The 70941-nt window shown below is 35.8% G+C and overlaps 5 protein-coding genes and 1 pseudogene across 8 annotated transcripts in view; 1 reads left to right on the top strand and 5 right to left on the bottom strand.

The window, feature by feature from the left end:
* Window positions 1-6725, bottom strand: part of LOC133851073 (kinesin-like protein KIN-8B) — a 9031-nt gene extending 2306 nt beyond the window's left edge. Inside the window, exons 1-13 of the mRNA XM_062287377.1 lie at window positions 5992-6725; window positions 5815-5886; window positions 5581-5697; window positions 5099-5187; window positions 3870-4014; window positions 3681-3776; window positions 2553-2644; window positions 1892-2140; window positions 1627-1777; window positions 1095-1157; window positions 779-1015; window positions 298-402; window positions 104-217 (exon numbers count right to left, since the gene is read on the bottom strand). Coding sequence (XP_062143361.1) covers window positions 104-217; window positions 298-402; window positions 779-1015; window positions 1095-1157; window positions 1627-1777; window positions 1892-2140; window positions 2553-2644; window positions 3681-3776; window positions 3870-4014; window positions 5099-5187; window positions 5581-5697; window positions 5815-5886; window positions 5992-6039 — 1578 coding nt within the window. The 5' untranslated portion in view covers window positions 6040-6725. The remainder of the gene's footprint in view (window positions 1-103; window positions 218-297; window positions 403-778; window positions 1016-1094; window positions 1158-1626; window positions 1778-1891; window positions 2141-2552; window positions 2645-3680; window positions 3777-3869; window positions 4015-5098; window positions 5188-5580; window positions 5698-5814; window positions 5887-5991) is intronic.
* Window positions 6726-15040: 8315 nt separating this feature from the next.
* On the bottom strand, window positions 15041-17730 carry LOC133852221 (uncharacterized). Its single transcript, XM_062288922.1, has 5 exons — window positions 17206-17730; window positions 16273-16496; window positions 15824-16059; window positions 15374-15737; window positions 15041-15260 (listed from the first exon to the last, which is right to left on the bottom strand). The coding sequence occupies exons 1-3, from the start codon at window positions 17706-17708 to the stop codon at window positions 15929-15931; spliced, it is 858 nt and encodes a 285-aa protein (XP_062144906.1). The 5' UTR covers window positions 17709-17730; the 3' UTR covers window positions 15041-15260; window positions 15374-15737; window positions 15824-15928.
* A 26508-nt stretch (window positions 17731-44238) lies between these two features.
* On the top strand, window positions 44239-50322 carry LOC133883134 (nuclear envelope-associated protein 2-like). Of its 2 annotated transcripts, none has more exons than XM_062322355.1 (6): window positions 44239-44491; window positions 45385-45753; window positions 45921-46028; window positions 48493-48954; window positions 49078-49179; window positions 49713-50322. In XM_062322355.1, exons 2-6 carry the CDS (start codon window positions 45529-45531, stop codon window positions 49878-49880), a joined length of 1065 nt encoding a protein of 354 aa, XP_062178339.1. In that variant the 5' UTR covers window positions 44239-44491; window positions 45385-45528; the 3' UTR covers window positions 49881-50322. The 2 variants fall into 2 exon arrangements, with proteins under 2 accessions (XP_062178339.1, XP_062178340.1); XM_062322356.1 differs by having other exon boundaries at window positions 44244-44491; window positions 45385-45757; window positions 45925-46028.
* A 693-nt stretch (window positions 50323-51015) lies between these two features.
* LOC133883133 (uncharacterized) lies at window positions 51016-54051 on the bottom strand. Of its 3 annotated transcripts, none has more exons than XR_009902819.1 (5): window positions 53688-53915; window positions 52019-53467; window positions 51748-51901; window positions 51356-51639; window positions 51016-51173 (listed from the first exon to the last, which is right to left on the bottom strand). XR_009902819.1 is itself a non-coding variant. In XM_062322354.1 (5 exons), exons 2-5 carry the CDS (start codon window positions 53752-53754, stop codon window positions 51459-51461), a joined length of 1851 nt encoding a protein of 616 aa, XP_062178338.1. In that variant the 5' UTR covers window positions 53755-53852; window positions 53962-54051; the 3' UTR covers window positions 51016-51458. The 3 variants fall into 3 exon arrangements, 2 of the variants coding, with proteins under 2 accessions (XP_062178338.1, XP_062178336.1); XM_062322354.1 differs by adding an exon at window positions 53962-54051 and having other exon boundaries at window positions 51016-51639; window positions 53688-53852; XM_062322352.1 differs by having other exon boundaries at window positions 51016-51639.
* A 3631-nt stretch (window positions 54052-57682) lies between these two features.
* On the bottom strand, window positions 57683-69893 carry LOC133852125 (serine/threonine-protein kinase haspin homolog). Its single transcript, XM_062288801.1, has 15 exons — window positions 69818-69893; window positions 69604-69730; window positions 69431-69517; window positions 68017-68107; window positions 67160-67758; window positions 66306-66429; window positions 60775-60884; window positions 60218-60329; window positions 59765-59857; window positions 59611-59672; window positions 59401-59531; window positions 59232-59302; window positions 59095-59147; window positions 58777-58843; window positions 57683-58039 (listed from the first exon to the last, which is right to left on the bottom strand). Exons 1-15 carry the CDS (start codon window positions 69831-69833, stop codon window positions 57914-57916), a joined length of 1869 nt encoding a protein of 622 aa, XP_062144785.1. The 5' UTR covers window positions 69834-69893; the 3' UTR covers window positions 57683-57913.
* LOC133853102 (small nucleolar RNA Z247) lies at window positions 64810-64940 on the bottom strand (annotated as a pseudogene).
* Window positions 69894-70941: the final 1048 nt, after the last annotated feature.

Below are 70941 nucleotides of genomic sequence, written 5' to 3'. Positions count from 1 at the left end.
CACCAGTATCAAGCTTTCTACAATCATAACAGCTAATTTCAAGATGAGTTCATAACAGCTAATTTCAAGATGAGTAGATTGAATCCTACTTATATCTACTCACCAGGATCCTGTATTGACTGAGAATGCGCAAGTAAGTTTTGTTGCCATTGTTACTAATGGCTTCCTCGATCATATCTTGGAGTTGGCATCGATGCTTCTCATTTGATTCGATTTCCTGCAAATACTAAAATTGTTAATATGGTAAGAAGATTCACAAAATGTAATTCTTATGAGCCCTAGTACATGGATCACTACCTTTTGGTAATTGACACCAGCTTCGTCATTGTCACGGACATTATCTAGAATGACTTGCCGTCTTGCTCTTAAAGCATCCACAACTGCTCCATCTTTTCCAATGGCCTGTGACATAGAAACAGGTACTCCATTGTTGATGTAAACTATGTAGAAATTCAACCCTGGTTTGGTAAGCAAACCAACAAAAGATTGGGATGGAGATACAACAGTAAATCAGACATTCAGACCTCTAGGTTGCCTGTCTTTGGGTACCATAAAATAAGATTTTGTTAGTGGACAATTTAGAAATGTGAAGCGTGATATTCTACATTCTAAGGAATTGCTTGGGGCATCAGATCTCAGAAGAAATAAGCACTAAATATTGTTGTAGAGTCCCAGACATAGCCTTGAGATAGATTTATGGGTAGACAAGAAAAATTAGAAGCCCAAATTGTACAGAATATACAAAATACAGTCTGCACGGTAAAAGCCACTATCTAACCTGTTGTTTTGCAATAGCATCATCAAGATGTTGGAGTTCAGTTCGGTTACGAAGGTTAGTTTCCTCGAGCTCAAATAATGCCTTCTGCAAGTTTATTCGCTCCTGAACATTTTCACTGATTTCATGACTCAATATATTCAACCAAGACAGCTCATCGTCTGCAGCTTTTTCAGCAGGTTTGACACTTAGCTGTGATTCCTTTTCAGCTAGTTCTTTTTTAAGTCGGCAAACCTCAATCTGTAAAATCAAGTACGTCATATGCCAAGAAATATACCATGCTACCTTAAATAAGAGAAAATTCCATTTAGTAGCTTACCTGAAGACTGTCAATCATCCGTTGGTAGTCTAATACATGGGTATCTACTGTGCCAATGTTTTTCTGCACAGAAACAATGGTGTTATGGAAACTTCTATAACCAAGAAACAATTAATGCCTAAGATGTATGAGTCCAGCCAGTGATAAACTGATAAAGAGCACCAAAAGAGAACATATGCATCTGAATTAAGCCTGATAAACGAAGTAGAAACTATACAGAAACATACAGGAAGGATAGGTTTGGCTGTGACAGAGTAGAAAGTAAAGCATTGACAATTCAATTAGCAAACAACAAAATGATCATACTCCAATGCCATGCAAGAGAGAAGCTACTCCAAACCATAAAGAATAAAAGGTCAAGGATTATTAAAAGCAATAATATTAGAAGAGCTGAATTGCTGCCTCCAAGCAGAATTATGATCATCCAAAGTGAATAACAGTTAAAGCACCTCAAGCATAAATGAGATCCACAGTGCTCATGCTTTCAAGAATTATAAATTAACTATGTCCCAGATAAATTTGCGAGTCTCACCTGAATGTGTGTCTTTATTTCTTTTGCCCGGTCAGCATACTTCAAGGTATTCACAGTGTGATGATACTGAATGTCTGCAGGGGAAACTGTAGCAACCATGACAGTTTGAGAATTACCACTCAGACCATCTTTAAGTATTCGTGTCAATTTGCTGCAAGAACATGTACATTAGCTACAATATCAGGGACGAATTCAGGCTATAATAAGTACCATCATACCTGCTCGGAAAAAAAGAAAAAAGAAAAAAAAGAGTACCATCAGATACCTATTGCGGTAAGGAACATAAGCAAGACCCTTCTTTTGCTGTTTCCCCAATGCATTTATGCAGTTTGCTAAAGCAAGAAGTGACCGGTTGATATTCGCTCCATCTCTTAGCTTTTGGCCCCCACTATTTGTTTCAGAAGCTCGTTCACTGCCGGCAAGATCTACAAGTGCAAGTTTTCCTCGCAGGACTTGATTTCGATACTTATTTCTCTGTTTTCTTTTCACAGTAATCTCTAGAACTGCATGTGATCTGGTTGCACGGAAACAACTTTGCATGAGATCATGAGAAAAGGTTGCACAGGATATAGGGCTCCATGTAAAAGATTTCAATGTAGGGATGATAAGATCACAGTTGTAGTAAAGTGACAGGTGATAAATTTGTCAAGTTAGTCATGATGGTGGTAATAATAATTATGGCATCAGTGAAGTTGCTGTATTATTTTTGGGAGAAGCAGCAGCAGTACCTGTTCCTTATAGGGTACAAATAGCCAATAAGAAACAGGGGAGTGGGTATTAACATAGGGTTAGAGTGGTAGTACCTGTTCTTCGTAGGCTATCCACAAACAGCAAACAAGAGAGGGGATGCTCAACACAACCAATAATGACAACAATGAGGATGATATTTTTAGAGCAAGTAAGAAATTCCAATAATCCATACTCACCGTGACGAAGTTGCATTAACCTCTGTGCTTTCTGTTTTCCGTCGACCATTCCCCAAATTCAAAAGTTCAAGTATCTTATCAGCTGAGTGAACCTGAATCAGAAGCAAGAGTAATCTCTGATTAATAGGTGGTATGCTGATCGTAGTAGACGCTGCATCAAGGACCAGAATGCACATTGATAAAGTAAAGTAAAATAGAGGAATCAGTGAATTGTTTTAAGGAGAAAGTCAAACAAAAACATACCAGATAGAGAAAAGAATAGGTAGTCAAACCATAAGTGGCTATAAGGTCAAAGTATATGATCTTGAAATATACAAGCAAAACAGAATAAAATTGAAACATTAATTTACATTACCGGAGACACTGATTAAAAAGAAAATAGCTTCTCTATGATGAAGCCATTACACAAAAAGATCCCACTTGCCCATTGAAAAAAAAAAAAAAATGAAAGTCATTCAAGATATTCTAAAATTCCGTTAATTTGACCAAGGTTAAGAGACATTAATGGTTCCCATACTTGCAACCAAAATTCAGTTCTCATGAACATCCAAATTCTCAGTTACTAGAATTATTGAGATTTTAGAACAGTAGTAGAATAGAGTTACTTCTCATGCAACAGAGATATTTTTCAATTATTAAAGATAACAAAGATATCATGGCAACTTTCTTATATTAGTTTGGATAAATCCTTAAAAAACTGTGATGCGGATTAAAAAGCCTCCTTTGTTGATTCTTTTCAAACTTTGACATGTTCACAATGGTGGTTCACAAGTATGCAAATGTATGCCGCACAAAACTTTCCCAATACTTTCCCAATATTCGATTCATATATACATGAACCATTTTTGCCATTTTGTACCCCAACCCTGGCCCACAGGAATCTGTTTTTATGACTTTGTTAGTTGTAGGCTAAAGCCCAAAAACCCACTCAATCATTGCTAAGTGCTGGAATCATATTTAACATAAAGAGAGTATACAAGTCACCAAGAGAATTAGCCACACTTCAGTGATGCATTCAAGTTTTGCACCTTGCACGTCAAGCATCACTCAGATGAAATATACCAAAACCAGTAATTCCAATTAATACACCCAGCAAAATAGATTGGGTGGGGGGGAACAACACTGAACCTTGATACATCTCAGCCCAGCAACAATAATTCCCTGCTCGGGATCCTCTCTAAGCTCCAAATGACCAGATGATTTTTCGAGCAAATCGTAGATAACCTAAATTTATTAGAAATCAAAAAAGTCAAACAACTTTGAAAGAACATGAGCAATATAAATAAGTCAATATTTTAATCAAAATGCAATCCCTACTTCATTGTAGACTTCAAGGTAGGAGCAAGTGACTTCGAATTCATCAGAGCTCTTGTCTGATTTGATAAGATCAAAAATTGTATGCAGACTGACAACCATGAGTCCAGGATCATCTTGAGTCCCAACCATTGTATATGTTTTACCACTAGATAAAAAAAAAATACAAATAAAAAATGTTGAAATTCAATTGTAAAGAGAATTAACAAATGGAGAGCACAAATCACAATACAGAAAGATATAAGATCAAAATTTCAAATGAATGCAAGTTGAACTTTTTGATAAGTATGCAATTCATTAATAAGTACAAAGGGGCGCAACCCTAGTAAGAGATAACCCCGACTAATGAAATGCAAGTTGATTTTGACATGAACTCTTTCATCATTCAGGGTGCCCATAAACGATGATGATGAACTTTAAAACCAATGTGCATCACTGAGCAGCATACAGGCTCACAAGTTGAATAAAATACTCATTACTACAGATAGACCAAGAATGCCTTAAGAATATGATATGGAGAAATAAAAAATCTGTGACTGGAGACCAAGAGACCAAAATCTAATTGTTTTTATAACTAAAGCCTACTCTTGATCTCAAATGCAGGCAAAATAGAAATACTTCTATGCCAGCCAATGACCTGCTCCAAGATAATCGAAATTCTATGGATTAACTGCAAATGTGTATGGTATTAAGCACGAAAAGTGGTCACAGTGCCCCATCAAGCCTTTGTGAATCTTATATACTATCCTATTTAGAATATCTAGTGAAATACTTCTCTACTCCCAAATATGAAAATTTCAAGAGTGCTTGAATTTCTGAAGAGAATGCTCTACTTTTGGTTTTCAAATTGTTCAAATTCTAGAAATTAGCATAATACTTTTTCTAGGGGTATACTTTTGAATAACTTTAATGTGCATGCATGGTTCTAACACTTTTTATTTTTCTTACTTACCAAAAAGAAGAAAAACAATTCAAAGTAACAATAAAATATTTCCCAAAGTTGACCAATCAAATCCTTGACTAACTTTGCAGTTAACCCCTATGCTTTGATGCCAAACCTAAATCATGCCCTAGAAAACCCAATCTCTACATTATAGCTTGCCTTATTATTGCCAATAGGGGAAAAAAAACTCCAGTGCGGACCAAGAAAAAGGAAGTTGCCTTGTCTGGTAACAAGATAAAAGGAGAAAAAATAGATAATTAAAAAAACCATTAATATATCTCGTTAGTACCTTCCAGTTGAACCATATGCAAATACAGTTGCGTTCAGACCTTGAACAACCCCCGAGATTACAGAGGATATACATTTTTTGTAGACATCCTGGATAGAAGAGTATTGTCAGAAAAATAGATGATAATAACATATAAAAATAAATAATTAAAATAAAAATAGCAACTATACTTTTGTACAGAAGCTGGTATGGCCTATGACTAACCATCCCAACTTGCAAAGCTTTCAACACTTTGCACATGTAAAAGCTCTAATGCTTTAAAATTTTCATGGATATTGGCAGATTAGGAATGCAGGTGAACAGAGTGCAACATCCAGAATTTATTCCGAATATGGAACTACTTTACAATAAATTTGTACCTAAGTAATCATCACCACGCATCTTTCTATGGAATATTGTATCAAAATGCCAAAAAGAATACACATTGTTAATCAAAATGAACAAAAGAATATAACTCTAACTACATGAATATTGCAGCATACCACATTTGTACAATTAGGACCAAATGCGTGATCGAAACAATATTTCTTTTCTTTTGTTCGATTTTGTATGCGATCAAGATAGTCCTTCGTCAAGTCGGGATCCAACACAAGCACCTCCTACAAATCCAATCACCACACTAACTAATAAATTCTACTCCAACGATCAATTACACAGCTAATTCAACAGAACTTCAAGCAAAGCTAAAATGTTAAAGAGAAAAACCACAACCACACCTTATTGTCGATCACTCGGACAATGTCACGGCCGCGTTCTCTCTCCGTTGACGGCCTACATTTTACGGCAACCTGTGGCGAAAATTTATCAGAGACTGTCAATCAAGAAAGAAAGAAGGCCGTGACAAAAATAATGCAATGTAATGGTTTCTGATTGGCATAAAAAGAAAGACTAACTGTAAGGGTCGTGGTTTTCTTCGCAGCTGGAGCTCTAATGCTTGGCATGTTTGACCAACATTGATTTGCCAAGTACCACCTTGCTTAGCGACAATTTGGATCTAACTTCGCTTAAAATTCGTTTAAATCAATTTTTACAGGCCTAAATCTGATACTAGAAGAATCGAATTCTTTCTTTAGAAAATGGACCCTAAATTCATATTTCAGCAAAACAAAAACACTGATTTAAAACAAAAAAAAAAAAAAAAAAGATTCAGTACAAAACTTTTATCTCAGAAAATCACAAAGAAGAAAGAACACAGATTTCTCAGGCACATTGCGCGGAGCTCCTCAAGAAGCATACAGGTCAAGAAATTTGGAAAACGTTTTCATTCCCTAAGAGCAAATTTAAGTGCAAAATTCAAAAACCCAAGAAATTACGTTAAAGAAACGACGTGGAAGCGCGTAAGGGAGAGAAAGATTCTGTGTTCTACGTTGTATCGTACTGCAAATGTACTGTAATAGGGCTCCATTTAAAGGCGGGTAGTGAAGGAGGAAGAAGACTAGGCAAGGTGGAGGGTCATAGAATGATCGTGACCGTTCGTTTGCTTCTTGATGGGAGAAGAGGTGTGGGTAGAAAATTCAGGCAATAATTGTTATACACCTGACAAATTAAGAATTGAACTATTCAATTACTTATTCGGTTACACTTTTGAGTAAATAATTTTAAATTATCCTAATTCGGGTTTTTTAAAATTTTGTGGGGGGGACACGGGGGTCTTGTGGGAAAATTGTTGTTGTTGTTGGTCGGTGGCTTTGGGTAATGATTTTTACCTTTTTGGGGATAGTGATTTATGGTCACTTTTGGATGGGGACAAAGGATGTGTGCCTTTTGTCTTGACTAGGTTTTTAGTGCTGCGTGATGTATCTAGAGCTCGTGGGTGCATGGTGAATTGATAATTTTCTTCTTTTTCCTTTTCTTTTTTCTTTTTTTTTTTCTTTTTATTTTTCAAGGAAACGAATCATCTCTAATTAATTTGAACACAAAGAGTATTCAGTTCCTTAAAATTTATGAATATTTTTGTTCTTTCATTTTTATTTATTTTTACTAAAATACCTCTAGACGATAAGATACTGAATCATTTCCAATTCATTTTAAATTAGAAATGATCCTACTACCTTTTTAAGTGATGTCTTGGGTACTATTATTTTTTTTCATATTTAATTACAATTAATGTCACGTAGAGAGTCTTGTCAGTTATAAAGAGATCTAATTAATTAACGTTATGATACCTCAATATGTTTTTAATATTCATAAAATTTCAATTATAGAACCCTTCAATTATCATTTGGAATCAGCATCAAGTTTTGGAAAGTCTTTGTTGGAAATATATAATGTCGTGGAACTACAAATAAAATTGAAGAAAGAAGAAAAATAAAAACTGTGTAAAAAGAACACTGTACAGTAAGGCGAATGTAAATTTGTCTCTTAGGTAAATATTGTCTCCCACCTAAACAATAAATTTTGTAAAAGAAAATACAACAATTTTGTTTTCAGGATACAATACTGCCTGAATGTAGTGTGCGGATTGCAAATTTTGAACACGACTTTGAATTTAGAAATTTTGTAACAGCAGATAATATGAAAAATAAGAGAAGAAAAAAGATTTTGGAAAATATGCTGGAAAAATATAGTTTTTATCTAAAAACTCAGAATCAGTTTATAGCAGTTTTAATACAGTTTCTAATTGTTGAAAACACAATTTCTAATTGTTGAAAAAACAGTTAGAAAATATAGTTTCTGACAGTTTAAAAAAACATTTACGTATTCAAAAATATTACTGTTAGAAAACCAGTTGTACACATCAGGAAAAAATACACACGTAATTAATAATGTCGTGTGCGACGATGCGAATAAGTGCGTCTAAAGCGTCAAAGCGACACGCGTGCGTGTGACGACCAGTGTTTCACACTTGGTGATGAAACTAGCATAACTAGCACATGTATACTCAAAATCTTATCTAGTATAAGAACTTGATAAATGTTTATAAAGCAAAAAAAAAAAAAAAAACAACCTCATAACTTTTTAATATGGGATAAAGAGTAATAAAAAGAAATAGAAAGAAATTTAAATATTTAAATTTAAGATAAACTTAGATTTTCATATATTTAAATTAGAGATAAACTTAGATTTTCATGAAATAATTTCCAAACGGTCTTGGTTGTTAATGACGCTAGGTGTAATAATAAGTATTTTTCCTTTTCAGTAGATAGATATTAATTCAAGGAAGCGAAGTACTATGAAGCCGTAAGTCACAATCGGGCATCTGCATGCAAATGCTGAAAAGAACAATTAAGCGGATGCAAAAGAAATTAAAAAATAAATTATAAGAAAAAAAAAAGGCCAAATCTTGAGTAATACGTTAAACATTTTCTCATTTATAGTTAAAAAGAGCTTTTGAGAATAAAAAAAATAAAAAATAAAAAATAAAAAAGATATATATATATATCATTTTTAAGCTTTTTCCAAAAAGTGTGTTTTAGCCCTTTTAGAGAAAAAAAAAAAAAAAAAAAAAAAAAAAAAAAAAAAAAAAAAAAAAAAACCTTTTAAGGTTTTTACAAAAGAGACTCATTTTTATTTTGCACAGCTATCTATGTATTAAAAGTATTTTTTATTTTTCTTAATTTGATTTCAAACAGGTCTTTAAAGGACAAGATTGTCTCTATTTTAAATGAAATTGAGTAATATTTATTTAATGTTCAAAATTTAAAGCTGACGCAATTGTTATATGTATATGAAATTAGTATTAGTAGGCTTATTTTAAAAAATAAATAAATAAATAATATGAAATAACAGTAGTAGCTTTTTAAACCATGGCTATAAAAAGGATGCTCTCCGTTGAAACGAAGAGGATGCTTGAGTTTGTCCAGTAATTACAATCCAATCCAAATAAAAAACTTAAAGGGATGCTTATTTAATTAGCACACCAATATCTGAAACCATCACGATGGGTCCTTATTTAATTAGTACACATCTCTGAAGGTGCGTGCGAATTGAATGAAGGTAAGGTCCCCAGTCACTAAAATTAATTAATATATATTTATTAAAAATATCTGTTCGGTGGATCAATTTAATATTAGCGAAGAGTGAAGCCCCACCTTCGTCATATATAATCCGAGTGGTTTTTTGGTGGCTTATTGCTATAGTTTTTCAGGTGGAAAAAGAGGGAAAAATAAAAGACGTAAATTTTTGGATGTGTAGGTTAAGCAATTAAATGTTTAACAATGTTTAAAGTGATTTCCATTCGCTAGATGTGTGTTGGGAAATTATCATTTTCAAAGTTCAAATGGGCCCATCACAAAGTTTAGGCTTTGGCGATTTACCTGATTCGGATAATTCTAATTCTAATGTGCCCGGAATCCAGAGTATCCATAACAGATCACAGGTGGGCTTGAAAGTCCTAATAGGGCCCACTCGCAATCAATAGAGTCTAATTCAACTAAGATCTATCCCATTTTTTATCGTATATCCGAAACTATAAGAACCCGATATACCCGAGTGTATCTTGGGCATTCAGCCCACATTCAACGAAGCTGCTCTCAATCCAAACATAGGTATGCACGTTTCAAATTATCGGAAGGCACGCGTGTGGTAACGTGTAGTAACCCACGAACCATGATCAAAAAGGCATTCTCCCTCATTTTAATTTGAACACAAAGAGTATCCACTTCCTTAAAATTTACGAATATTTTAGTTCTTTCACTTTTTTTTTACTACTAAAATACCTCTACACTATAAAGAACTGAATTATTTTCGGTTCATTTTAAATTAAAAAGAATCCTACTCCCTTTTTTAAGTGTTGTCTTGGTTGCTACTATTTTTTTCATATAATGTGATGAAGTAGATTATGTGTCACTTAATATACTATAAAATAATTAAATTTAATTACAATATATTAATGTCACGTAGACAGTCATGTCAATTATAAAGAGTTCTAATTAACGTTATGATACCTCAATATGTTTTTTTATATTCATAAAATTTCAATTATAGAATCCTTTATCAATTATCATATGGAATCAACATCAAGTTTTGGAAAGTCTTGAGTGTTAATGAAGCCGTAAGTCACAATCGGGCATCTGCATGCAAATGCTGTAAAGAACAATTAAGAGGATGCAAAATAAATTAAAAAATAAATTTTAAGAAAAAAAAAAAGTGGCCAAATCTTGAGTAATATGTCAACCATTTTCATCATTTTCAATTATAAGTTTGAAACTTACCAGATGGTCAGGACTGGGGGAATTAGCTGCAATAGGATAGTTAATTGCTTCCATTCAAATGCAATTACTTAAGGTTTGTTTGGGATTGTATTCGAAAATAGAGTTTTTATAGTCAAAAAGAGCTTTTGAAAAAGAAAAAAAAAATTAAAAAAATTCAAGCTTTTTCTCAAAAGTGAGTATTGGCCTTTTTAGAGCAAAAAAAAAAAAAATCAAATAAGTATTTATTGAGATTTACTAAGAGATAGTTACTAAGTTGATATGGAGCTTATTTATTAGTACCCGTATCATTTTTTTTATTAATGAATAAGCTCAACATCATCTTAGTACCCATCTCTTAGTAAATATTTAGTACCCCTAGCATTTCTCAGTGAGCAGCATTTATTGGGTTAGGGGCCTTATGAGTAGTGGGCTAATTATGTGTACATTAAGTACCCATTAAGTGTCCATCTGGCTTTTAAAATCATTATTTGATCAAAATCACAATTTGATCAATCACATGACTAATGGTGATTTTAAAATCATCATTTGATCAAAATCACAATTTGATCATTCATTGGCATCCATATCATTTTTTTTATTAATTGTTTTGGTCATCTCCAATGAATAAGCTTCACATCATCTTATTACTCGTCTCTTGGCAAATGCCACCAGAATCCAGCAACGTTCAATCACCGTTGCCGGATTCCGCCCGAAAACTTTTGGATCCGGCCGGATCCCGGCTGTTTTGGCCAGATCCGGCAAGATCCGACCGAATTCCGACGCCGGCAGGATACCGGCGACCGGATGTTGTCGGACTCCGGCGCCGGTTGGATTTCAACGATCGACAATTGCTAAATTCTAACAATCGGATATCAAACGTGCATGTAAAAACGAACAGTTTAATTTCGGAAAACGATTTACGGTTTTAAAATTGTAAATCGTTTTTCGAAAATTAAAGAAGCTTTTACGGTCAAACTAAAAACGATTTTCGTTGACCATTATTTTCGCCCCTACCAAACACCGTAAAATGCCAAAATCATTATTCATAAATCATTTTACACCGAAACAAACGGAGCATTAGAAATGATTCTTCGACCTTTTTAAGTGATGTCTTGGGCGCTATTATTTTTTTTTTTCATATAATGCCATGTAACAGATTATATGTCACTTATTATGCTATAAAATAATTAAATTTAATTGAAATTAATGTCACGTAGAGAATCCTGTCAGTTATAAAGAGATCTAATTAACGTTATGATACCTCAATATGTTTTTCTATATTCATAAAATTTCAATTATAGAATCCTTTATCAATTATCATTTGGAATCAACATCAAGTTTTGGAAAGTCTTTAGTGTTAATGACGCTAGGGGTAATAACAAGTATTTTTCCTTTTCCGTAGATAGATATTAATTCAAAGAAACGAAGTACTATGAAGCCTATGTCACAATCGGGCATCTGCATCCAAATGCTGTAAAGAACAATTAAGCGGATGCAAAAGAAATTAAAAAAAAAAAATTTAAGGAAAAAAAAAAATCATTTTTAAGCTTTTCCCAAAAATGTGTTTTGTCATTTTCAAAGTAAAAATAAAAAAAAAATTAAAAATTAAAAAGGATTTTATCAAACAAACCAATTTTTACTTTGTAAAGCTTTCTATATACTAAAAATATTTTTTTATTTTTTTTAACATAATTCTAAACAGTCCCTTACAGGATAGGATTGTCTCTATTTTAAATGAAATTAAGTAAAATTTATTTCATGTTCAAAATTTAAAGCTGACACAATTGTTATATGTATATGAAATTAGTATTAGTAGGCTTTTTTTTTAAATAAATAAATAAATAAATAATATGAAATAACAGTAGCTAGCTTTTTAAACCATGGCTATAAAAAGGATGCTCTCCATTGAAATGAAGAGGACGCTTGAGTTTGTCCAATTTTTTTTTATTATTATTATTTTTTTTTTTAAGGAAAGTTGAAACTTTCATCGATACAAACAGACATTACAACAAACAATGCAGCATTCATACAACATATAACCAATGCAGTATTCATCCATCCACCCTAAAAGTGTATATTCAATTTAGGTCAAAGACTCAAATAAATACAGACAGTTACAATTAAAAAAATTCAACCAACAGAATGGTACCTCTACATTGACATATACCTTTACTTGAACGAGCCAATCCAATCCAAATAAAATAAAAAAACTTAAAGGGATGCTTATTTAATTAGCACACCAGTATAAACCATCATCATGGGGAATCGGGTCCTTATTTAATTAGTACACATCTCTGAAGGTGCGTGCGAATTGAATGAAGGTAAGGTCCCTGGTCACTAAAATTAATTAAGATATTTATTAAAAATATCTGTTCGGTGGATCAATTTAATATTAGCGAAGAGTGAAGACCCACCATCGTCGACCTTCGCTGGATTACAACTTCAGTTGTCTCTATATATATAATCCGAGTGGTTTTTTGGTGGCTTATCGCTATAGTTTTTCAGGTGGAAAAAGAGGGAAAAATAAAAGACGTAAATTTTTGGATGTGTAGGTTAAGCAATTAAATGTTTAACAAGTGATTTCCATTTCCCTATATGTGTGTTTGGAAATTATCATTTTCAAAGCTTAAATGGGCTCACCACAAAGTTTAGGCTTTGGCGGTTTACCCTATTCGGATAAACCTGATTCCAAACTGCAAATATTATTTTTTTTTAAAAAAAATTATTTTTGTAACTGAAAAATAACACGTGGCAGTGGTTAGTTGTTTTAGTTTTTTAATTGAAAAATGACACGGGTCATGAGTATTATAGGCATATTTCAATAAAATAGGTCTTTTTGAAACTTTTTGGTAGTTTTAGGGCCAGAGTCCTAGGATTGGTAATTTGAAGGGCTACTTCCAAAATGACCGGTAGTTTAGATAGTTAAACTGTAATTTTTCCTAAAATATAATATAAATCAAACATGAATTAATAAAAAATTTCATTTCCATAAAATGTCACAAGATAAATTAACATTCAATATATTTTTGAATCGTAACAAATCAAACAAAAGTAAGCATTTGATATAAACAAAAATCATAACGACCAAAATAAACTTGTCAACATGCAATTATTCACAAATTAAAAAGCATCTCTAAAATTTAATTATTAATTTACGAAGAAAAACAAATAGTCTCAAGAATACGTAATAAAAATATTAGGCTTCACTATTAGCTTTGACTAAAAGATTAGTCACTCATAACTATAAAAAATAAATTATACAATCGAAGTGATAAACAGTAAACATCAAACTTTAACTAAAAAAATTAAAAATTAAAAATAATAAAGAACTAAAACCAGTCGAGCTTCGAACCTTAGTCAGGCTACTCCTGCAGATCGAGGGAGAAAAACCCTCTCTAAAACATTCTCTTGCGGCCGTTCAGCCATCCTCTTTTTTTTTTCGTTCACGCTGAAGAATGAGAATACAACTGCTACACGTTGGCTACAGTCTTTCTTCTTCTTCTTCTTTTTTTTTTTTTTTTTTTATTTTTTTTATTTTTTTTTTTATTTTTTATTTTTTTATTTTTTATAGATACTGTATAAACAAATTAAAAAATTAGAAAAACAAGACATACGGAAAGACAAAAAGAGTTTGAAAACACAAAAATGTGAAAATCACTTGAAAATAAATGCAGCTAGTTAAAGCCACGATTCACTAAGATGGATAAAATCATCAAAAATAAAAATAAAAAATTCCTAAAAACTTAAATTTAATTTGGCTTCCAAAGAAACCGAACATACTAAGAGGCTAGGTGAAAACTTATATTTAGTCTAGCAATAAAATCGAACAAATTAATAGAAAGAACAGCGGACACAGGATCTCCAACATATACAAAGAGTTTGAAACTCAAGCGATTTAGATTAAGTTGTAAACAACACCACCCAGAAAGAAAAAAAATATTTGCACAGCTTCCCAGTCGGTTTTTTTAACAATTGGGAATGCTAATGCATGTCTTGCTAAATTCAAAAATTCAAGTTCTCTCTCCTCTCACGTTTCTTCTTCTTCTTCAACGTTCAAGAAGATTCACGTTCCACGGTAGCTACCTTCTTGGTCTCTGACTCTCTGAGCTCTTCGATGGTGCCGGAGCAGTATATTGTTCGCCTGTAGTTGGGCTGAAGCTCTTCGGAGCAGTGGTTTTCTTCTTTTGGGTTGCAAATCATGCCTTCTTTTGCAGTGGAACTGAAATTGCTGAGCTCATAATTGTATCATAATTCTTTTTGTACGTAACATGTCAAATTTATGTTAAATAATTTTTTTTTTTTTTTTGGATGAATATGTTAGATAATTCTTGTTCAAATGGTTGTAGAATTATATCATTAACTGTACACTATATTTGCTTAAGAAAGGATCGAGAAAATTTTGTCTGTAATTCATAATCTAAGTAATTCAAGTTGGTGGATTCACGTAATATTGAAAGTAGTTGTTTTTTTTGGATGTTCAAGGCTCATAGCTCACTCTCTAGGAGTCTGTGTTTTGACAAGCATGTATACAACAGGAATTCATGGAATTCAATAGTTTTAGCAGGGAATTATACGTTACATAGACAAAAATAAGTAATTAATACTGGGTTTTTTTTTTTTTGAAAAAGAAGAATTCTTTGAAGAACACGAATATTAGGTTGTCTTGGAAAACCTTTTGTCTCTTTAAATGAGCACTGTACAACAACATGCATCCCTTAATTTACCGATTGCATGATCAAATAATGCCATTGTTCATTCCAAAACATCTGAACAACTAAATATATATGTGGCTAAACAACTCAAATAGCTGAACAAGCAGTCTTAAATCCATTCCAAAGAAAAAAGCAACATTTGATGATGACTTGTTACAAAGTCTAGCACTGTTCTTAAGTGTTTCAAGGCCCAAAATATTCCAAAAAATACTGTTCGGTGCTACAATGTTTCAAAATAACTTGATAAACTTCTATGAACAGATTAGGTAAAACCTCAGCAAAAAATTTATAAACAGCAGCGTAGAGTGGTCCTTCCCACTGCAAGAGACAAAAAAAAAAAAAAAAAAAAAAAAAAAGGCTTTCAATAACAATATTTTGTTAATTTTAGAAACTGTTGATTTTAGAAAATGATTTTATGTTGAGAGACTAACCTGTTCTAATATCGGGGCTTCCAAGTAATGATACATCCTATTTTTTATGAATCGGAGCAGGTCCCCCACATCTTCATATGTATATTTTTTTTCACTTTTTTCAAAACCAGGCAGCTTTTGCTCCACAATTGCCCTCCAACTTTCTTCATTGTTAAATATTTTTCCTTTTGTTCCAGGTGCTTCCAAATCATTCAAAAGACACTTTGAATCCGATGATTGAATTGATTCGTCAGTTTCTTGAGCTGATTTCATCGATCCAACATCTCTCCGCGCTTTTTTAACTCTATGCCAAGAACGCAATAGAAACTCCAATTTCTTCTTCCCATCCCAAAGTAGTGGATGAGAACTCAATTTGACATTCGTCCTGATAACACAACATTATAAATATTACATATAAAATTCATCTACACAAATTTATGCAAATTTGAAATGAATTTAATATATTGATACCTTGTATTAGGTTCTTTATCTAATAGCATGCTGATTAAATGAACTGCTTCAGGTGAGCTTTTAAGTTGTAATACAGGTTCACCATTAATAATTTCCAAGTCATTCTTAAATGGATGCAGACCCTGAGTAAGAACATAATGGAAAATCAGTCCCCAACACAAATAAATCCGAAGGAATGCTTCCTTGTTCCTCCCCTCTGAGTTGTTCTGGTGATTTCCACCACTTAATCCAACTATCTGCAATCCATTAAAAATTTGAATTAATGATTAAGATTTTTTTTTTCTTTTCTTTTTGATAAGAATTAAGAGACGGATAACTAAAATATAACGACATATGTGCAAATACAAAGACGTGCAAAAAGGGAATGACCATACCAGCTAGTTCTATGATAACTTATAGCTCCATTTAAGGAGCAAACTATTGACAAATAACTATATCAGAGTACTTACCAGAAACGCTAGAAAGCTCACGTGCAGTAGAATCAATTTGTGCAGTAGAATCAGTTTGATTATGTATCAACGTGTCATAATCATAAAACCTGACGCATAAGGGTGCCATATCTAGTCCATCACCTACCGGCTTTGCCTCCATTGCCAAAAATATAACACGTGGATTGAGCTTAGAATGGACCAATCCAACTGAATGTCGAATAGTCATCTCGTCAATCAATTCCCTGCATCAGAATTTCAGCAGAGGTATTAGCAACAAGCAAATTTATTAGCATGTGTTTGAAATCTTTGAGGTACAAAAATGTACTTGGACGGGAGCTAGCGTATTTGATAGAGCTTGCTATTAAGATAAGTAATAAATTAGAGTGATTGTGCTCTGGTTGGGTTCTATAATCGGGTCTATTATTGGTTGGAGTTATCCTTGGGAAATGACTAGGTGGTAGTTGTAATGTCTTACTATAAAAGGTAAAGGTCGGGTTAGGGAATCTTATCTAGTAGGTGTGCTCCTACCCTGAGTGGTTCCTTTTTACCCAACCTTACCTGAACCTATCATATCATACTTATAGGGATCCTATCTACACGAGACTAGTCCTACCATAAGGGATAAGAATAAAGGATAAAGGGAAAGGGTTATCTTTATCTTATCAAGGATTAGAGGCTATCTTTATCTTTATGGTTGTGTATGTGATTATCACTATGGCTGTTATGATTGTTAGGAGTGTCGTTGGTCATGCTTATAAGTAGAGCGATCTTGTTGTTAGGTGTGTCTATTTAAGAAAGTCATAGAGATGGATTCATTGAAGTGTTTGAACAAACACCTTGTGTGTAAGGATGATTCCTACCTCAAGTTGAAATATTATCAATACCATTTTCCCTTTTCATTTATAAATGTAGTTATTGTTGGTTATTGTTGCTCAAAGAGTAAAGACTTACCTGATTATTTTTAGCGTTTGAGGTCTTGGACTATCACCATCATGCAACTCAAAACCGGGCAAAAGCTCAATCAAGTGGGCATCCACGACCGTAAAATCTTTATTTATTTTCGTCTTGAAATTAATCAAATCTTCCAAGTTGCAGATACATGGCCGCATAACCATGTATGAACTCTCTCCAACCTCAACAGCATGTAGTAGACGTCTGCAACCGTCCTTTTTTTCCAGCATATGAATAATTTCTCTCTCTCTCTCTCTTTCTAGTCTTCCTGGCTTCAAGAGCTGCTTCTTCACCGCAACTGGTTGTAGAGCGTAACCATCATAAAGGGATATCGCCGAACCCCCTGGCCCCGAGTACTCAGAAATTAAATCCTCAGTTATAGATATATGTTGTATCGTACGAACTCCACCTCTCTGTCTAATTAAGTCATTAGAGAGATCACGAAAGACGTTAGTGACAGTTGGAATCTCTTGTTCCGTACGATACTTCCGAATTTCTACCATGGTTGAAAAGTTGTACTGGCTGGTCCCTGCACTTCAGGCAAATAGCTATTGATCACTAAATCAGAGTGACAAAGGGGATCCACTGTTCGGACCAGGATTCCCTCAAATTTCTTAAAAATTTGAGATTCTCAAATGTTTAAATCCTAATTATGATTTACATCTAACAGTTTATAATGTGCCAGCTAACCACATGAAATAAATGCTAAAGTAATAAAAAATTAAAGTCCCGACCAAAGGAAAACAGAGAATCTCAAAGGACACGAACCGGAGATGGCAGCCCCTTCACCATCTCCGGTAGCCCCCTCTAGGCTTTTTTTTCCGAATCTGGCAATGCAAGGCCTACGACGTTGCTGGAACGAAGTCGTCCGCCTCGACCTGCCCCAATCCTCGTCCCGATTCTCGAGGCCAGAACAGCACCGCAACCTCTCGCTCACATTTTTCGATCAACAGCCAGCAAAGCGAATCTCTACCGAACGAGAATGTACGGTCCAGATCCGTCCTCTCAATCAAGGGATCAATATATTCTAATTCCAGAGTTGACCCTTGGTTTTTTCCTTCACTGTTGCCCTCTCTTTCTACAGCTCAACAACCCCACACCAAACCCTCTACCTTCTCTGTGATTTTCCTTTCCATTTTCTCGGGAAAGTCATGGGAGATGGGGCCATCTCCGGCTGAACACCAACCGGATATGGTGAAGGGGCTGCCATCTCCGGTTGGTGTCGTTTGAGATTCTCTATTTTCCTTTAATTGAGGCATTAAATTTTTATTACTTTAGCATTTATTTCGTGCGGAAAACTAGCACATTATAAACTGTTTTAGATGTAAAGCATGGCTAGGATTCAAACAAAAATCTGAGGGGATTCGGATCCCATTTGGTTCTATCAAGAAAATCAGAAGGACAAGAAAAGTTACCTCTGTAAGTGGTGCCAGTTTGTCGTCGCACGGATGGTCGATTTTGGGTGGAGGGAGCTCAGGGAGAGGGAAGGAAGGACTCGAAGGAGGTCTGCTCGTTGCTCGATTTTCGTCGGGAAATGCGTGTGTGTTGAGTTTCCTAAGTTTGAGACATTCTGAGCGAAGGAAGGGAAAGGCGCCAAATGTGTAGAGGTGTTCTTCCAAGGGCTTAGGGCAAGATGAATGCAACACACGTGTCTTAAATTTCTCGGACCAAACATTATGTTGTCAAGACTCCAGTGCTCGTGGGTTAATTTGTTAATGGGCTTCTGGTTACCTTGCCTTTAATGGACCGGGTCAGTAGTTAAGTAAATTACGGGTTAGCTGTCTCACATTGTGTCACTGGGTTCAGAATATTCTGTTCATCTAGATGTTACTTTCACTGTTGATTTTGATTACTCATAGTATTCAGTTCTTGATCTTCCTTGATTGGTTTTTGTGATGCGCTAGTTTTCCGGCCTATTGGTTGCATCATTGATACATAGTTGGGCATTCCCATGCTATCAGAATTATATCTTTTGGTAAATCAACATTTACCTTGTCATTTTTACCTTTTTTTAAAAAAACTTAATCATATTAACTTCTTCAACTCAAACCATCTTACTCCTTTTGTTTAGAGTGCAAAATCATCCTGTGCAGGGTTGAGTATGACATGAGTCTCAAATCAATATATATGTCGTTGAAGACATTTTAAGGCCGTCAACCCTTGGTCTTTGTGATAATTACATGAGTTCTAAGGTTCGAATTCCCTTTTAAGATTAGTCCGCCGATGAAGCCCGAGTATTACCCGATCTGTGTGAAAGGGGCGTTTTACATGGGTCCGAGATTTACCTGAGAAGGGTAGGTACATGAAGTATCCCTGCCTTGGAGGAGTTCTTTGTCATAATTTTTTTTTCCTTTTTTTAAAAAAAAAAAAAAAAAAACTTTTCAACCTTGTTACTCATTGTTGGCTACTTGGCTTGATATGTATATCGAAAACTTGTCCATCAAAAGTTATCTATGGCAGTCAAGTTAAGTTCTGTTTCTCAACTTTTTTCGATAGTAAAGCTTTGCTCATGACATTCACAACTTGAAATTCTCTTCCTTTCACAGAATCATATACGCTCTCTAGTTATGATCACTAGATCTAACTACGGCTATTTATCTTCAGGCAAATACTCCAAGGAATATTTGCCTGAAGAGGCTCAGATTAATAATGAGAATGACCTGATAAATATAATGTACACAATATTTATAACTTCCAAGATCTTAACTATCATGATTTTCACAATAAATAGAATAAAAGAAACATACCAGAATCCATAGCAATAAAATCTTCTTAAAGGCTCAAACACTAGGAAATAGTTTCTCTCACTTGACCCTCTTAAGATATGCAATGCTAATGGATATTGTACGTATTTATAGGGTAGAGAGAGGACCGGTTTCCTTTGTTATTTTATTACCATTAATTCTACTTTCCATCAAAGTTAGAATTAATTAATAAGAAACATTAACTTCTCGTAGTTAATTAACCAACACTTTATTAAAGTGTATTAATTAACCATTAACCAACAATTAATAAAGGAGGATTAATTAACCAAATTAAGATCGCGTCTAATAAGTTGTCTTATGTGTCAGGTCATGTGGGACATTGAATTCTTACATTCTCCCACTTGGCCCATATGACTAATACTATTTTAGACTCAATAAGGTTAACATTAGGAGCGCAAAAATTTAATCCATCCTTCAATTTGGTAAGCATAAATACCTTAATCAAACAACCTACTAGTATGAGTCATGGCAGTTGTATATCAAAAGGCGACATAGTCCCTTCCATGTACCACAACACTAGCAACTTGTTCAATCAAGGTTCATAAATGAAAAGTGTCCAAAATGGTCCAACGAAAATGACTTTTGTCAAAGACTATTCCTGTTGTCATTCATCCAATCTTATATGTACGTACAAAATGGATAAACAGGAAAAATCAGAAACATATTTAATGAGATCTCAAAAGTGTCTAATAACATAAACAAACACTAGGCAATCCATAAACATTATGGGCACAATGGGTTACAAGAAAGACCCATTTTGTTAACATGTTCCTTAAAGGTCTTTGGTGGTAACTCTTTTGTTAATGGATCTGCAATCATAAGCGTTGTAGTAATATGTTCTATAGACACTCGTTGTTTCTGAACTTCTTCCTTAACGGCAAAATATTTAAGTTCCATATGCTTAGCACCATTAGAATATCTGTCGTTCTTGGAGAAAAACACAGCTGCAGAATTATCACAATAAATTTTCAGCGGCTTGGCTATAGTGTCGACAATTCCAAGTCTTGAAATAAAGTTTCGCAACCATAAACCATGAATTGTGGCCTCAAAGCATGCCACAAATTCAGCTTCCATTGTGGATGAAGCAATGATGGTCTGCTTTGCACTTTTCCATGAAATTGCTCCTCCAACTAATAAAAATAGATAACCAAAAGTTGATTTTCTACTATCAACACATCCGGCAAAGTCTGAATCGGAGTAGCCAATCACTTCTAAATGATCAGACCTTTTAAAAGTAAGCATATAATCTTTTGTTCCTTGCAAGTACCTCATCACTTTCTTCGCAGCTTTCCAATGATCCATTCCAGGATTGCTTTGGTATCTGCCCAGCATACCAACTGCAAAACTAATGTCTGGCCTAGTGCATGTCTGTGCATACATCAAGCTTCCTACAGCAGAAGCATAAGGAATTCTTTCCATCTGTTTACGTTCCCATTCATTTTGAGGGCATTGCATGAGACTAAACTTATCCATGCCAAATCTCTCTAAAACTCTTTCAATATATTGTTTTTGAGACAATCCTAACAGCCCACGTTATCGATCTCGGAATATTTCTATTCCTATCACATAAGTTGCCTCACCCATATCTTTCATTTCAAAGTTTTTAGAGAGAAATTCCTTAGTTTCGTGTAACAAACCAAGATCACTACTGGCAAGCAATATGTCGTCGACATATAAAATCAAAAATAGAAACTTGCTCCCACTAACCTTCAAGTATATACACCGATCAACAGTGTTTTCCTTAAAACCGAAGGAAGTAATAGTATCATTGAACTTAAGATACCATTGTCTGGAAGCTTGCTTAAGTCCATATATTGACTTATTTAATTTGCAAACCATGTGTTCTTTTCCCTTTAATGAGAAGCCTTCAGGCTGGTCCATATATACTTCCTCTTCTAAACTCCCATTTAGAAAAGCAGTTTTCACATCCATTTAGTGCAGCTCTAAATCATAATGAGCAACTAAAGCCATAATAATTCTAAGTGAGTCCTTCTTGGATACAGGAGAGAATGTTTCCTTATAATCAATGCCTCCTTTCTGAGTAAATCCTTTGGCCACAAGTCTAGCTTTATATCGTTCGATATTGCCTTTTGAGTTGCGCTTGGTCTTGAAGACCCATTTACACCGAACTGTCTTATATCCTTTAGGCAATTCAACGATATCTCAGACTTTATTTTGGTCCATTGATTTCAACTCATCATTCATGGCATCAATCCATTTAACAAAATTATTACCTTCAATGGCTTGTGAAAACGAAACCGGGTCCTTACTTGTCCCTATATCAAAATCAGATTCTTGTAAATAAACCACATAATCATCTGAAATAGCAGATCTACGTTCTCTTTGAGACCTCCTTAATGCTATTCCTTGTGATTCTTCTATAATTGGTTCATTGGTGATAATCTCATCATGGAATGATTGATCAATAACTTGTTCAACGTTGTCAAATGATTGTACAACTGTAGGAACAACATTTTCTTTGGAAGTTATGGGTAGTGGGACTTGTACCCTAACTTCTTAAATAACCACATTTTGTGGTTTATCACTTCCACTGATTTCGCCATTTTCAAGGAATCTAGCATTACCAGTTTCAACAATTTTCGTATTATGTGTAAGACAGTAAAACCTATACCCTTTGGATTTTGCTGGATAACCAATAAAATAACCACTAATGGTTTTAAAATCCAATTTCTTTTCATGTGGATTATAGATTCTAGCTTCCGCTGGACAACCCCAAACACGTAGGTGTCTCAAACTTGGTTTCCTTCCAGTCCACAATTCAAAAGGAGTCTTTGGAACTGCTTTAGAAGGAACTCTATTCAGTAAATATACAGCGGTCTTAAGAGCTTCCATCCATAATAAAATGGGTAGAGAGGAATTACTTAACATACTTCTAACCATATCCATTAAAGTACGATTACGCCTTTCAGTTACACCATTTTGCTGAGGCGTACCTGGCATAGTATTGTGCACATATGCCATGTTTTTCAAGGAGTTTAGCAAATGGGCCAGGGCATTGACCCAATCCATCATACCTTCCATAATACTCACCACCTCTATCTGATCTGACAACTTTTATTTTTCTATCTAGTTGTCTTTCAACCTCAGTAATGTATACCTCTAAGGCATCCACTGCTTGAGATTTTTCATGCAACAAATAGATATAACAATAACGTGAAAAGTCATTAATAAAAGTGATAAAGTATTTTTCTCTACCAAAAGACTGTGAGTCAAAAGGTCCACAAATGTCTGTATGGACAATTTCTAGAAGTCTACCACTTCTTGTAGCACATTTCTTTGTGTGCTTGGTTTGTTTTCCCTTAATACAATCCACACACACATCAAAATCAGTAAAATCTAGATTCGAAAGAATCTCATCTTTTACTAATCTCTCTAATCTTTCTTTGGATATATGACACAATCGTCTGTGCCACAAGATGGATGAATTTTCATTAATCAGGCTGCGCTTAGTTCCAACATTATGATGCAGGGTTAGGAGGCTTTTAGCAAAATGACTATTAAGATTCAATTTATACAAACCATCACATAGATTCCCAAAACCAATAAAAATGGTATTTTTAAACAAATTGAATTTTTTATTGCGGAATGTAAAGTAATAGCCATCAAGATCAAGTTTAGATAAAGAAACCAAATTACGAGAAATTGAAGGAACATAAAGTGTTTGAAACAAATCTAAGTAACAACTAGTTTCTAGAAACAAACGAAAGGTTCCGATGGCAACAACTTGAACTTTAACCCCATTCCCCATGACTATGAAATTTTTATTTGGGTTTAAAGTCTGGATTGTAAGAAAGCCCTGCATTGAATTAGAAACATGAACAGTAGAACCTGAGTCAATCCACCAAGTATTGGAAGGAACTACAGTAAGATTTGATTCGAAACATACGCAAGCTAAATGCTTACCTTTCTTTTCGAACCATGCCTTACGTTTGTGACAATCTTTCTGAACATGCCCAAACTTTCTGTAGAAATGACACTTGATATTGTTTAATCCTTTCTCATGAACCTCAATTGCTTGAGGAGGTCCATTAACTTTAGATGGCTCTATCATTTTGCCTTTTTTAGGCTTCTTCCATTTCTTTTTAGCTCCATGGCTTACAAGATGAACCGAATGATGTCCTTGTTGCTTAAGCCTTGCCTCTTCTTGAACAAGCATGCTGGCCAATTCATTTACATTCCACTTATCCTTAATAGTGTTGTAATGAATTTGAAATGGCCCATACTGAGGAGGCAAGCAATTCAAGATAAATTGCACGAGAAAGAACTCATCCACATTCATCCCAAGAGCCTTTAACTTACTAGCTAGATTTGTCATTTCAAGGATATGCTCATGCATTCCATGTGTACCATCAAATTTCATGGTGGTAAGTTCAGCCATCAAAGTCCCAGCAAGAGACTTATCAGCTGAACGGAAACGTTCTTCCACAGTTGTTAGGAATTCTTTAGCACTATCACATTTAGGAAGCGTTGACTTAATATTACTCGCTATGCTCATTCGCATAAACATAATGCTCAGTCTATTTGATCTTTCCCAAGATATGTATAAAGCCTCTTCTTCCGCACTACTTGAATCAGTAATGGCAGGGGGTTTCTCAATTCTGAGTGCCAAATCAAGATCCAGAACACCAAGGTGAAACTGAACTTGTTCAGCCTAGTCTGAGAAATTTGTTCCATTAAGAATTGGAATAGATGAAGCATGTGAGTGTAGCGAAATAGGAACTGACACTGCAATCAAATTAATGCTCATTATATTAATGCTTTGAGTTATCAAACATAAAATATTTAATAAATAGTAAGTAGTACTATTGCAATTCACCTTTGGGTGGAAATTACAATATACTAAAAATACAATCATTATGGTGATTCCCATTCACCTATTAGGAATAATTAATATTAAATTCGTAATTCGATAGGTCCGTTACTTTTGGGTATCCGGTTCCAACTCTCAATTAAGGATACAAATTAATTATCCTATTTCAGTTTATCAATCACTTGAAAGTTGGTGCACCTTTGGGCCAATCCAAAATATTCTTGTGATTTGAAAAAACTGTAAAAATTTTACAATGTCATTATCTTAATACTTGGGATTTGAGTATTAAGTTTCATACATACGACTTGAAATCTATGAATCCTTCTAGTTGGGTCACTTTGGTGATTACCAAACTATTTCATAATATAGATCTCAATTCGAAATAATGACACCGCAAAGCAAATGGTCATTATATGCCTTTAACATTGATTATAGAATATTAATGTATCTAATCAATAAGAAAATAACATATAAAATAAAATGAAATAATCAATGTTTTAAAGACAAAATAGTTATTGTCAAAACATTATCTCGATCATTTAAAGTAGCATTAAATTTTTGCAAATAACAAGTATGTTTATTTAAACTGTGCATATTAATACATAAGAATTTGTCATATGCAAAACTTAAATGTACATCAGAATTGTCATTAAAAGACAAAATCATGTTATAAATTAAATACACATAATATTGTATGGAAAATCATGAAAGTTACAACTCATGCTCTGATACCACATGATAAATATAATGTACACAATATTTATAACTTCCAAGATCTTAACTATCATGATTTTCACAATAAATAGAATAAAAGAAACATACCAGAATCCATAGCAATAAAATCTTCTTAAAGGCTCAAACACTAGGAAATAGTTTCTCTCACTTGACCCTCTTAAGATATGCAATGCTAATGGATATTGTACGTATTTATAGGGTAGAGAGAGGACCGGTTTCCTTTGTTATTTTATTACCATTAATTCTACTTTCCATCAAAGTTAGAATTAATTAATAAGAAACATTAACTTCTCGTAGTTAATTAACCAACACTTTATTAAGGTGTATTAATTAACCATTAACCAACAATTAATAAAGGAGTATTAATTAACCACATTAAGATCGAGTCTAATAAGTTGTCTTATGTGTCAGGTCATGTGGGACATTGAATTCTTACATGACCTCCGCATGAGTTAAATAATTTAATTTTAAAGTTTTATCTCGATTGACATCATTACTTTAATAGTTAGCAGATCAAGTATTAATAGAGTATAAGATTGAATATCCACTCCACAAAGCAAAATTTTATTTTACACAAGTATTACCAATTTCCTTAATTGCATGGATTGAGGATTTGTTTTTCTTTTCTTTTCCTTTTCCTTTTTTAGTCTTTCATTATATCAAATGCAATAATTCCAATGACACAGGTGGTATATACCATATTTGAAATTAACCATAATTACCTACACATATACGGTTAAGAATGAAAAAGAAATGTATTTAACTTTGCTTTGCTGAAAATTGATTTGGATAGCAAAGAATGTTTTATCCTTACTTAAATAATGTTATGATAGCAAGCATTTTGAGTTAAATGTTTTAAAGAAAAATGAATTTGACCCAACTGTTTATTGGTTGGAGATTTACTAACCGAGCTTTTCCAATTTTCGCTCATTCAGATTTACTTTTTGTTTTCAGATAATAAGCATGTTGAACTAGAATGCCGGAATGGAGGAGGGGTTAATTATTGAGTCCATTCGAACTGAATATTATTTTATTTTAAAATGTGCGTTTGTACAACAAGTAAAATTATTATAATTATGACATTTTATTATCATCATGGTAGTACTTTAGAGATTTTGACTAAACGTTTCCGCATTCAATGAAGTTTTAAATTTGATGTCATTTTTATCATGCATTTATTATTACACTTAGTTAATTGTTCCAATAAACCTTATAATGTTTTGCACCTTTGAGAGAACAAGCTTGCAAAACCTAGCCTTAGAGAGCTGGGGGTGTTACAATAATGCTCTGATAACATAATTGTAATGTCCCCAAAATTAAACCAATTAATTTTAATTAACTTTGAGTGTTATTGACAATTCTCCAAACAATTTAGCTGGTAACTGACTGGTAGTATTACCCTCAAATCATTTAACTTATCAGAGTATGAACATACGGAAAGCGGATATAAATTATATGAGGCGACTAAAATAAATTATTTAACTACACAATGTATCATCAATTATAAACTTAGAGATCCAAACAGACATTTCTATAATGTTAACAAATATTATATATCAATCTAAGCAAACCTGACAATGACATTGTTAGCTCCGTTATTATATCATTTGAAAATGTGATTTACTTTGAAAAAAGAAAAGAAAAAGGAAGGATGTGGCATAATCCCGGTAACCATCATTGCTATTTTTGTAACCGCTTGTTAGCGGTTGTTATACCTATAACTGCTCCGCTATAACCACTTTTCCATAAGAAGGGAAAAAAAACAAAAGGTTTAGAGCTCCATAGATCCTAAACCATAAAATGCATCTCAGTGTATGATAGATCTGATCGAAAAAAAAAAATAAAAAAAAATAAAGCTAATTAAATCTCTCAGCAAATAGAAAATATAGACACTTTCAAAAATTAGACGATCAAGACAAGTGCCGAGAATCAAGATGTAAGATATACATATGTTTCATTTCATAAGCCCATAATATATTTGTAAGCACATGAAGCATTTTGGATCGTGGGAATCCAATATAAAATGAGAGAGAAAGAGGGAGAAAGAATATCGGTACATATTGTAATATCCGATATGTTAATTAGATGTTTAAAATATAGATTAGATTAAATAAATGTTTAGTGTTAGTAAAATTGCAAGAAAACACTAAGAAAACACCCAAAAATAAGTTTATAGAAGTCGTCTCCAGACGGGTATTGGACGGGTTCCGGACGGGATAAGTAGAATGTCCAAATGGACATTCTGGTTGCTGTGTCTGCACCGTGTCCGAACATGTTTCGGGACACAATTGGCAATAAGTTTCCATTTGTCCACGTGTTCGGACATCCACTTACCGTGTCCGGACACTGTGCGATATATAAGCGAAAATGAGCATTTTTAGCTCATTTCTTCTAGAAATGTTCACCCCTTACACGATTTTCTATTGGATTTTCACTTAAAACCCTTGATCCACAAAGATCCAAGCCTCCAACCTCAATTCTAACTTTGAAAACGTGATTTATGCAAAGGGATCTACGTTTGACCGATTGGTTCAAGATAATTTCATAAACCCTTATCTTTTGAGATTTTGGATTGATTTTTTGAAGATTGAGTTTAATCTTCCAATATTCTTTAGGTTTTGCACATTTTGGAGCTTCCTAGAAGTTCTCAAAGCTCCGGGTCGCGTTGGGTGAATTTTGGTAAGTTTTCCAAAACCCTAGCTTTTAGGGTAATTGTTCAAGTTGTGATTTTAAGTGTCTAACCCTAATATTGTCTTATGGGTTAGTGTTTATTATTATTGAGTAGTTGAATGGAACCTTATAAGTTCTATGGTTTTCTATGAGTCTAGCTCTTGAGCAATTTAAGAGCTAAGTGTGAGTTTAGAGTTAGGGTGCGTTTGTGATTGCGATTTCGTAGACAATAAGTGCGATTTTAAACCAAATCGTAAAACATAAATCGTTTGGGAACTACGTTTCTAAAAATTGCGATTTGAAAATATAGAAAATCTGCTTTTCAAATCACAGGTGAGATAATGTTTTTTTAAAAATATAGAATTTTAAAGGCTAAACTGCGATTTTACCAAACGCTTAACTGCAATTTTAAAAATCACTTTTTCAAATTGCACATTCTAAAATCTTTATTTTAAATCGGATTTTCTAAAATCGCAAATCCAAACGGAGCTTTAGAAATGTTGTGTTATTGCTAATGTATTGTGCAATTGGGTAATGCAGCGATACTTAACAAGGATTTGGTAGATGATTCTTTCATAAGCCGTAAAGCTTGCTGTCAATGTGAGTATTTTACTTACTGAGAACCTATTTTGAATTATGCAAATAAAATGCTATATTTTGTTCAATCTCAAACCAATGTTATTTTAATGATTGTATATGATTGTAATGTTTTCAATATGTTAAATTATGTTTTGATGATTGCATGTTTTGATATTAAATTTGAGATTGATTTTATGAGTTTTGATGATATAAATTGAAGTGTTGATTCTGAGTTGTGTTTTCATGAGTTTTTGAGAAATTGAGTTTGCATATTGTGTTAGAAAAATATATGATAACATGATGCTATTTGTACATATAAATAAATATATGATGATTTGAGCATGAAGCATGAGCATGTGTGTGTGTGTGTGTGTATATATATATGAGTGTGGAGCTAAAGTTATCTCTATGTAAAAATAAAATTGAGGGAGCCAGAGTTGTCTTCATAATAAATTAAATGGAGTCGAATTTGTCTTTGGAATTAATAATATGAGCCAAAGTTAGTCCCATAGTATGATGCTAATATGGCCCAAAATTAGTCCTTCATTATGACTGCATTGCACTACATGAGATTTGGAGATGATTTTTGAGATTTGAGCTAGACGTATTAATATGCATGTGTCATAATGAGAATGAGCATATGTATATTTCTACCGACTAGATTGCATATGATTTAAGTGATGTCAAATTTGGATGTGCATGTATACTTATGTCATTCGACATAGTGGGATATATGTATGCTTGTATGACCAGGTTTTGGATGTCCACAGTCTTCATGATAAATTGATGTGTTAGTATACTTATGTCCTCCAACATAGTGGGATATATATATATATATATATATATATATTTGTATGATCGGGATATAATGTTGTTGACTTTCAGGATTGGATGTACATGTACACTTATGTCATTTGACATAGTGGGATATATGTATGCTTGCATGACTAAGCTTTGAGGTCTTTAGTTTATACATAGAGATGCATATATTATTGTATTCTCCAATGTTGTGGAATGTTTGTATACGAGTATAGCTGAGACATTTGTTATATAAGTATATGTGTATAACATAGTAAACTTTCCAAACTATGTGTACCGGTATTTACTCTACCAGCTGCACTATGTTTTAAAATAAATGCATCATGTCAATAGTAGTTGTTTTTTTTTTTTTTTTTTGAACAAAAATTGATATCTTCTTCAATTGATAAAAACGATCCAAAATTAGGATCTAGGAACACCTTGGTCCCTAAGTACAACACTTAGAATACAACTGGGAGTTTCCTCTAACCAAACAGCAGTCAACCTACGGGAAACAGCCTCTTTAGCAAGAGTATGAGCAGCTACATTACATTCCCTAGGAACAAAAACAACAGAAGATGACCTGAAACAACCCAATTCTTGATTAATGCTTTCAATGAAATGTCCAATTCGACTGCTATAAGGGGGAGCTGAATTGATATCACGAACCACTTGAAGGGCATCACCTTCAAAAACAACGTCAAAAAACCCCACCTCTCTGCTAAAAAGAATGGCATGAAGTGCTGCCATTACTTCCGCCACTTTAGGATCAACTAACAGATTAAGGTGAACACATTTTGCTCCCAGAAGAAAACCTTCACAATCACGAGCTACTATTCCAAAAGCAATGCAACCTGATTGTTTGTGAATTGCCGCATCCCAGTTCACTTTAACAGTTCCTCTGGGTGGAGGCAACCACACTTTCAATTGAGGAGGCATTAGACTAGCTGGCTGAGATTGAGGAGCAAGCACTTGTTGATGACACTTTCTAAAGTCAGAAAGAGCTTCTGATGCTGAGGAAAAAACAGAGAAAGGAGAGGTGAAGACCCCCTCAAAGACCACTGAATTCCTTCTTAACCAGATCCTGCGTGCCACGATCGCCATAAGGTCCAACTCCTCAGATCCGAACCTGCCCAAGAAACCTTCAAAAAGACTTAGGAAAGAGGACTCCATTGAGGACGATTTTTGGAAGATTTTTGGGCCACAGCCCCAAACATCCCGTGATGCTGGACAGAACCAAAGAGCATGTGAAGTTGTCTCTACCTCCAGTTCACAGCACGGGCAAAGGGGGTCCTTCACAACGCCTCTTCTACATAAATTTTCTTTAGTAGGTAGAAGACTATTACAAGCCCTCCACATAAAAATCTTCACGGTATTTGGGACTTTTAAATTCCATAACGCCTTCCATACGACCCTGCCCTTGTAAGAGTAAGAACAGGTTGCCCTATATCTTTGAAGCATCTCCATCCCCAAGTGATAAGCACTACGAACAGAGAAGAGCCCATTAGAAGTTCCCTGCCATATCAAACAATCTTTTGGGGAAGTGGGACTTAGAGGAATGTTAGATATCACCCTAGCTTCCTCCTCATTGAACAATTCAGATAGCATTCGCAAGTCCCAATTTTTAGTATCTTGATCAATGAGGCAAGACACTTTGGAGTCCAAAGGAAGCAACCTAGGTGGTGATTGGACTAAAAAAGTAGATGGAGAGGGAAACCACCTGTCCCCCCAAATCTGAATGCTTCTGCCATCACCCACCCTCCAAACCAATCCTTGCTTCAGGAGATCCAAGGCTGCATGCAAACTTCTCCAAGCAAAAGAGGGCCTAGTGCCAAGAGAAGCTTCCAGAATCGAGGAATTAGGAAAGTACTTTGCCTTGAGGATTCGACCAGCAAGGGAATCAGGCCTCTGATGCAACCGCCACAATTGTTTAGCAAGGAGGGCTTTGTTGAACATAGTTAGGTCTCTGAAACCTAACCCACCTAATGACTTTGCATACCCCATCCTTTGCCAGCTCATCCAGTGAATTTTAGAGTTATTCGCCATATGGCCCCACCAAAACTCCTGCATCATATGATTCAGCTCTTTGCACAGGCCCACTGGGAGTAAGAAAATACTCATACTGTAGGTTGGGATGGCTTGGACTACCGCCTTTAGAAGAATTTCCTTCCTTGCTTGTGACAGGAACTTAACTTTCCAGTTATTCAATTTTTTTCCAACTCTTTCTTTAATGGAAGCAAAAGCCTGCATTTTAGATCTACCCACCAAGGAGGGCAACCCCAGGTAAGAGTCAAAACGATTGGCCTCAAGAAGACCAGATAACTGTAGAATCTCATTCCTCTTCTCTAGGCTAACGTTCTGACTGAAAATGATGGCAGTCTTTTGAAAATTGAGTTTCTGGCCTGACCCCCCCTCATAGACTTCAAGGATTTTAAGAATCCTCCTCCATTCCACTGAGTTTGCTTTACAAAAGATTAGGCTGTCATCAGCAAAAAACAAATGACTTAAGCAGGGGCCCCGGGGGGAAGTAGGAACTCCAGTAATAGTCCCTGATTGTACAGCATGATGAAGAAGTGAACTCAATGCTTCAGCGCAAATAAGAAACAAATATGGTGATATAGGATCCCCTTGTCGAATCCCCCTAGATGGTCTGAAATTCCCCACTGGATTCCCATTGACTATGACAGAATAACTCACTGTTCTAACACAAGTCATGACTAGCTGGGTCCATCTAGGAGAAAAGCCCAGTTTACACATCATCCCCTCCAGAAACTCCCACTCTACTCGGTCATAAGCCTTGGACATATCAAGTTTCAGCCCCATGTACCCCACCTTGCTCCTCATCCGAGTACTCATAGTATGCAGAGTCTCATAAGCAACCACTATGTTGTCTGTAATTAATCTACCAGGAATAAAGGCACTTTGTGTACTGGAAATAATATCAGGAAGAACAACTTTCAATCTGTTAGCAAGGATTTTTGAGATAACTTTGTACAAAACATTGCATAAGCTAATTGGTCTGAAATCTTTAACACTAGCAGGAGAGGGACCCTTAGGGATAAGGGCTATATTAGTGGAATTAATTCTAGCATCCAACTCACCAGAATTCAGGAAGAGAAGAATGGCAGAACAGACCTCCTCATGAACAGTGGCCCAGTTTTGCTGATAGAAACAAGCAGGGAAGCCATCCGGACCAGGGGCCTTTAGTGGAGCCATCTGTTGCAAAGCCTCACTAATATCATCCACCGTAAAATCAGCCAAAAGCCTCTGGTTCATTTGAGGGGTGACTCTGCACTCAACATGTCTGATACTGTCTTCAACATTTAAACCATCCCCAGCCTTAAAAAGGTCTTGAAAATAGGATACAAAAGCATCTTCAATAGCTTTTTGGGTAGAGCACAGCTTACCATCCTTATCCAGGATTTGATGAATCTGATTCGCTCTACTCCTCTGGCTAGCACTAGCATGGAAGTATTTGGTATTCCTGTCTCCCTCTTTCAGCCAATTAATCTTAGCTCGTTGGCGCCATTTTAAATCTTCTTGTTCCAGCAGTCCCTGAATTTCAACTTTAATCGCATTCTCCTTATCCAACAAATCAGGAGAGCCTTGGATCTGAATCGCATTTAATTCAAGCATCTTCTCCTTAATGAGTTGTTCTCCTCGATTAGCATTTTCCTTCACCCACCCCTTAAGAGAATTCTTGCAGCCATTTAGCCTTTGGTTCACCTTGTCCCAGGGAACCGCGTGATGATCCTTAACCTTCCAAACTTTTTTGATAATGGCCTTCGGATGGTTATCCTTCATCCAGCTAGCCTCGAACCTAAACTGCCTTCGTTTGGGCCATTTAATATCTGCGGAATTAGAGAAATTCAGAAACAAAGGATTATGGTCTGAAACACTACGAGGTAGCACTAAGACCTCTATCACATCAAAAAGTAAGCACCATTCTGAATTAGCCACAGCCCTATCCAATCTTTCCATCGTATTCTCCAATCCCGGCCTTCCATTATTCCAAGTGTAACGAGGACCAGAGTACCCCAAATCACCCAGCTTGCACTGAAACAGGGTAGATTGAAAAGCCTCCATTTGCCATCGAGGACGGACAGTATGAGACGATTTTTCTGCATCACAGAGAATCTCGTTGAAGTCTCCTAAGCACAGCCAAGGAGTAGGACTAAACTGGGAGAGATGCTTAAGAAGGGACCAAGCCTCCAAACGCTTAGCAGTCTCAGGGTGACCGTAAAAACCCGTGAACTTCCAAGACGGCCCATCATTTCGGAGCTGCACCACTGCATTTACATGACGACGGCTGTAATTCTGGATTTCCACTCTAAAAACCGACTTCCAAAGAAGGATCAGTCCACCACTACGGCCCTTACAATCCACAACAAACATATGGTCATAACCCAACTTACACCTTAAAAAAGATGCTTTATTTTGAGAGAGTCTGGTTTCCATAAGGAAGATCAGACTAGGCGACTTTTCCTTCACCCACTGTTGAAGGACTCTGACTGTCCGGGGGTTCCCAAGCCCCCGGCAGTTCCAGCTCAGAACGCTCATTTTTGTTGGCGGGGCTGGATACCAGCCACCGCCTCACCATCCTGAGAGAGGTTAGGACCCTCCCGAGCTTTCTTCTTCGAAATCCCTTTAAACTCCACCCCATCCTCAGTTGCCTCTTCAGACCGCCTCTTTTCTTTGCTTTCCGTCAATAATCCACCAGTTTGTGTTTCTGAATTTCCAGAGCGAGCCCTCTTCAAACCTGGAGTCTTCGGAATCTTCGGTTTGGATGGATGCCCAGTTGAGATTTCAGAAGAAAGAAAACATGGGTCGATACGTGACGAGACTTCCTGAGCAGCAGAAAGAGCTCTCTGTGTCTCTGTCGAAGATAAGGCCTTTAGTGGATGAGAGGTCTCTAGAGTGTTTAACTTTCCATCCTGTGTTCCCCTCGCAACATGTGGAAAATAGGAAGTGGAGTGGGGCTCACGAACCAGACAGATTTGATTATTGTCCAAACTCTCCCACACCATACGGCCCAAACCCGAGTCCCAAGATCCAATAAATTTTGTAGATGAAATACCAGAATTACCCCCTCCAGAAACCTCCATATTGACTTCCACAGCTGAATTTACTTGGGAATCTTCCTGAATTTTCGGGACCTCCCTGGAATCCGTCGCTTTTTCATCCGGGATCTCGCTCGTTAGAGCTATATTTGGCACCAACGTACTCTTACTTTTACTACTCTTCCTTGGATCTTGGGGACCTTCCACAAAAGGTAGCGTCCTCTTCGTTGCGTCCTGACTGAGGTTTGAAACCCTAACAGCGTCACTGTCGTTCAGCAAGGCCCTTTCAGAGGCATCTCCATGATTATCCTCAGCATGGGCAGGGAAAACAGGCTCTCCGTGACTGGCAGAACCACTTTCCTTCTCTGTATGCTTCCTTCCAGAGTTATATTCACCACCACTACCACGCCGGTTAGGATACGAGACTCTTAACCAGTTCCCATAAGGGTCCTCCTCCTCACTTCGCCTGCTCCTATGGATTCCACAGCCCAAGCTGCCGTGTTTAATGACCCCGCATTTGAAACAGAATTTAGGAAGTTTTTCATACTTAAATGCAATCCATAGTGATTTGCTCTGTAAGTGTAACAGACGTCCCCTAGCCAGGGGCTTTTTCAGATCCAAAAGGATTCGAACACGTAAGTACTCCCCCCAACCAATATCATCATCCACTAAGTCCACCTCTTTCACCACACCAACTGAGGACCCAATTTTAACCCCGATATCCCTTCCCATACAGGCTAGTGGAAGATTGTACATTCTGACCCAAAAAGATGCTTTGTCAAAATTCATTTGGTTTGGTGGAGTTAAACCATCAAAATCGTTGAGGGAAACCAGGTTCCCATCAAACAGCCATGGCCTACTCTCCATGACCTTAGTTTTATCCCATTCATTGTCAAACTCCACAAGAAAAATATTCTCACCCAAGCCCCTAAATGACACAGGTCCACCTGGTTTCCACATTCGGAGCAGAGGGCCTCGGAGAAAATCTTTCGCCACCACACGGTCAGCTAACAGCTTTCCCACCAAGCAAAATTTTCCACGCGAAACCAGAGGGACCAACTCCGAATCCTGGATGGAGACTCCAGTATTCTCCTCGTCAAGAAGGGAGAACTTGCCCCACCTCTTCGCAAGGTCTTCCTCCATATTACGTGACACCTCAAATGAAACTGTAGATTCACTAAGAATCACAGGCCTTAAACTCTAAACCCAAAAGAGCTAGAGAAGAAAACTTCACCCCTTAGAGAAGGAGGAAGAAGAGTAACTTTTAGCAGTTTAGAAAGCCCATATTATTATTTCATGTGAGAGAACCGTCAATAGTAGTTGTTATTGTAAATGTATGGTATAAATAAAATGATTAGTTCATTACGAAAACTTAATGAGTATTATACTGCTGAGATGATGAATTCATACTTTCACCTATGCAGGCGTGGTTAACACCACGACCGTGTAGACATTGATACTTTGGCTGCAAGTACCGCAAACGTCGTCGACGACGACCCTATGGCAAACTACTTATGATACTACGACTGAAGCACTTCATTGGGTTCGTAGATGTGTTAAACTTGAATAGCCCTTTTTGTAGTTATTTTATATATGGCTCGTGTCGCGTAAGACATATGTTTCTTTAGACGCATCATGAGCAACCGATGATGGTTGGAGCTCAAGAAAGATAGGCATCACCGCATCAGCCTCCATCAAAAGGTTTGCACAGGTCTATGGTAAAAAGATAGGCATCAGGTCTACAATAGAATTGCTATTAAAGATCAAAGATGATGATGGTTGGAGCTTTAAAAGAAAAAAAAAATCGATGGCCAGAAACAGGAAAGCCCGTGGCCGTAAAAAATAAATGAATAATAAAAAAAAAGTATCATTAAAAACTAATATTCTAATAATATAAGAAATTATTAATTGAAACTATTTTGGAGTGTATTTGTATAAAAAAATAAAAAGTATTTTGACTTTTTTTAAAATTTTTTTTTTAAAAAGTTCAAAGGAATACTACTTGGAATGGTCTAATACATCATTTAAGCTCATGATCAGCAATTAAACACCATTCCATAATTAACTATAAAAGGTAAGAATTGGCATAAAATAAGGTATAATACTGCTAATTTTAATTAAGAAAATAGGTATATTTAAGCTATTATTATAATACCTTAAATTTTTATCCAAAATAAATGGTTTCGCTTTGTTGTAATTAAAGTTGTAAAATAATTCAAGTAACATGAGTCACATGACTGGTATATAGGAACCATAAAAACAACTACTAATTCATCAGCTAATACATTTTATGAAAAGTCGAAAACTAAGACATGGATATCTAAGATACTTTATTGTCTTTTGCTTCATGGAATCAGAATTTGATTTGTATAAATTAAACTAAGTACCCAAAGCCTTTTCACTTCGAGACAAAGAAAGGAATTGCAAGTGCATTTTCAGACAGTGACTATATTAATGGCTTTAGTACAAAGAATTATTTCAGCATCTTAACAAAAAGCATTTAAATCTCATAGTTGTTATCATTCATACATTAATAAGGTTGGCATTCATTGAGGCCTCAATATTCTTCCAACACATGCACATGGCTTCTGGGACAGTAGAGAATGTCAATAGCATCAGCTCTTAAGAACCCTGAGAGTAACACTTCATGATTTTGAAAGAATTTCAGATTTGATATGATATGAATAATCAACCTAATTAATGCTCTTGCTGCTAATACCATATATATCTCGAAATTGCTTTTGTCAAACACTAAATTTAATTACAGATAGTTAGAGGAAAAAATGGGGTGGCAAGATTATTTGTTCACGTCGGAACATGCTATACTTTTCATCACAAAATAAATCATATTCCGACTTTTCGAGTTTTGAAACGAGTTGGTGAGAGAATACAATCTCTGCAAATGCAAGCAAATTGTTGTCTCGAATTGAACTCAACTTATTTAAGTGTCACTTCCCTTTGAAACGGAGCAAAATATTCTCCATTTCATTTCAAGAAAAATGAAAAGAAATTGATGAATCATACATATTAAATTTTATAGTTTATTACGTCATATCATTTAAATTTTTTTAATAGCATAATATCATATACATTATATGCAAGTTATAAAATAGTTCGGCTTCATTTGAAATGAAGATGATATTTCTTTTAAAACACATTATTTTTACATACACTTTTTAAAATGTATATCTTATATGTATTTTTAAAAAGATCTGTACTAATAACATATTTTAAAGGTATGTATTAATTATTATGTTTTTTTTAAAAAAAATCTCCAATTCTATTTGAATTTTTTTTTTGGTCCATGACTTTATCGCCATATTATCTGAATTGGAATTATACTTGCATATGTTTATTTTTTTGGATTAAATACAATTCATCATTGAAGTTGTCAGCCATTTCAATTTTGATCACGTGCGTGTCATGTGATTTTTTGGAAGCAAATTTGTACGTTTTACCCTCACTCCAAAACGATGTCGTTTAGCCATTTAGGGGTGCGACGTCACACCCAATAGAAAGTTGACATGTGTCCATTAAAAATAAAAAATAAAAAATTCTAATAAAAATAAATAAAACAAAAATATTTTTTAAAAAAAAAATAAAAGAAAATACTAAGTGGTGACTGCCGGTTGGGCAACCACCCCCAAAACGAAGGCCACCCCTAAAGGTTTTTTTTTTTTTTTTTTTTTTTTTTTTTTTTTTTCTAAAGAACAAATATTTTTAAAAATTTATAATTTACCCCCACAAAGTTTCTAAAATTTTCAATTCACCATCTAAAGGGCAAAACGACGTCGTTTTGGAGTGAGGGTAAAGTGGACAAATTTGCCTAAAAAAAGTCACGTGACACACACGTGGTCAAAATTCCGTCTGGTTTTACCGTCAAACCAGACAGAATGTCTGAATTAAATTTTTTTGAAACTTTAGGAGAGATGGTACATTGCAAATTTTTAAACTTTGGTAGCTAAATTAAAAATGGCTGACAACTTGGGGGTGATGATTTGTATTTAACCTTTTTTTTTTTTTCTTTTAAGAAAAGAAAAATGCACGTGGCATTGGTAATGATGGGGCAATACATTGGGGATTTCTGACGGCCGTTTCATGGTTAATGATGTTGTCAATAGGTTGATGATAATATAAGGTTTTGGGCCTTCATTAAATGGGGTTAGTGGCGGCGGTGGCGATGTTATATGTGGATTAAGACCTTCATATTATTTGTTCGAATTTGAGAGATTCGGACAAGTGATTGGGATAGACTACTTATGGAACTCTTCTGACCAAATAAAAATTGGGTTGCCCAACCATTTATCCGGTTAGGTGAGTCCCATAAGTGATCTCTCACAATTACCAGCTTATATTCTCTTAAATTCAGACAAATAATTTTAAAGAATTCTAATCCGTTATATATTATGAACGGAATCAAGATTTCTAATAGGAGTGGGTTAAAGTATAATAAATGATTAAATGAGGGGTCAAACCGTTTAGATTACTTTATAGGCTATGGCCCTTTTCAAATTATTTTCCATTCTCATTTTGTTTTATTTATGGATCAATGGCTCTCTTTTTTGATACATGCATTTTTCATCATATATGATTGCAAATAGGTGCGAGAAGAAAAATCTCTTCTCACACGCCATAGATTTTATTTTTTAACACATGCATGTCATCCTCCCATTTTAAAATAAGAGAATATGGAAGGCTTCCCATTCCTTGAGATTGAGATCCCTGAATTTAAGTTGTCTGAACGTTATTTTGAAATTTAGACAACCTAAAGGAAAAGGGTTGCGAAATCTATTTATCCCAGACAACCTAAGGTACTGGGCTGACTTGCCTTGAGCAGGTTTCCCATCATTTGAATTTAATTAAAATTTTAATAGCCTAATTTCAAACCATCCTAATCCTTTCGGAGTAAGATCTTCTTAAATTATTTATTCGAATTTGAGAGAATTCGGACAGGTGATTGTGAGAAATAACTTATAGAATTCACCTGACTAAATAAAAATTGGACTATCCAACCACTTATCCAGTCAGGTAGGTTCCACAAGTTGTCTCTTGCAATCACCCGTCTGAATTTTTTTAAATACAAACAAATAATTTGAGAAAAATAGAAAATCCTAATCTCATTCTTAGACATGTGAGGTCCTTAATAAAGTTGTAAGTTCTCCAATTTTTTGGAATCTTTTTAATGACTCGTGGATTTTTGTCAACCTTAATTCCATGCTATTAGCCTTAATTTAAGGGGATCTCGTCCTCATGATATACATGTGAATATATTCCTTAGTAAAGTTGTAAGTCCTCCAATTCTTTGGAATCTTTTTTTTTGACTTGTGGATTTTTGACAACCTTTCCATGATATTGAATCATGTTTAGTTCCTCCACGACTTAAAATTAGGAACCTTCATCGTAATATATATGTTGTCTCTAGCTTTGTTGTTCAATGTTCAGTCATACAAAGAACAAAATCTTGTAAAAAGCTGTACAATATTATTCTAACAATAATGATCTTAATCCTGCGTCATCTAACAGAATAGACCGACAATTAATCCCCTGCTCAAATTATGGCATGGTTTCTTAAATAATAAAAAGAGATCTTATCTTTCTTCTTTTTTAAATGTCCACGTACACAAGAGGACGAGGAGAGGTTCAAATTAGTGACCTCCGTTTCTTGAGGTTGGAGGCGTGGTTTCCAACCGATTGAATTACCTTTTGGAGATATAAGAGATCTTATATTCTACATAAGTAACACCAACATGAATTTTCACCAATTAATTAAAGATATATAATGAAAAAACTAGGGTCAAACCCTTGGCTACCGGGTGTTACGAATCAACCGTAACCTAATAGGGAGAGTGGACGAGAGCATGCATGCATGCATGCGGATAACGATATTGTGGGTGGATGACACCTTTTGAAAATGGTGGTTCGGCCATCTAATTTGGACAATTCATTTGAATGAATGGTCCAAGTAAAGGTACATATTGCATTAAAATGATAACCGGCCTAGATGAAACAGATTGTAAAATTTGTACTAGATTGAATATATGCATGAAGAATTGTACTAGATCTCAATCTCATTAAGATGGTCTGCAACATATATAGCGAAGCACGTGAAGGAGATGTGGGTTATACAACGTGAGGGTGGCATTGGCGTTGCCATGGGTGTAGATGGAAAGGTGGATGCTCACAATAATCATCTCCACCCACATTATATGTGGGTTATATGGATCCGATAATTAATTTGAAAAAGATGTGGATTGAGATGTACGGCATAATATAAAATGACATTTCTCTTTGACGGAATGGCTTGCCCCTAATTTAAAATTCTATTATTTGTTGGATGCAAATAACCCGTAATTAACTGAGTCTGAAAGTCAACAATTTATCACGTCACTCATCTCTAAAGACACTTAATTATTAACATCAACGAAACACGTTAACAACATTTGTATTTAAGAATTAAGGATATATAGGAACTTAAATATAGATACATGCCTTCTTCCTGATCAGTTACGTGCCTAAACCGTCACTTGCAACACTTAAATTCACATCTTTCATGAAGTTTTCAATTTGCATACGTTTCCACTGCCAAATGGCAAGTTCCCCGATTTGCATGAAAGTTTCAAATATTGCAAGTGTACGTTATATATTGTCAAAACGTACGTAATATATCCGATAAAACTTAAAAAGAAAATAATATTAATTGCCCCATGCATTTGCATGAATTAAACACCGAACTGACCCATATGTAAGCATCCCGTGATCGACCACGAAACTAAATATAAAAGCATGCAGTTGACCCAAATTTCAATAACATATAGACAACAAGATTAGGTTGATACTTCATGGCTAGCTGGTATTTAATTGTCATATTACATTGAACAAAGTTTCATCCAAATTAAATTAGTCTATTAAATTGATTATATGTTTCTGAAAACGTACTATTAGCAAACAACAACTACCTTTAACCTGTTTCTGGAAACTATTATCGATCTGCTATAGCAATAAAACAACTCCAAATTGTTCATTTCAGGCTAGGCAATGGCTCTGATACCATTTGTAACGATCTAGACAAATGCAATAGCCACATTTGTGCTATCACTTCAAAATGACTAGTCAATTTACAATTTTCCTATAATTCTTTATAAAGCACTGTTTCACCTAATAACTAGACAATGTGGGATTTAACATTCATAATTATCTTTATAAACCATCCACTTTATGTAGACTACTTATCGATCTTTTCAATATGGGACCGAGGTGTTACAAACTTTCAATCTTAAACTCTTGACGTCTTCGTCAGGGCCACGTCATGCAGCGCTAGCTCTAGTAGTACCACATGGCCTGACGTTACGAGATGACTCTGGTACCATTTATAACGACCTAAGAAAAAATATTAGCTACATCTGTGCAATACTCAAAAAAGACTATTTAATTTATAGTTTGTTTAGAATCTTTTATAAAATCAAGTTTTATGTAGTAACAAGACAATGTAAAACTTAACACCTATAAATATCTTTATAAACTATTCATTCTACTCACTTTATTTAAACAAATCCTCTTTTTTTTTTTCTTTTTTTTTTTTAAGGGATACTCATCTTTTCAATATCATATATAAGTATTACATTTTGAATAAATGTTAATAAAATAGATTTAATAAATAATTAAATAAATAACGTCTTTAGTTCATAGTGGGAATAGAATATGGCGGAGGCTGTGACACCTAACAACAAGTCTCTGACAACGAGACTTGGACAGCAATGCGCTGCTATAAAGCACTCCAAACAAAAAAACAAACATTGTATGACCGCATTGAATAAGGGGCCACCAATTTTTTTTAAAATAATATTTATATATAATTAAATATATATTATTGGGACCTAAAAATTAAACTTGATACCTATGGCTATTACAATTAAGTATTGAATTATTCCATATATACTTACCCAGGAAAAATTAAAAAAAGGAAGGCCTTCAAATTTGATCCAATTGGAGGGATGACAAGGATTCGAGCCCCTAATTAATACAGTTGCGATTATTTAAGCAACTTGTGGCTATCGACTTTGACCGTCTTCCTAGCTACCTTATATTTATTAATTAAAAAAGCAAGAAAATGTAGTAATCTTATCTTATTTTCCCACTATAACTTAAAAAAAATTATCATAATGATATGACTACGTCACAAGAAAAACTTCGGGAAAATTCTAGACCCAGTACTATTTTAATTTATTACAAGTAAAAAATGGTACATATTAACAATTAAAATTAAATATATTTTAATCAAATGATTGAAAAAGTCTTTTAAAAGATTTTTTTTTTTTTTTTTGGCATTCTATCTGGTAACTACCACATCTTCTACTTAAGAATTTGATTTACACATCACTTTTTTTTTATTAACAAATTCATGTATTTATAAAATTGGAAAAAAAAAAAGAAAAAAACTCCAAATCAAACGCTCTCTTCTCTCTCATGTAAACCAAAAGGCTATCTCTCTCTTTCTCTCTTTATTTTTTATTTTTTTTTGGATTTGAAAGAATTCTTATTTAAGATTAGCAAAAATAAAAAACTATTTCGATCATGGGCTTTAACGTGTTTAAAAATTGCCACATTGATGTTAAAAAATAAATAAATAAATAAATCTCTCCTTAGACATTAATCACTTTAAGAATCATTCTCTCCATTACATTTTTTTTTTCCGTTTAAATTGCTCATGAAATTTCGACCGCATAAACGGTATTATATCACCTACACTCAAGTATTTAAAAGGGAGATATGTCAAATGTATATTTTTTTAAATCAACCATTTAATATGAAGGATTCATAAAAATTTACAAATTTAATAGTTAATTTTAAAAAATTTATATAAAAAATGTACAATAGATGAACAATGAATCATTTTTTTTTTGAAAGGTGGTAAAAATACATTCACAATATGGACAAAAAGTTAAGGTTAGAGACTTTTTTTTTAAAAAAAAAAATTAAAAATTAAACACATTAAAAATCAAAGAGTAATTTCTAATTGGATATAAATTTCTTACAAATCAATTCGTAGAAAATTTCATACAACCCATATATAAGAGTGACATGTATCCTTTAAACATGTGAGAAGCACATTTTTTTTTATTAAAACTATTAAAACATGTGTTTTATATATATTAAAAAATGCATGTCAATCTTATATGTGACTTATATGAAATTTTTTTCCGGTTTAATAGAAATTTTTATCCTTTATAATTTTCCTTCAAAAAGGTCCATCACCCAGCATCATCCCATCATATTCCAAAATCCTCATCCCACGGCCCTTGATCTAACACGTGTCTTTAAGCAATTGGCCAGTGCGAAAATTTGGATTTGCCGCGCGGTGAGTCAAGAGTTCAAAACGAGTACGGAACCCTCTCCGAACCAGCCTCGGGCTTTGTCATTTCGATCGAACCCGAGGCTCGGGGACTCCGAACCTAGAGCCCTCGTTGTCTCCGAGTAAAGACATGTCGCTTAAACGCAGCGACTCTGGCACTACAGACAAAGCTAGATACTCTTAAATAAGTGATTTTACTTTTCTTTTATATATATTTATATTTTGGGTTTTTATTTTCTTGGCTAATAAAAACCCTGAATTGACGGGTTGTTGAATCTCGTAACGATTCCGATTGGCGATTGGCCTTCCATTTCTGGTTCGTCGGATGGCATCGGAGGCTGACCAGCGCCCTTGGATATTACGACGGTGCATTTAGCGTTACTGTTTAGTTCAATAAGAACTGTAGAGGAAGAAGAAGAAGTAGACACAGAATCCTAAAGCACAAGTCATTTTCTCCCTGAGAAAGCTGTTTCGGGAACTGGGTTCTGCTCAAAATCTGGTATTTCTCCTCTGTTTTAATTAATTTATTTACTTGATTAAGTTGTTAAGCAACAGGTTGCTTGTGAAATCATTAAGTCCCTCAAGTTTAGGATTAGCATGCGAGAGAACGACAACGTGTGGTCTTAGATCAGCTGTTTGAATGCTGAAAGAAAGTGGCTTTTTTTTCTTCCATGGAGTTTAAATTTTCCCGAGAAAAATTACAGAGGTGGGTTTGTTGAAAACAGCTTCATAGTTTGAATTTTTGAGTTCAAATTTCACATGCCCATTTTTTTTTTCTCTCTCTCTCTCTCTCTCTCTCTCTCTCTCTCTCTCTCTCTCTCTCTCTCTCTAAATTTTCCCGACAAAAATTACAGAGGTGGGTTTGTTGAAAACAGCTTCGAAGTTTGAATTTTTGAGTTCAAATTTCGCACGCCCGTTTATTCTCTGTCTCTCTCTAAAAGGCTCTATTATGCCTTTGTAACTGTAATTTATCCGGTGAGGTTGACAGGCCCTTTGGAGTGAATCTCTCTCTACCATTTTCTTTCTGTTTCTCTCTCTCGATAATAGTTGAGGTGGAAAGGTGCTTCTATCCTGCGCCAGAAAAAATAGATGAGCTTTAATTTCTTTGAGTAGATTTTCCCAGAAAAATTTGTTGTGAAGTTTTCTTGGGCTAGTTTTTTCCTGAGAAAATAATAAAAACTGTGGAAGATCACTTGGGATTGACTTCAAATTTGAAATCTTTTTAGTTAAAATTTGTCAAACCCTCTTTAGTAATTTCGAAGTTACTCTCTCTCTCTCTCTCTCTCTCTCTCTCTCTCTCTCTCTCTCTCTCTCTCTCTCTCTCTCTCTCATTTAATTATTTATTTTTTCAACCTCTCAAATTTAATGCACAACTACCATTTTCACATGCAGATATATAAAAAATAATGGCTTGCACTGCAAGGGCGTGGACTATTGATGCCTGATCCTTAACCCTGGATTCAGTGTATGCCCACAATACTAGATCTTTAACAACAAAGCTACAGCCACCATTTGATCCAAAACCTTATAATCCTCATGTCAGTTTCAGAGGAGAAACCATCATCTTTATCATCATCCGGGGTGGAGCTGGTGGCATCGTCCATGTCAGCTAGAGAGATTGATCCGTTGTTAAAGGATTTGAATGAAAAGAAGCAGAGCTTCCGGCGGAATGTGGCGTCGTTGGCGGCAGAGTTGAAGGAGGTTCGGAGCCGCCTAGCATTTCAGGAGCAATCATATGCTAAAGAATCTCTAACAAGACAGGCATGTGATCTTGCGATTCTGGTTTATTTTTGTTGTATTGTGTTTATCTAGTTTGAATCTTGAAAGTCATTCATTACACTCTTTTTGAGTGTTTTTGTTTGTGGGGTCGTATGCATTTATAGTTGTTCGGTTGGGATTGAGTGATTTTTATTGGTATGTTTTCTCAGGAAGCTGAGACAAAAGCTAAGAACATGGAGGATGAAATTGGTAGATTGCAGGAAACATTGGAAGAGAGGAATGCAAAGCTTCAGGATTCAGCATCTGCTGCTGGGAAGGTCCCACTCATATCCCAGTCTTTTTATTCTGTATCTTCTTTCATCAAATTTTAATTTAATGATTAATTAATTTAAGTTGTTTTAGGGGTTTGGTATCACCCTTGAACTTTGGTCATCATTCACTAATAATAGTCATTTTGCTTTTTTGTCCGTTGTTTATTCGTTTTTTCTCATCTTGCTCTTTTGAAGTAATCAAATAAGCCGAGCATCTTATGCTCATGTACTGGATGCCTTTTGGCTTTTTCCTTTTAGTTTTTTTGGCGGAGCCCATCAGAGGAAAGATGACCAAGTCACCAAATGTTTGATATTATATTACTGTTTCCTTTATTTGTACCTAGGATGATTTCAGAAATTTTTGTCTGTATGGCTAAGATATAGCTGGGAAAGTGACAAAAATGAGGGAAATTCATAATAAAATCATTTATAACCATTTTTTTTTTGTCCCCCCAATTTTGATTTTTGGATGTGAGGGACATTTGGCTTATATACATATATATTATTTGAATCTTGTTTGCTATGCTGTACTAGTTACAATTGAATGTTCTTTAAAAAGGGCAAACTGTGGTGATTCTTATTCTTATTATTATTTCTTTTTTCCTGCTGGAGAAAGCTATGTAGACATCTTCACCTATCTCTCAAGGAAAACTTGTATTTTTTATTTTTTTGTAAGGAAATCTAATCTTGTTTAAATTAATATAAAAATGCATAATTACCTGAAATTTAATCCAACAAGTTCTACCCACCAATTTTATAAAGGTTTTTTAATAACCTAATAAACCAATTTTATAAAGTTAATGGTCAATCATTTGCTTGTTTATTGTGGCAGTCACTGCTACATTTGATTTTCCCTGAAGACATGAATCCAGTTCTGGATAAAACTTTTTTGTCGTCACCCCCACTTTCTAAACCCAAGGACTCAATACAAACTTTGGGTAGAACTTACCCTTGAAAACCGGCTTGCAAGGGGTAGTTACCTAAGAGCTTATATACATATGGTTAAGATTAGACTTAAGCCATGTGGGACACTAGGATCGTAACAGTATAATGCTGACTAATGATTCAAATCAATCCTCAAGTTGAAGACAACCAAGTATTGGGTTGATTTAATATTAATGCATTTGCCATTTTGCCCTCATATTAAATAGTTGCTGCTGAAATTAAGGTTGTTAAGTCATATTTCAATGAAAGATTACATTCCTTATCCAGTGGGTGATTATCGCAGAAGGCCTGATGTGTTGAATGATGGGCTGATTGCGTCTGTTGGAAGTTGGAACCATGAAGTCTTAAGTCTATCTGATATAAGTTAAATTTTGCAATTAAACAAATAAAAAATTGACAGCATTTTGCCATCAACCCATTAAGCAAATTAGCAAAACATATTGCTTTGAATGTGAAAAATGTCAAATTCTGCTCTCAATTCTGGCACATTTTTATATTCGAGCAAGCACATCATAATAGCATCTACCCTTGAAGAAAAAGTTCGTCTGAGCTAAACCTTTTGAAATGTTGAGTGTCTTTCAGTTGCAAAGGAAAATTTGAATAATATTTTATGGCTTATGTAATAGTTTAACAGCTTAAATAATTATGAAATTAATGTGTATTAGGCTGTCGCTGATATTTATTACATGATTAGTGAAGTGTGCTAATACATGTGTTATATTATGCTATATTAAGACTTACAGAGTCAAGCTAGAAATACTATTATTTAGTGAACATTGGAGAAGGATATGCATTTCAAACCCTAATTTAGCTATGCTATTGAAAGACTAACATAGTAAATGTCTAACTCATAAATGATACCGACATTACAATGTTTAGGGGCCTATGCATTTGAACAAGTTATGTACCCTCCTATGTTTTTCATGAAATGGTTTGTTTTTGCAACAGAAGAGCCTTAAGATTATAAATCCTTTCAGGCATTCATTATTAGTTAGAAAATTATCTATTTTATAACTTTAAGTGAAATGGGGACTAGCTAAATGTGTGTGATAAAAATAACTTGGCTTGGTAGTGAAAATGAATGATATAACACTATGAACACCTTGTCCTAATTGCTACCAAAATTATTTTGCTTTTTCTAATCATGCACTATTCATTTCATTATTGACTTATCAGCTGTTTCTTCCCGTAAGTTGAACAAATTAGGCTTTGTTTTTAAAAGAAGGTAACTGTTTAAGATCCTAGTTAATATCCAGGTTGTTTTGTGTTTTTAGATTTTAAGAAAGAGATCACAAATTTAATAACCATATTGCTGAGCATTTAAGGGAATTTATATTCTAATGATTCAATGATATTAGTATTGAATGATTCAGACACTATTCAATATCATTAATTATATTTGGCAACAGTTTTTACTTTTAAATATAATCATATTCAATTCTTTATGTATTCTAGTTCGAGCTTTGCTATTTCTCATCATGTTGTCATTCTGTAATCCTAATTGTAAGTTGTTTATGGGACACAGTACCTCAAGGAGTTGGATGGTCTTAGATCACAGCTTTCAGCTACTCAAGCAATTGCAGATTCAAGTGCTGCATCAGCTCAATCAGCACAGCTCCAGTGTTTAGCACTTGTAAAGGAATTAGAAGAGAAGAGCAGTTCGCTAAAACAGTATGAGGATCGTGTAATTAAGTTAGGAGGGCAATTAGATAATCTGCAGAGGGATCTTCAAGCAAGAGAATCTTCGCAAAAGCAACTAAAAGATGAAGTTTTGAGAATTGAACAGGATATTATGCAGGCTGTTACCAAAGCTGGAGCAAGCAAGGATTGTGAACTGAGGAAATTATTAGATGAGGTATCTCCAAGGAACTTTGAGAAGATTAATAAGCTTTTGATTGTTAAGGATGAAGAAATAGCAAAACTGAAGGATGAAATCAGGATAATGTCTGCTCACTGGAAACACAAAACCAAGGAGTTGGAGTCACAGGTACATTCACCGTCAGTTCATTCTATAATCTACTCGTTCATTTGTTCACTATTTTAGTGCTTCACTTCTTTGAGTTCCCCAATTCTTGTTTGTTTATGCACTTCGGCCTGTTTTGAAGAACAGTTAGAGAAGCAACGGCGAGCTGATCAAGAACTGAAAAAGAGGGTGTTAAAGTTGGAATTCTGCCTCCAGGAAGCTCGATCCCAGACACGAAAGCTCCAAAGGGTATCATTTAATGCTTCACTTGGCTGCAGTTGGTTCAATATTCAGAGTTTGCATTACAAACCTTAAGCATGCAAGTTCATTATAAGCCTGTCTACACAACATATAGGTTTCTTATTGACTTGATGAACCGCACCCTTGCAAGGTGTGAGTGGTCCCATTTTATTTTCATTTTTCTAGTGAGCCACTCGGATCAGGTCCTAGACAACTAAATGGTCCGCACCTTCACGGTGTAATTGACCTCTGATATGCTATTCCTTGTAGAAAGTGCCACTGTTGAATGCTACAGCCTTCTTTTTTTATTCCCCTTCCTTTTGGTTTCTTTTCACCCTGACAAATGAGACAATGCTAAATAAGGCCAGTTCATCAATATTTTAGTTTTCAGCAACTTAAAAAGATTGAATTTTCTTGAGAGCGCCATAAATTAATCTCATTACCAAGAAATTTGAGTTCTCTGCACTGCTTGCATACCTTTTACCTCTCTGCTTGCTCCTGTAAACACTTGAATCGCTAATCTCTAGTCCATTGATCAACAGATGGGAGAGCGAAGGGACAGAGCCCTTAAAGAACTTAGAGATCAGTTAGCAGCAAAACAACAAAATGCAGCTGTGGGAGCTGAAAAACAAAATTTCTGGGAAAGTTCTGGCTTCAAGATCGTTGTTTCCATGTCAATGGTGATCTTGGTGGTATTTTCAAAGAGATGAAATCATTGTGCTATCCAGTTCTTGTGTATAAAGAATCCGATACCCTTTAGTTTAATTGAGGAGTTCAGATAAAGCTGCAGAGGATATTTTCATTGTAGAAATGCACATTTTAGAGGTTCTCTTATGTAGTTTTAGCTGAGAATGCCATTTTGTTGTTCTCACTGTTGTTTCTGTTGCATCAGCTGTGCTCATAAATTGAATCTATGTATGGCCGTTGTCATTATGTACTGGCTAGAGCCTGGATGGGTTAGATTAGTTTTCTTTTAGTGGTTCATTAGCTGCCGAGCATGATAGTGACCAACTGCTTACAATTTTGGCCAGTTCTAGCATAGTGGAGGTGGTTGTATTTTTGTTCTTTAAAATGTCAACGATTTAATCATTTGCATCATTCCTGCAATGGCGGATTCTTGCTATTGGAATCTCACATCCATTGGATCTTCAATTGCAGATCAGAGTCATCTTTTTTTGGTAATTACATTTGGCATCCGATGCATGGAAGACATCAGTGGCCCTACTGATAATAGTTGTCGGGAGAAATTTTCTTAGCAACAACCAATTCACAATTTCACATGACACTGGTCTTGTTTCACTTTTTTATGTTGTCATGGACATCAAGATATGGTTTTTGACTAATTTGTATATTCCTCATGCCTGCTACACCAGTATATTTTGGATCGTTATGCCTAAGTCGAACAACACCACATGGAAATGGTGATCATGGCGGTATTCTCAGAAGAGTGATGGGTTTAGTCTAACCATCTCTCATCCTTTGTGGGGACAGTAGACCATCCCAAGCAAGTGGTCGGACTATCCCAATTGGTCGGCCAGTCCCTGCAGAATGGCGTCCAATGCTTTGGTATTCCATTATCATATTAATCATAATGAATGCATTCAATTTTTTTGTGGAATGTTCGAATAAGATCTTTTTCATTTTATGGTTTAGATTTTGTTTTGTATCTAATTGTGTACATGGTACCACTATTTAGTAACATATACATCATTAGATCTGTGAAATTTAATCTAGATCATAAAATATTTCATTTTAATTTGACTTGAACATCTTACAAATTTACCAACTAATGGACGAACTTGCTTTTCAATGATAATTAGAATGAGTAACTGCTGACTAGATATATTGAAACTGTCTAAATAATTCAGATTAGGATAATTTCTGAAGCAATTCGATCACACAATTTGTCATCATCACGACACGCACTACAATCTCCACAACTCCTAAAATATGTACAAGATCATGAACCATTGAACCCCTACCATACCATCCAACTTCAGTACCTGAAACTGCAGCTAAAATTATATATCGAACATATGATTTTGCTTCAACTAGAAATTTTAGCTTCAGAAGTAAACATGTTTTGCATCCCAGGCAACCTCATGCACGCCAGTGAATTTGTCAGCACTTAGCAGAATGTAGGTGTTATAGTTCTGCTTTGTTAAACTAACCTCTAATTTCTTACCTGCAAAATATGGATCTGTACACGGCTTGAACGGCCAAAACTCTGACTTGCTAGTGAAGCAATTATCTCTAGAGGCATTGATGTGCATGGAGAAGTAGCAGCTCTACATGTCCAGAACTATTTTTCCAGTAACAAAGGATGTTGCCAGAATGATGCAGCCAATAAAGGGATGCAAACCAGATGAAAAGGATGTTGATGTGTTGACAACAGGAGGGGTTTCAAAAAATGGTGTAGTACCAGAAGCTGGTTCGCTTGAATTTAACACTGAAGGTGGAGTACCATAGCTGCAAAGCGGATATAATAAAACAGAGGCATGTACAAGGTTATTCTTCAGGGATTAGTACTAACAAAGAGTTTCCATGGCCATGACTCGTGAGAACAAAACACATTACCCTAATACACCTGCTCCTGATGGTGTTGGTGTTGTTGGTGTTGGTGTTGGTGTTGTTGGCATTGGAATTGGTGTTGTTGTTGTCGTCGTCGGTGTCGGTGTTGGATTTGCTGTTGTTGGTGATAATGATGATGCGTAAATGCAAGAACCAATGCCTATTGACAATAAAAAAGGGTCGCAGCTGTGATTTGAATTTTGCTAAGCATATTGCAGACACTAGTCAAATTTCATTGGAAACACAAAATTAAATGATCAATGAAAGATGCTCTTACTTGGATTTGCATTAACTATCGTGGCAGTCCCTCCAAAATCACAGCTAGTTGACGCTGGATTCTTCTGATAATAGCTGTTAAATGCATATGAGGCATGGTTTTGAAGTGTATTTGGGTTGTAACAACTCCCACCTTGCTGGATTTGTGAACAGTCTGCACCTCCCATTCCACATGCATAGTCCAGTGCTGCCTGAATTGCTGTCTCCAAAGCTCCAGCCTTGGCCACACACCAGCTTTGTCCTGGAAACGCCGGAGCATTTGTCGTTGCAGGAGGCGCCACCGGGTTTGGGACAGGAACAGATCCTGTTGGGGTTGGATAAGTTGTTACAGGGTTAGTAACTGGTTGTGCCCCAGGGACTGTGGTAGGAGTTGTTACTGGATTGGTGATTGGTACTGGTGAGTTGGCAGGATTAATGGAGGGTATTGTGATGGGTGGGGTGGAGGGAACTGTTAATGGTGTGGAACCAGGATTTGCTGGCGTAATTGTGACAGGGTTAGTAGCAGGAACTGTGATAATGGGTGGTGTGGGATTATCTGGAGGGGTGATGTCTGGAGTTGTGGGAAAGATTGTTGTTTGCGGGTTGATAGCGTCATGTAAAATTGCTTTGAGGTGGGATTTGCTTAGGAGTTCTCTGTGGGAAGAAGGAAAGATCTGTTCCTCTTCCCTTTTGAGCTCTTTCTGCACAAAATCTTCCATGGATGATATTTCAGCATATAACCCAACTATCTGTCCTGTAATCTGGGTTTTGTTTTGTAGAGACTTCAAAACCTCATCACTGAATTGAGCTGCTTCTGTTGCAGTAGGAACAGCAGGGCTCTTAATTGTCAGAACCATTGGAACATCATTGTGAGGAAGAAGAAAACTGCTGGCAAGGGTAGCTCTCTCAATCATAGACTGAACAAACTGATCTCCCATGCTTAACTGTCCATCAATACTGTCTTCAACCATGACGTAAGACTTCATTTTCATGATAAAACCAAAAATCCTATGCAGGTCTCTTTCCTGTGTTCTATTCAACTTCTCTAAGAAAGGCAATGAAAATGCTACTGAAACTCTAACTTGGCTTTCCAGATGAAGAGCACTGAGGACCGAATGGATTGACTTTAAGGTGGATAAGAGCATTGATAGCTCACTTTGTTCTGAACGGTCATTGCCACTAGCAAGTATGATGCTATTGATGTTCACATGCGGGAGAAAGGTCATTACATGGGCTTTCAGCCATGAAATAACAGATGTTTTCGAATTCACCAAATTCCCAAGTAGGCTTTTACTTAAGTAGAGATCAACGTTTACGCCGGAGTCAGACAGAGTAGTTAAAGCCCTATGATCTGCTACGAAAACCCGAATCTGAGACGGGGTGACCTTGTTTTGCTTCAGGAATGATAAAGTTCTGGCTGTTGATGAAGTTGCAGTGCTTCCTGCATGATAGGAGAAACCCACCAGAGTTCCTGCAAATAGGAAAGAAGATGAGAAGAACTTCAAATTAAGCAACTGCAATATACTGAGAAACCAATACAGCAACAAGAAATTGATCATAAAAATCACGAGTAATTATCATGGTTTCAGAAATGAAAGCAAACTCAAAGGAAAAAGTTTACATTTCCTTGGAATTTTCCCATAGAAAATTTCAGGAAAGAAACTGTCTTTTGAGTAATAGCAATTGCTTACCAGAAGAGCAGATAGTGAGAAGAGACAGGAAGAGTAAGAAGAGGCATTTAGAAGCTCCTTTGACCATGTTAACAACAGGATCTGTTTCTGGGTACTAGGAAGAGACCCGACTGGGTTTTTAATGTGATGCATATAATGGCGATGCTTCAAGGATATTAATTGCACCTGGAATTATAACTGAAGCCGTTAGATGGAGGGGGGGAATATGGAAATTAATGCGTCTGTAGATAAAGGTGAAAGAGCAAATGGAAAAAAAGTGTTAAAGAAAGATGACCTTGTGATGACAAAGAAAAGATGTTACTTTGTCATGAAGGATGGGGTTGCAAATATTCTGCCCGAGAGCTCATCACAGTATAAAGAATCAACATGCTTTTTTGCTTTGTTATCTTTCCCAAAGCCATAACCTCAAAGTCTAAAGCAAATGGAAGAACATGTGCCACATGCATGTACAACCACACATGCACTACAGTAAGGTCATGGCTAATGACAAATAAAGGAAGAACATCAAGTTACCGACCATAAAACCCGCAAAGATATTATTTATGAATGTGTCTTGGTGTTGTGTCATTGTTGTGCATTGTAAGTGTTTTAATCATTTCTCTTTATGTTTTGTCTTTTATTAAATCAATATTTATCTATCTCAAAAGCTTAAAACCATCGGCCATAGGAATAGAATATTTAACGGTAGTCTGTAAGAGTTAGGATTCTAACAAGACAGAAAGCTTTGAAGTTGGCTGGACGGCACCAAAGAGGATAACAAAGTTAATTCGGCTTAGCTCAGCAGAAACCATTACAAGAAAAGAACTAGTGAAAATCGGGTAAAGATAGAGAAAAGGAAGGGTGAAAAAGGTTTTCTGGGGATAAGGCCTGGAGTTTTTTTTTATCTTTTCTCAAGTATCCGAAAATATGCTGTAACGAGGCACATCATGGATGTTGATTATGGACATGATCATAACCATAATAAACCATGTAAATTATTAAGATTTGTGTGAATTTCTGCCATGTTCCAAATCTTGTACGTACTGCTGCTTCTTTTGTCTCCTACACGCTTTTTATGATAAGTGATATCATTAAGGCTCAAGCAGTGGTGGAGACCCCCTCCCCCACAAATCCCATAATTCTTCATAACAAAAAGAATTCCTAGGCAAAAATTTCCCAGATAAAATCTATACGGTGGTCTTGCCCCGAAAAGAAAGATTATCGAGAAATAATAGAATGATAACACCTAAAACAGTAAATCATTTTTCGAGTTTGAACTTCTCCTTTCCGCAGTTCATTTTTCGTCGCTCCTCGACGGAGCTCGCCGAAATCCATGCTGGAGGTCGCCGAAAGTCACCTGTCATTGTTAATTTTCCGTACAAATCAAACACCAAAAAATGTGTTCAACTGAAATAATTTTCTTGACAAATGATTTTGCTAAAAATATTTTCTAACAGAAAAATTTTACGTCGAAACAAACGGAGCGTTAGATTTAGGTTACTCTATTAAACCCTGGGCCCCCGCTGCCCCAGGCCCCTACCCATGGAATGGCCATGTGTTAGGCGCCACAAAATGTGCATGCTAGTGTAGTCCATGGATTGCCCATTACATGAATGATATATTAGATGAAGTTGAAAGAATTATTAAGAAAAACTTTTTTTTTTAAAAAAAAAAATGTTAGCTTATACTCTTATAATTATGGAAGATAAAAGAAAAACTAATCTAACAAAATTAGACTGAATATTAGAATTTATTTTTGACTAATTTTCTGAAAAATAGCGTGAGATAATCTTTTATATACAATCAAACTGAGGCTAAATCCTAATTCAACCTACTGGAGAACAAAGTCCTTTAGTCAGTAGACAGGTGTTTTATATATTATTTTTTACAATATATTTTTTTCTCATTAACTATGATCTTTGAAATTTATATGTATCAAACTGAAAAATTGGAACTTTTTGTCGGACTGTAAGAATTCTTAATTTTAAATGACGTTTTCTAGTACTTCAAAATTATATATTTTTAATAACATTATTTTATTAGGTCGGCCCGTCTCCAAGACGTGAATAAGGATTAAAGTACTAATTTATTATTATTATTATTATTATTATTGATAAATAACATACCCACCTAGCCAATGTGTCTCCAAGTCACAACTTAACCTTTTCCCATGTTTTTCGTAAAGTACGACATAAATGTGTGCCCAAATATGGGCGGACGCAGTTTCCTATGCAAAAGGAAGACATACACATGTTGATGCATAAAGCCCCAATTTTTGATTTGGCATGTATTTACAAATGTTTGGGGGAGTAATTTTATAAGTTTATCGTGTGTCAGTTTCGTGTCCCTTAAAAAATAAGACGACTTTTAAAATAACAATTTGATCAAAATTCAATAATAATCAATCACAAGCCTTATAGTAATTTTAAAAACCATCTCATTTTTTGAAAGGATACAAAAGTGACACAAGACGAACTTCTAACATTATTCATATTAGGGGATCCCGTGCAACAGGTCCGCTTTTTTTATTATTATTATTATTATTTCCTTTTTTTGGGATAGATATTTGGGTAGCATTTGAGACTTGGAGATTTGAATCTTTTGTTAGCAATTTAGATATTAAATATGAAAGAATTTTTATAAGGTCTACTTGCCCGAGCAGAGGATGGATTGTCCGGGACCTATTTTGGTAAATAGGTAATGGGTTCTATCAAAACTTTCTCAAATTTATTGTCCAAATTATTAACAATTTGAACAATAAAATTTTCAAAAATCTCAATCAGAGATTCAGACCGTCAAAACACCTATCTAGCAGTAGGGCCAAGCAAGCAAGCTTTTACATAGACAGTCCTATTGCAATGGAATCAGAATCAGAATCAGAATCATTATAATTAGTAGAGTGTAAAATGGTAACAAAACCAGGCCTTTTGTGGAGCTATGTTCCTGCTGCTTATTAGCCTTTTAACCAACACTGTCAGCAGCATCTTCTTTCTGGGGATTTAAGATTAGAATATACAAGCCGAGTGGGGACACCCCATGTGGAAATAATCTATTTGTGCTTCTCTTTCAAATTAGTGAATCAAAAGCTCCTTGTCTGACTGGGTCTCAGCCGAAAGCAAGATTTAGAGTGGAGATGGTTACACACTCATACCAGTGAGGAGGTGATAAACTTAATAACAATTTGAAAAGTAACCTCATATGGATCTGGAAAAGAGAAAGAAAACGGAGAAAAAAGCAGTCAGAGATATGGGCACCATTAAATTTATGTCTTTTGCCTTTTGGTATTGTTTGGCTAAGTTATAAATGAAAGTTGAAATGGTTTACATGTACAGAGCACCAGCTGCTTGCCTGGATTTGGATTTGGTTGTACAAGACTAGGCATACTAAGATTTGGATCGGGTGTAATTAGCATGCAAATACAATGAGCTAATATGAGAAGACAGGTGAGCCCTACACCTGCTCGAGCAGATGTCCAGACTGCCTGAGCAGATGCAGGCTTCTACCCGAATAAGTGTACGCTACCTCTCCTCTCAATTGAGCTGCTCGTATCGCATGCAATATAAGTAGCTAATTGCACCCTATTCCAGTTCGTTGTACCAAACCAACGAGAGAAAGAAAAGAAAGCAGAAAAGAAGAAGAAAAAAAGTGATCTTTATCTTACCAAATCTTTAACCTGTCATTTGGTACTCTAGAATAAGAAATTTCAGGGGAAGGTGCAAATAAGAATAGACATGAGGTGTATGTCCATAACTTTTGGAAACATATCATGCGATATTCTGGTGAGAAGGATATAAAGTAGTTTGAGCTGTTCATGTAAAGCCCCTTAACCTTTAGAGCTTGTCAGCTTGTTCATAATGTACTTCTACCGCAGCCACTGATTATTGCTACAGCATGTACAAACCTCTGAGCCTCCAATGTGGTGATGAGTAAACATGATCCAGAAAACCTAACTATGCAAACGGACCATTAAGTTATCATGGTCAAAAAAATTAATTGAAGAAATATGTGAAAGTTATCATACCCAATACAATTCACTAGCAAAATGAGCCATGGTAATTAGCGTGGCCATTAAGTTGTCCCAACTGTTTTTGTTAGAGTCATATCCTTTCAAAGTTATATTAGCATAAATTTCACAAAACGTTGAAGAGAAAGCAGGTTTTAGAAATGATCACCTGCTCCCCTTCCTGCTAAATATTTACAAGATAAAGACCATCTTTTTTCTCTTTTTTTGCTTCTCCACTTATCACTCACATGCCATGATCAACAGTTAAGTCACTGAAGAAAGGATCAAAAATTGCTTCTTTGGCGGAATGATACTTGTCTAGACGCTTCTTCAGGGAGCGCAAATCTCTCTCATCTTTTGAAGTGCGTTCCTAGCGCAAGTTTGATCAATTAATAATTTGAATCATTATTATTCTTCTAGAGGTTCATATTGGAAATACATAAAGGAAAATGCTTGAACTATTACAGCTTTTATTACGACTCTCTTATAAACTCACGTAGCAATTCATATTTTATGAAAATAAGTGTCACGTAGACTGACACGTCACTTTGTAAACGTAGTAAGTGCCATGTGAACTGTCACGTGGCAATACACATTTTAGTGCCTAAAGTGGAAAGTATCGCGTGAACTGTCATATCAATTTGTAAAGAACTTGTAGTAAAAGTTGTAGTACCCCTAGCAACACTCATTCCTAGAAGAGAGAAAATTAATCAATATGCAGTTCACCCCATGGTTGACTAAATTAGGATAAAAATTATTCATGACTGTCACAGCATCAACTAAAACATGTCAAATTTCTAATAATCAAGGAATCTTGAAGATGCTGCTTCACATTGTGAGGGGCGTATGTTGAGCACGACAACAGAGTGAGAAGCACAAGGCTAGAATTTAGAAGTAACATAAATATAACCAAATAAAATAATGTGCTTTGAGTGTTCTAAGTCTACAGGCTCAGTCATGCTCACAGAGTCTTTAAGTTCTAAAACTAACATGCTTAGAAAAAAAAAAAACAAAAAAGGTTCTAAGACTTAAAATCAAGAGTTACTACTTAGCTATCTTCAAAAAAAAAGAGTTACTACTTAGCTAAAATTATAGAGGAAAACTTACAAATGACTTCTTCAGGAGTAATATGTCCACCAAGTACAGCAGCCATAACACATTCGTTCTAGGAAAACTGTAAAATATGAAATCAACAATGATTCAGCATCAATAAAAATCACAGAAATAAAAAACAATTTGGTCGTTCTCTTAAATGATTTAGGAATCAAAAAAATTTGAAATTCTCCTATATGTCAACATCATTTGATGTATATAGACAAGTTTAAAAATTACGACTGTGGTTTCTATTTGCAAGAAATTAAAAATACCCCCAAAATATTTCCCATACAAATTTCATAACTAGAAATAATTATAGAATAGCTATACCTTCCCTCCCAGCAATCATCTGTTACCTCCTTCATTTTTCGATATGTTTCTGACTGCGTATGAGATCAAAACACTAGGTGAAATTAGAAAAATAAACTTACTGAAAGAAATTTATAAATTCCACTCCAATCCCTTACTTGTCTATCTCCTTTTGGACCTTTGAAGAGATAGGGATCTGAGGATAGGTCTAAAAAGAGTATATCTTCACCTGTGCGTTATAAAATCCTTGTTAGCTATGCTCTATAAAGAAACTTAACCGTTACCCTACCAAATTATCGTAGCTAAAAGTTAAAAAAAAAAATTCACCAGTATTGATTCTTGAAAGAGTAAAGTCAATTATTGATATCAACAATCCAAATGTTCTGACAAACATATGCTTCCCCTCGAGAGTGAACTGCAATGTTTCAGAATCCTTCCGGCTTAAAAGTATGTTTCCCCTGTAACAAATGCATGATCATGAGTTAGCCAACCCGTTAGAAGGCACTATTGCACGTATAGCTTCCAAAGTAACCAGACCAGTGCAGATCTCGGTGTTCAAATTCATATGCAGCTTCAGCCACAGCCAATGCAGCTGTAACCTGCAATACGCAAAGGACAATCAGTTAAATAAAAGATCAAAGCTTCATCACCTGACTTAAAATTTAAAACATGATTCTAATCTGCAATTTACCTGTACCAATAAACTCCGTGCCTCATCAAAGTTCAAAAGCACAAAGCTTTCAAGATCTTTGCCTCCATGCTCTAAAACAAATACGACGTAGCACTGCATGAAAATTTGTTAGTTAAACAAAAATATATATATATTTTTTAAAAAAAAAATAAAAAATAAAAAGCGCATTCATATTATACAACTTAAATTCTCTAAGTTTAGAACAGTAGTCATTTTTCCTATTCATGGAAGCTTATCACCACAACTTAAAAATTTTAATACCACCGATTAAAAAAAAAAAAAAAACTCATATACTTTTAACAGAAAAAATGTTTCCAGAAAATTAGCACTGTCGGCCCAAATAAATACGTCTTCATATACTGTGTTTGTGTGTCTTCTTTGGTGTTGGAAGTGGAGAGTAGTTTACTTAGTACACAACTTTTACAAGCATCAATCATAGAGACAATAAGAAACCTGTTTCTCTGGAAACGCCTTAGGGTGATCATTTTCTGAACCATGTCTCTCATCCCAATCTTCCCAAGCTTTGATCAATGCAGCATCATAAGAGCCTTGGCATACCTTTAAACTGTAGGAGAAACAAATAATAAAGGGCTGAAACGCTATAACATACAGTACAAGTAATAATATACACCAACACATTTAGTAGTGAGGTTCATGTCTTGCAATATGTTGGGCATATGAAGGGTTTGACCTTGCCAAATTTCTGTCTATATCCAGTCTAAATTCAATTTCATGTCCTGTTTGACCAAGATCAAGCCCAACCCAACACATTAAAACAGAGGTCTCGGCAATAGGGCTGATCCAGGAAAACCATTGCATCAGCCAAATCCAAGTTGCAGAACTACTTGCACATCATAGGGTATGTCCATGCAGTAGGCTTTACTCGTTTCTAAAATGCAAGCATAGTAACCTACTAAAGGGAAATCTAAATTTTACAATCTTTTTTTCTATAAGATCCTAAGTAGTTGCAGTATGGAAAACCTTTTGAACATATTAAGTGGAATACGTACTCTATTGTTTCTATGAATGTCGTGCATGAGTTATAAACATCCCCATCATCTCCTCTTAAACAATTAAGAGTTCGAGAAAGAATGACCTCCTCAAGCAATTCTTCTGATCTCTGGAGCACCAAAACCACATAGTTCAGTAATAAATCAACACTCACTAATTTCAGCCTAGAAATATTTTAAAAAGAAGAAGCAAAAGGTATTAGCAATTGAAGACAATGGTGATTGGTTGAAATTGTCTTAATGAGCTTTTACATGAGTCCACTATTTATAGTGGTTAAAATACAAAGCAACAGAATAAAATAAATACATGACAACAATTGGGACACATTAGAAACAAGGCTGCAACACGTCAATGCAGAGGAGCAGGACACGTTAGCTTCAGCAGGGAATGGCATGCAGATTTGTGAAGAGGTGGAGCAGGACGCGTTATAGAGAATTGGACTTCCAGTGATGGCTTCAAGAAATGTGCATACTGCATTTTGCAGAAATTCTGCAGACCCGTGGAGTGTAACGGCTACTAGCCGTTACTTGGTAGTTCTAATACTCCCCCGCAATCGAAACGGACTGGCACAGACAGTGAGATTGGAGCATAGAGAAGTGAAACTAGACGAAACAAGGGGCTTGGTCAAGATGTCAGCAAGCTGGTCTTTGCTAGACAGAAATTTAACAGTGAGAGTTTGGAGAGCCACACGTTCCCGAACAAAATGATAGTCAATTTCAATGTGTTTTGTGCGAGCATGAAGAACAGGATTGGAAGACAAATAGGTAGCACTGATGTTGTCACAAAACAGTATGGGTGGAGAAGAAAGGTAAACTCCAAGTTCATGAAGAAGATATTGAATCCATTGGAGTTCGGCAGAGGCATTGGCAAGGGCTTTGTATTCAGCCTCTGTACTGGAGCGGGAAACAGTAGGTTGTTTTTTGGAAGTCCAAGAGAGAAGATTCGGACCAAGAAATGTGCAATAGCCAGAGGTGGATTTGCGGTCATCAGGGCAGCCCGCCCAATCTGCATCTGAGAAGGCAGCAAGGCGAAAGGAGGGGCAGGGCCGAATGAGGAGACCATGTGAAATAGAGAATTTTAAGTAGCGTAGGATACGCTTGACGGCTGTCCAGTGAGTATCACGAGGGGCATGCATGAACTGAGCACACTTGTTGACGGAGAAGGCAATATCAGGACGGGTAAGAGCAAGGTACTGCAATGCTCCAACTGTGCTTCGGTAGAGAGTGGGATCAGTGAGGGAGACCCCATCAAACTTGCTGAGAGAGGAGGAAGCTGACATAGGGGTGGTGACCGGTTTGGCGGTGGCCATGTTAGTGCGTTGAAGAAGGTCGAGAATGTACCGTTTTTGAGAAAGATGTAAACCAGCGGGAGTGCGGGAGACCTCAACACCCAGAAAGTATGTTAAGTCACCAAGATCCTTGATAGGAAAGTCAGCTGAGAGAAGTTTGATTAAGTGGTTGACAGCATGCAGTGAAGAACCTGTTAAGAGGATATCATCCACATACACTAAGACCAGCAAGTGGACTTTGTCTGATTTGAGAAGAAATAGAGAGCTGTCGGCAAGAGAGGCAGTGAAGCCAAGTTCAAGAAGCTTACTTCGCAACCGGGAGAACCAAGCTCGGGGAGCTTGTTTGAGACCGTAAATGGCCTTCTTTAAGAGACAAACAGCATGGGGATGTTGAGGATGAACAAATCCCGGTGGTTGAGCCATGTGTACAGTTTCAGAAAGAAATCCATGTAAGAAGGCATTACTTATATCAATTTGTTTGATGGGCCAACCATATGAAATGGCAAGAGATAGGACAGCACGAATTGTGATTGGTTTGATAACCGGACTGTATGTTTCTTGGAAATCCAAGCCAGGTTGCTGATGAAAACCTTTGGCAACAAGACGTGCCTTATATCTCTCAATGGTGCCATCCGCTTTACGTTTGATACGAAACACCCACTTGCAGCCAATGATATTCATTGAAGGATGAGGAGGAACTAAGGTCCAGGTGCCATTTTGTATGAGACCATGAAATTCATCTGCCATAGCAGCTCGCCAAGGCTCAGATTTAGCAGCTTCAGAGAAACATGTGGGTTCATGGTCAGGAGAACTCAAGGAGGCAGTGAGGGCACGAGGGAGAGGATATCTGACCGTGCCATCAGTAGGGATTTTTGGTTTGTGAATATTTAGCCTAGAGCGAGTATTCATAGGGTGAGTGCGAAGGGGAGCTGTAGGAGGAAGAATAGGAGCTGGACTAGGATCCGATGAGGTGAGAGGGCCAACAGGAGCAGGGGAAGATGGAGGAGGTGCAGAAGGTGGCAGGGAAGTAGACACAAGGGGATAGGACAAGGATGGATTGACACGAAGATTGGAAGGTAGCCAGCTAGAGGAAGGGGAAGAGGCAGAAGGGGGTGGTGGCAAGTTGGGTTGGAAGGGAAAGGAAGTCTCGTTGAAGATAACATGTCGTGCAATATAAAGACGACTAGTGGAAATATCAAGACACTTATAACCAGTGTGAGGCTTGCTGTAGCCGAGAAAAACACATGATTTAGAGCGAAAAGAAAATTTATGGGAGTTATAAGGTTGAAGATAAGGCCAACACTCACATCCAAAGGTTTTGAGAAAGATATAATCAGGAGGCTTAAGGAACAGAAGCTCAAAAGGAGTTGTGGGACGAGTGGCAGTGAGAGGGAGTCTGTTTATAAGATAACACGCAGTGTCAAATGCATGATCCCAGTATTGAAAAGGAACATGGGAGTGAGAGAGGAGAGTAAGCCCGGTATCAACAATATGCCTAAGTCTCCTTTCAACACTCCCATTTTGGTGATGAGTGTGAGGACAAGTGAGATGATGAGTGATGCCAGAGGAAGAAAGTAATGGTTTTAAGGAGGAGAATTCACCACCACCATCCGTTTGCAGAGCTTTGATGGTGCGGGAGAAATAGTTTTCAACAAGAAGTTTAAATTGATGGAAAGTGCGAGAGACATCCGATTTGCAAGTTAAGGGAAACATCCACATATATTTACTATAATCATCAACAATGCAAAGAAAGTATCTTTTATTATTAGATGATAAGGTGGGGGCAGGACCCCATACATCAAGAAACAAAAGATCCAAGGGATGTCTTGAAGTAGAGGGGGTGGAACCAAAATGCAGGCGATGAAGTTTTCCTTGTTGACAAGCTGAACAGATGTGCTGGAACTTGGATGACAAAAGAGGAAGCTTGTGTCTTGACAAAATGTGACGCACCACAGGAGGAGCAGGGTGACCAAGGCGATGATGCCATTGATCAAGAGAGACACGTTCACCCACAAAAGCGAAAGGAGAGCCAGGATGGATGGAAGAAGTGTGGGAGGGCCAAGGGTAGAGACCCTCCTTACTCGGGCCGTGGAGGAGGAGCTGCCTCGTGCGAAGATCCTTAACACAGAAAAAGGAAGGGTGGAATTCAATAAAGACTTGGTTATCACGAGTAAACTTGTTGACAGATATGAGATTTTTTTGAATTTGAGGTACATGAAGAAGATTATGCAGAGAAAAGTGTTGATTAGGAGTAGGTAAAAGACCAGAACCAGAGTGAAGGATATTCAGACCTTGACCGTTGCCCACACGAATTTGATCGGTGCCACGATACTCATCAGCACACAAATTCAAATTGGAGAAGTCATTGGTGAGGTGATGTGTAGAGGCCGAGTCAGTGTACCAAGTTGAATCAGGTGACACTTGTTGAGTGGTAAGATAGGCAGTGGGAGGTGAAGAGTGACCTTGGTAGGCATGATCAAAGCGATGGTAGCATTTGGCTGCAGTGTGACCAATCTTGAAGCAGAGTTGACATACTGGACGAGTGGAAGTGGAGAAAGGAGAGGGCTGGTTGGAGGGAGAGGAGTAGCCACGGCCAGTGTTGGGGAAGCCACGACCACGTCCACGACCAGCAATGTGAGAGAAAGGGCGCTGTGTTTTGGAGACAGAGCTGTTCCGTTGAGCAACATTAGCACTGGAGAGTGATAAATCACCTGCAGAATGAGAGTGCTCAAGCCTTTGTTCATGAGTTAAAAGATAACCAAATAATTCATCAAGGGTGATGGGATCAATCCGTGTGGTGATGGATGTGATGAGAGGATCATAATCGGATCCTAAGCCTGCTAGGAGGTAAGATATTAATTCTGAATCTTTCAGAGGTTGATCTATGGCAGCAAGAGTTTGAACTCTTTGGAAGTAATCAGCAATGGAGGATGCGCCTTTCTTGAGAGTGGCAAGCTGGTACCGACATTGCATAACACGAGCCTTGGATTGAGAGGAGAAAATTTTTTCCAATGCCGACCAGACCTCACGAGAGGTGTTGAGATTAACTACATGCGTGAGTGTAGTTTCTGACATGGTGGAGAGAATAGCGCTAAGAATTAGTTTATCTTGAAGAACCCAAGCTGTGTAGGCTGGGTTTTGAGTGGCAGCAGAGTTAGTACTGCTGGAAGATGAAAGGAACTGAGGAGGGCATGGAATGGTACCAGTAACATAACCAAGGAGTTCCTGGCCTTCTAAGTAGGGAACCATGAGGGTACGCCATAAAAGATAGTTGTCACGGGTAAGTTTGAGAGTGATTTGATGATTACAGGAGAGAAGAGAATGAGAAGGGGAGGGCGAGGTGGGTGATGGAGATTGAAGGGAGGAAGTTTCAGTAGACATGATAAAAAAAAGACGTTAGTCTAGTAGCTCTGATACCATATTAGCAATTGAAGACAATGGTGATTGGTTGAAATTGTCTTAATGAGCTTTTACATGAGTCCACTATTTATAGTGGTTAAAATACAAAGCAACAGAATAAAATAAATACATGACAACAATTGGGACACGTTAGAAACAAGGCTGCAACACGTCAATGCAGAGGAGCAGGACACGTTAGCTTCAGCAGGGAATGGCATGCAGATTTGTGGAGCAGGACACGTTTAGCTTCAGCAGGGAATGGCATGCAGATTTGTGAAGAGGTGGAGCAGGACACGTTATAGAGAATTGGACTTCCAGTGATGGCTTCAAGAAATGTGCATACTGCATTTTGCAGAAATTCTGCAGACCCGTGGAGTGTAACGGCTACTAGCCGTTACTTGGTAGTTCTAATAAAAGGAAGGCTCATCACACTAATAATAGAATATTAGAAGTCCACCATACAAAAATATCTCAAGTGTTTTCTCTTTCTCCCAACAAAGTGTCATCCTATAATTCAATTCATTGCACAACAAAAACAGCAAATCAACTTTTAATTTTTTTTCCCCCCTTTTGAACATATGAATAACTTTTGACACTCAAAACAATTATATCAGATGACAGCCTCAGGTCATTGCTGAAAGCAAGCAATTTTCAAAAGTTAAGCACCAAGATACATATATGCATGGTAGTGTTAAGTGTCTTGCCAGTTGCCACTATTCTGATGTTGACCAGAAAGAAGGCTATTTACCCATATTGCTTATATACGCCCCCCCACCCAAGCCTCAAATATTATCGGTAGCCAAAAAAACTGATAGAAACGAGAAATGTAATTGTAATAAATACCTTCTGCACTTCCCCGTTCACTCGTAAGTCTCCATCAATGGGAACTATTTTGCAGACATAGTCACCAGCTTTAAAAGCTTCTCCAAAAGTACCTTCACCAATTTTAATGATATTTTCCAGTTCACTGGAGCAAGAAAGTTTAATCTCTAATCAGCTTGAGGATGCAGTACCACATTCAACTAAAACAACGTGCAAAAAGGAAGAGAAAATTTAAAGTGTCGCAAATGACTGAAACAGTTAGAAATTCCAAATCAATAGATGCCTCTCTAATTTTCTCTACAAGCCCATAGTTTTATCTTTGTAAAAATTAAAGCTAACAATCACCCGAAAGAGTTTTTAAGTCACGGAAAATTTTCCAGGCATTAATATAAAGTTCAGTTTTACCACATGAAGCCGTGCAAATTTCTGTTTTGCTTATTAACCTCCATTAAAACAATATAGATTCATTATCTTGAGTTTTTTTTTTCCCCCCCTTGCTTGGACAGCTAAAGCTGTCAAAAGTTCTGAAAGCATATGAAGCAATGAGAACCCATATTAAGTAATAAAAATTAGATTTGCGTAAATTCAATTGAGACAGTACAAACTACTCTACCAAGGATTACAAATGAAAATATACCTTGAGAATGAAATCACAAAAGTATCATAATAGTCTATTTTGGAAGAAACGGCAACACAAAACAGTTACAAATAAAGAAGCTGCCCTTTTGAATAAAAATATCAGATAAATTTATCCACATAACTCATGACAAACATATAAAAGAGCATAAAGAAGGAAATCAAGCAAGGCGTGCCATGTATGTAAAATACCTACTCATGAGCACGTTAGCAAGTTGGGATGGGAATAAGAGACAAACCAATATTTGGAGAATGCATTCTTTAGTGTTGAAGGAGATGACTGTCCACAAACTGCTAATAATGCGGCAAATGGATCTAACTGATCATGATCCAATGAAGCTGTTGTTGACGTCAGGGAGAGTTTCTTAACAGCAACTTCTAGATGTTCACAATCCTCATGACCCTCACTCACTGATACTGCATTTCTCTTTTGTGAATTTTTTTCCCTCTCAAGCACATCTTTATCGACTAATATTGAATTAAATCTGCTATTGATCGAAAGCAACTGTGAATCAGTCTTCACAGAAGATTTTTCTGGAGTTCTCAAATTCAAAGGTTCAAAATCATCGCCATATATAGATTCCAAGGGCATGGCTGGAGTTTCTAATATCTTCGACAGTGTGGTGGAACGTCCACAACTATGATTTAGTTTCTTGGAAATTAGCCATTTCTCTAATCTTGAGGACAAATGCGGTATTGCAATATTGTTGCTTTGAGTGCCCATGGCCCATGTACCAAAGTTCTTGGGTGACGGGCTCTCCTCCAACAACTCAAAGGCATCAACCTCTTGAAAGTATGTCCTCTCCTTCTCAAAGGTTGGAGGTTGTACAAATTTTCCCTTGAAAAAGAAAAGCCAAAAGACAGCAGGAAACTATCAGATAGAAAGTGAGAATAACCTATAATATCTAAATGACCAGGCATCAAAATATCATAAACTATTATAAAATAATAGGAACAACAATTGGAAAAACCACGAACCAACAACATAGTCCAGTTTAACAAAACTGAAGAGAGTAATTGTAATTGAAATTGAGGTGATGCCGTATACTATAAATGGCATGAACAGATAAACCAAAAAGAAGTAACAGATTCGTACTTTGGGTAGAGCAGGTTTTCCTTTTCTCTTTGCCTCCTTCAGTTGAGGCTGATAATCCACACAAGCGCCAACAGCAATACTTGTCCTTCCTCTGTCAAGCAGAAAATTAAATTCAAACAGAAAATACAATAGTAGCCAACCTTAAACAAAACCACACACACACACGTCAACTCTTTAGGGAAAACATATAAGTTAATAAGTTTCTCAAAAACCAAAGACTCAGACCACTAACGATGAGCATAAGATAAATCAAACAGAATATCATGACTCGTAGATGTGCTAGCCAGATCTACATAATACTCCAATTGATTAGTCACTATTGGAGCCACCAGTCACTTGTATAATCTAGTTTCACCTATTATACAATCAATATGAGGCTTAGCATATACCCATACAATACCTTCACAATCTATCCACCCAATATGGGACTTGACACACATCCATGAATTGCCTTTACAATTTGGAATATCACAATCTCTTCTACCCTAATTATGACGTTTTGTGTTGCAGTGTCCCAATGCAACATGACATTACTAGGTTGATTTTGATATCGTTTGTCACAACTTAGGGATGCGCTAACCACATTTGCACAATACTCCAAAAGGATTAGTCACTATTTGCGCCTTTTATAGTACACATTCAATATGAGACTAAGCACATACTTATGTAACGCCTTCATAATCCATCCACCCAATGTGACCTTAACACATATTTACACAACACCTTCACAAACCAAGGTATTACACAAAATAAGTGAGGCAAAGAGATCCACGTAAATATTGACATAAAAGACTTATTCTTTCAAGAGATGCCGTTCACTAAAATATGTAAGTGAAATACAAACACCACATGAAACATACTGATATACAAAGGGAAAAACTGAAATCAGCTGTCCAGGTCAAGTACATTCATGTGCGATAGAGAGGTGATCCAAGCATTATCAAAAATAAATTTTAGGTTCCTTTCCCCAAATCCCACAACCAAGAAATGATGTGTAATCAGAAAAGTGATACAAAGCAGGTACGCCAAAATCTTTGTAGCTGACGCATTTCATAGTTTTCTCATACTGTAAATGATCAGTATGGTTCATTTCAACAGACATAACTGTAACCAGGGGGGTCAAAGCCGGTTTGTGTATCATCTAACAAGTGCAATGGACTCCCACGCTAAAAGGGTCTCATCCAAAAAAAGAAAAGAAAAACCCTAATACTTAAACACCAATTACCAATGAATCAAACTCAAAACCATATGCAAAATCCCAATACAAGTAAAATGTCAAAAAACTCAAACACCCAACATAATAAAAAGAGCAAACCCAATTCAAAATTCAATACAAACAAACAAGATTTTACCAACAAAAAAAAAAGTTAATTTGAGTATTAAAGACTGGAAGTCTGGAACCCAATTATATAACCTGGTGGAAAGTGAGCGGTTCCAACTAACTCGCTTGGGGGCGGCCAAACTCACCCGGTTCCCGTTTCGACGAGAACCTGACTGCCTCCTGGAAAAAAAAAAATGATTCCCCAAAAAATAAGTTTCAAAAAACAGAAAAAAATATGAAAATTTGAAGGTTGAAGGTTTTTTTACAAGTCTAAATCTTGAGGGTTTTTCTGGGGTCTTCTCCTTCTATAAATATCTCCAACTTGTTGCGGCTGTAGTTGTTGTTGGTTTTCAGTGGCGACGATTTCTGACCATAAATCAATGGAACTTCCACCTGAAAACAGATAAGCACATTAGAGGAATGAAAAATAGAATTGAAAATGAGAAAAATCCAGATGAATCTCTCTCTGTCTCTCTCTACCTGCTTCAGAATTCATCGTATTTCGTATCAGAATGTTTACGCGGAAAGAGAGAGGGAGAGAGAGAGAGAGTTTGAAAATGGCTCTCTCAGGGCGGGAGTGGAGGCTGAAAACGGTGCGTTTTAGTGGGAAAAGTTCAATTTGGACTGGAGTGATTTCATTTTGGGCCACATTCTGGGCTGCATCTATTTCAAATTTTAGTAAAATCTCATGGGCAACCCGCCCATGCTCAAGTATGAGACTTGAGAGAGGGTTTTTGAAAAATATAGGTGGTAATGAAAACGAGACTGAAAAAAAATAAATAAATAAATAACAGATTCTATTTTGTTTGTATACTATTTTTAAGGAAATAATTTCACTTACAATCCTGAACTTTTATCCCTTTTAAAAAAATGTATTTAAACTTTAAAACGTATTAATTTATGATATTTATTTTTCAGAAAGTTTCAATTTTTAGAATTTTCCGTTAAATCCTATTAAAATTCTCAAAATACCCTTGTATTTATTTTTTTAAAAAAAAATTATAAATTTTTCAAAGATTTAGGCATGGGGTTTTTTCCAAATTCCGTTAAATTCTAACCAACACCTAAATCCTAGTATTTTTTTTTTCCTAAAAAAAATAGGTATTTTTGAAATTTTGATAGAATTTAACAGAAAATTCTAACGGAATGACTGAGATTGAAACTTTCTGAAAAACGGATACCCTAAATTGAGACGTTTTAACGTTTAGGTTTAGGTACCTTCTTTCAAAATGGGAGAAAGTTCAAGAGTTATAAGCGAATTTCTCCCTATTTTTAAGCATAGTTTTTGTTCTTAGAAAACAAAAAATACACAGTTTTTGTTAACTACATTTCTTTATAATTAAGATACAAGCCAAATCACAAAGCTTTGTGAATTTATTGATTCTGATCTCTATAGGACAGAAGTAGTAGTCTGTTCATTATTTGGGACAAGAAAAGTAAAATAGAGAAATAAAGTATAAAACTTGTTGAAGCCAGCTCATTTATCCCAAAAATTATAAAAACCAAAATTAAGAACTAAAACATTGCAATTACCAAACCCAATTGATTAGCCACCCTATTCTGCTTTTGTTTACAAGTTTTGCACATGTCATTAATGTCGTTAT

This window comes from Alnus glutinosa, chromosome 12, assembly GCF_958979055.1.
Source record: "Alnus glutinosa chromosome 12, dhAlnGlut1.1, whole genome shotgun sequence".
Taxonomy (NCBI): Eukaryota; Viridiplantae; Streptophyta; class Magnoliopsida; order Fagales; family Betulaceae; genus Alnus; species Alnus glutinosa.
This window is presented reverse-complemented; position numbering and strand designations above follow the sequence as displayed.

What these genes read in the sequence shown, in the direction of transcription:
- LOC133852221 (XM_062288922.1), bottom strand. Translation starts at nt 17,708, where the DNA reads ATGGTAGAAATTCGGAAGTATCGTACGGAACAAGAGATTCCAACTGTC. An exon ending in CAAACGCTAAAAATAATCAG is followed by an intron (nt 16,497 to 17,205) that starts GTAAGTCTTTAC and finishes ATTCTGATGCAG; the next exon opens with GGAATTGATTGACGAGATGA. An exon ending in TGAGCTTTCTAGCGTTTCTG is followed by an intron (nt 16,060 to 16,272) that starts GTAAGTACTCTG and finishes AATGGATTGCAG; the next exon opens with ATAGTTGGATTAAGTGGTGG.
- LOC133883134 (XM_062322355.1), top strand. Translation starts at nt 45,529, where the DNA reads ATGTCAGTTTCAGAGGAGAAACCATCATCTTTATCATCATCCGGGGTG. An exon ending in CAGCATCTGCTGCTGGGAAG is followed by an intron (nt 46,029 to 48,492) that starts GTCCCACTCATA and finishes TATGGGACACAG; the next exon opens with TACCTCAAGGAGTTGGATGG. An exon ending in CCAAGGAGTTGGAGTCACAG is followed by an intron (nt 48,955 to 49,077) that starts GTACATTCACCG and finishes TTTGAAGAACAG; the next exon opens with TTAGAGAAGCAACGGCGAGC.
- LOC133883133 (XM_062322354.1), bottom strand. Translation starts at nt 53,754, where the DNA reads ATGGTCAAAGGAGCTTCTAAATGCCTCTTCTTACTCTTCCTGTCTCTT. An exon ending in TCTCACTATCTGCTCTTCTG is followed by an intron (nt 53,468 to 53,687) that starts GTAAGCAATTGC and finishes TCCTATTTGCAG; the next exon opens with GAACTCTGGTGGGTTTCTCC. An exon ending in TCAGGAGCAGGTGTATTAGG is followed by an intron (nt 51,640 to 51,747) that starts GTAATGTGTTTT and finishes TCCGCTTTGCAG; the next exon opens with CTATGGTACTCCACCTTCAG.
- LOC133852125 (XM_062288801.1), bottom strand. An exon ending in AACCGCTCACTTTCCACCAG is followed by an intron (nt 68,108 to 69,430) that starts GTTATATAATTG and finishes TCTGCTTGACAG; the next exon opens with AGGAAGGACAAGTATTGCTG. An exon ending in TACTCCTGAAGAAGTCATTT is followed by an intron (nt 58,040 to 58,776) that starts GTAAGTTTTCCT and finishes AACTTGCGCTAG; the next exon opens with GAACGCACTTCAAAAGATGA.